The 70634-nt window shown below is 35.6% G+C and overlaps 10 protein-coding genes and 1 pseudogene across 12 annotated transcripts in view; 3 read left to right on the forward strand and 8 right to left on the reverse strand.

Annotated features, from left to right (window-relative positions):
* LOC109182230 (GTP-binding protein SAR1A) overlaps positions 1–1111 on the reverse strand; it is a 2160-nt gene extending 1049 nt beyond the window's left edge. The window contains exons 1-2 of the mRNA XM_019332341.1: positions 686–1111; positions 28–159 (exon numbers count right to left, since the gene is read on the reverse strand). Coding sequence (XP_019187886.1) covers positions 28–159; positions 686–814 — 261 coding nt within the window. The 5' untranslated portion in view covers positions 815–1111. The remainder of the gene's footprint in view (positions 1–27; positions 160–685) is intronic.
* Positions 1112–6426: 5315 nt separating this feature from the next.
* On the reverse strand, positions 6427–13978 carry LOC109182311 (dihydrolipoyl dehydrogenase 2, chloroplastic-like). Of its 2 annotated transcripts, XM_019332449.1 has the most exons (15): positions 13446–13977; positions 12745–12891; positions 12469–12603; positions 12271–12379; positions 11855–11979; positions 10973–11098; positions 10801–10881; positions 10030–10092; positions 9870–9944; positions 9701–9779; positions 9507–9607; positions 8089–8202; positions 7782–7895; positions 7318–7389; positions 6427–6752 (listed from the first exon to the last, which is right to left on the reverse strand). In XM_019332449.1, the coding sequence occupies exons 1-15, from the start codon at positions 13761–13763 to the stop codon at positions 6705–6707; spliced, it is 1707 nt and encodes a 568-aa protein (XP_019187994.1). In that variant the 5' UTR covers positions 13764–13977; the 3' UTR covers positions 6427–6704. The 2 variants fall into 2 exon arrangements, with proteins under 2 accessions (XP_019187994.1, XP_019187995.1); XM_019332450.1 differs by lacking the exons at positions 9870–9944; positions 10030–10092 and having other exon boundaries at positions 13446–13978.
* Positions 13979–24017: 10039 nt separating this feature from the next.
* On the reverse strand, positions 24018–26386 carry LOC109181283. The gene is made up of 3 exons (XM_019331034.1): positions 25468–26386; positions 25312–25361; positions 24018–25100 (listed from the first exon to the last, which is right to left on the reverse strand). The coding sequence occupies exons 1-3, from the start codon at positions 26384–26386 to the stop codon at positions 24018–24020; spliced, it is 2052 nt and encodes a 683-aa protein (XP_019186579.1).
* A 4493-nt stretch (positions 26387–30879) lies between these two features.
* LOC109181013 (protein LURP-one-related 15-like) lies at positions 30880–33590 on the reverse strand. Its single transcript, XM_019330762.1, has 2 exons — positions 33179–33590; positions 30880–31526 (listed from the first exon to the last, which is right to left on the reverse strand). Exons 1-2 carry the CDS (start codon positions 33416–33418, stop codon positions 31143–31145), a joined length of 624 nt encoding a protein of 207 aa, XP_019186307.1. The 5' UTR covers positions 33419–33590; the 3' UTR covers positions 30880–31142.
* A 2396-nt stretch (positions 33591–35986) lies between these two features.
* On the forward strand, positions 35987–38368 carry LOC109181284. The gene is made up of 2 exons (XM_019331035.1): positions 35987–37183; positions 37373–38368. The coding sequence occupies exons 1-2, from the start codon at positions 35987–35989 to the stop codon at positions 38366–38368; spliced, it is 2193 nt and encodes a 730-aa protein (XP_019186580.1).
* A 132-nt stretch (positions 38369–38500) lies between these two features.
* On the forward strand, positions 38501–39331 carry LOC109181285. Its single transcript, XM_019331037.1, has one exon. It carries the CDS (start codon positions 38501–38503, stop codon positions 39329–39331), a length of 831 nt encoding a protein of 276 aa, XP_019186582.1.
* A 51-nt stretch (positions 39332–39382) lies between these two features.
* LOC109181286 lies at positions 39383–39964 on the forward strand. The gene has a single exon (XM_019331038.1). The coding sequence runs from the start codon at positions 39383–39385 to the stop codon at positions 39962–39964; it is 582 nt and encodes a 193-aa protein (XP_019186583.1).
* Positions 39965–44027: 4063 nt separating this feature from the next.
* LOC109180899 (calreticulin-like) lies at positions 44028–47438 on the reverse strand. The gene is made up of 14 exons (XM_019330611.1): positions 47240–47438; positions 46547–46654; positions 46251–46443; positions 45882–46140; positions 45730–45786; positions 45590–45637; positions 45412–45498; positions 45270–45327; positions 45112–45179; positions 44892–44987; positions 44748–44795; positions 44528–44557; positions 44379–44444; positions 44028–44292 (listed from the first exon to the last, which is right to left on the reverse strand). Exons 1-14 carry the CDS (start codon positions 47346–47348, stop codon positions 44281–44283), a joined length of 1239 nt encoding a protein of 412 aa, XP_019186156.1. The 5' UTR covers positions 47349–47438; the 3' UTR covers positions 44028–44280.
* A 2404-nt stretch (positions 47439–49842) lies between these two features.
* On the reverse strand, positions 49843–53118 carry LOC109180919 (RNA pseudouridine synthase 1). 2 transcript variants are annotated; one of them, XM_019330638.1, is made up of 3 exons: positions 52707–53118; positions 50640–51368; positions 49843–50026 (listed from the first exon to the last, which is right to left on the reverse strand). In XM_019330638.1, exons 1-2 carry the CDS (start codon positions 53101–53103, stop codon positions 50701–50703), a joined length of 1065 nt encoding a protein of 354 aa, XP_019186183.1. In that variant the 5' UTR covers positions 53104–53118; the 3' UTR covers positions 49843–50026; positions 50640–50700. The 2 variants fall into 2 exon arrangements, with proteins under 2 accessions (XP_019186183.1, XP_019186184.1); XM_019330639.1 differs by having other exon boundaries at positions 49843–50029.
* Positions 53119–65125: 12007 nt separating this feature from the next.
* Positions 65126–65911, reverse strand: LOC109181287 (annotated as a pseudogene).
* Positions 65912–67612: 1701 nt separating this feature from the next.
* LOC109181288 (methyl-CpG-binding domain-containing protein 6-like) lies at positions 67613–68380 on the reverse strand. The gene is made up of 2 exons (XM_019331039.1): positions 68210–68380; positions 67613–68098 (listed from the first exon to the last, which is right to left on the reverse strand). Exons 1-2 carry the CDS (start codon positions 68360–68362, stop codon positions 67613–67615), a joined length of 639 nt encoding a protein of 212 aa, XP_019186584.1. The 5' UTR covers positions 68363–68380.
* Positions 68381–70634: the final 2254 nt, after the last annotated feature.

Here is a 70634-nt window from a genome sequence, read left to right on the forward strand (position 1 = left end):
AGCGAGAAGGAAACAAACAGAAAATACCTTAGCATAATAGTCTTTCCAAACACGGCGAGCGATCTGATGCCCTCCCAAGTCAAAAGCTTTGAACTTGATTTTGCCAATACTCAGCTCCTCTGATGTTGGGTATTGTGTTGGTTGATGTTGAACCAATCTCTGCCCAATTCCAACATTTCAAAATAAAAAGATCTAATCACTCAAAAACCCATTAACCAATAAGATATGATAACCAAAGAATCAGTAATATCTCATCCCCTAAACAAATTAAATAAAAAAAAAATTATAGCTGAAGAATTTATTTTTCCATAGGAAATATGAAATGGAAAAGGTCATTTCACTCTTCTCTACAAAATCAGACAATTTGAGAAATAGAAAAATAACTAAATCCTATTCCAACCAAATTAAAGGAAATATACAACCAAACATCCAAAATTTCCTGAAAAAGTCGCTGGTGTTTCAATCCAAATAGATAATCAAAACCCAAACGAATATTTATAACAAACCAATTAAACCTAAAACTGAATAAGATGTAACCTAATCACCATAAGGCTCTTCACACAGGAAATGGTGTAAATTCTACAGTAGCGAGTGACATAGGTTCAGATATAAAAATATCAAAGCGAACATGAATTTACAAAGAAGAGAAACAGAAAAGGGAAATTAGAAAGGGAAATGAAAAGACCTCATCTTTCAACATATGGAGCAAGGTGGTTTTCCCGGCATTGTCGAGGCCCAAGAACAAGATCTTGGCCTCCTTCTGCCAGAGCCCAAGGGATGCAAGAATTCCGTAGAACCAATCGACCAAGAACATCTTTCCTTACCTAAGCTACGATCCGATTGCGAACGAAGCTCCGATCCGAATAGCAGACCCAAGGAATCAAGGAAGGAGGAGAAAGAAGCAGAAGAATGAAAAAAAAGGAAAAAAAATCTACAAAGGCAGCGATTGGATCGATGCGTAGATCGACCGATAAACGATCTACCAGCGCCGCATTCGGATTGTCTTTCGATTGATTCAACGATAAAACTCGAAACGCTTATAGAATGTGGAAATATGAAACGTTTGTACGTATAGATGGCCAACCCCAAACACTGTGTGGGCCCCACAAAGGAGGTAGATTCCAGGGGCCTGGGGTGGCAAATTATGGCAAATTATATCGTGGACCAGGTGCACCGCAAATTATGCTGCGCAACCGTGTGCATCATGTATGGTGCACACTGTTGCAAAAATGATGTCGTTTTGATTAAAAATGCGCATCTCACTTAAAAAAAAATTCAGGTTCAATTTTTGATAAGAGTATTTTTTTTGTGCATAATTTGAATTATATATCCACAAATTCATAACTATATATCTACAGTGAATGAATAACACAAAATTCAGAATGAATAAACTAAATATCCACAACGAATGAATTAAATATCCACAATGAATGAACTAAAAATCCACAATGAATGAACAATATAATGCTTTTGAGGGGAATCGAAACTGATATTTTTTTTTTAAATGGGATGCGCGTTTTTAGTCAAAACGACGTCGTTTTGCAACCGTGTGCACCATGCATGGTGCACACGGTTGCACAACATAACTATTGAGGGTGCACAATTCATTGTGCTCCCTGGTCCAAAAAGATATCGTTTTGTTCTTATTCATTAACTATTTTTTTTTTTTTTTTGGAAATCACGTTTTCCGTTTCTGCCGTTAATTTCTTTTAAAAAAATTCATTGTTTCGTATGTACAAAATTGTATAGTAGAATATGTATGTGTTTTCCCTAATATAATATTGTATAAATTAAGTGGTTGTGGTGCAAGTAGAAGATTAAGTCAGTTAGTCATTTAATCTGTTAGGCAACTCAAGACATTCAGTTAAGCTTTAACTGAATATCTGCCTATGTTGATGGCATGTAGGCTTCTAAGCAAAACAGTCCTCCCACAGCTCCCGTGTTCAGTATACACGCACCATCAGGTATTCGGGAGAGAAGTAGTAGACAAAACTATTCTGCAGGTTTACCCCAACTATGGCAAGGGATATTCGGATGATCCTGAAGCTCTCGCTACTACGAGACAGGTTACTCGTTACTACAGTTTATGTTAGTCAATTTATTATCTAACAAAATACACATAAACTCCTAAACATAATACACATCATCATAAGTCTACGAAATATCATTTATGTATACTGAGGTACAGAATTTAAATTCAAAAATGTACAAAATTGTATGAGCAAATTACACTTTTGGTCCTATGACTATAGCGGGCGTGTTAATTTTGGCACGTGACTTTTAAAACTAACAATTTAGTCCTTTAACTATTTTTTTTAGCAGATTTGGTCCTCCGACCAAATCACCAGTGGAAATTGGCCGAAAAAACGTAAACTTTTTTTAAAAATTTATTCATAGGGGCAAAATGGTCATTTTACATTGTAAAAAGAAAAAGGAAAATTATTTGTTTCCTTCTTCTTCGCGTTCCAGTTGATGCAATGACGGGGGAAGCAGAACTATGATGAACTTGGCTTACGTAAAGCCTTTCCGACGACGACGAAGCATGTCTGACGGCGAACATCGCATACCAGTTGCTGTCCGGAGATTTACGTAAAGCCTGTCCGACGACGAACTTGGCTTCTCGGGATCGGTTTGACGGTGGCGACTCCGACACCAGTTGATGGCCTTCCGGCAAATGCCATTGATCGACAAACACCCTCCCTTTCACACAACTCTGCAAATCCGGCATGTGCGGCGGCGTAGATGAGTGGAAATTTTGCCGCCATACTCGAAGCTCAGGATGAAGAAATTCTCATCTTCAAGCTCCAAGTAAGTGGGAAATCCGCGAAAGCTGCAAGCTCGCAGATTCTTCTCCTTCATGGACTTCATCTCCCTCAGAGGATCCATGGAGTTCATCGACTGGCTTCTCGCAATGGCTTTATTAGGGTTTAACTCCGCTCTGGGCATGGATCCCCGACAAGAAATTATGCGACAGACTGAGTCGCCGGAGGCGAATCAGGTTCACGAGTGACGCCGGAATCCGGCCGTCGAAGTAATTCCCAGAGAGATCAAGCATTTGAAGGTATGGGAGGTTCCAATAAACAGGCGGGAGTGAACTGGAGTATCCCCAGCGATCAAGAACAACCTCGGTGACACGCGCGGCCGAGGAAACAAAAAAATCGCACTGGAACCCGCAGGTAAACTTCTCCGAAGTATCCCCAGCAATCATTAACGCCGTTCTTTAACAATTAAAATGACTAATTTACCCCTCCTAATATTTAATTTAAAATGACAAATGTTTTTTCGGCCAATTTCCACCTGTGATTTGTCCGGAAGGACCAAATCTGCCAAAAAAAACATAGTTAAAGGACTAAATTGTTAGTTTTAAAAGTCATGTACTAAAATTAACATGCCCCTATAGTCATAGGACCAAAAGTGTAATTTGCTCAAAATTGTATAGTTGAATACACATAAACACTTGACATAATACACATAAACACAAGTCTAAGAAATATCATTTCTATCTAGTGAGGTATGGAATTTAAATTCATATTGTACAGAACTATATAGCTGAATACACATAAACACAAGTTTTAGAAACATCATTTATGTTGACTGAGATATGGAGTTGAAATTCACAATGTACAGAGCTGTATAGTACAATACACATAAATTTATCAAGGACCTTGTGGTCCAATAATACCAAGTTGAACTCCCACATGGGAAGTTGTGGGTTCGAGCCTCGGTGGAGGTGTTATTGACTGTAGTTCTATACAGATACTGTGGACGGAATAAATACACATAATCATAAGTCTTAGTAATGTAACGGGATTGGACGGACGGAACGGTGCCCGTCGCGTCAACTCCCCACCAACAAGCTCAAACTGAAGGAAACTGACAACATGGATGCAAATGATCAAGTGTCTCAAACTGATGCACCTTAAGTTAGAAAATAATGCACCTTACCCTTTAAACATAAGGTAACACTTGTGTGAGACCATCTCACGGGTCTCAATTGATCTCACGGATTGAGACTCGTGAGACGGTCTCACACAAGTTTTTGCCTTAAACTAGAAAGTGACGCACATTAAGCTTTAAACATACGTATTTTAAGCTATAAACTTACACACATTAAGTTATAAACTTACGCACCTTAAGTTTTAGACTTAAGCAACTTAAACTTTAAACTTAGGCGCCTAACGCTATAAACTTACACACCTTAAGCTATAAACTTACGCACCTTAAGCTTTGAACTTATATACATTAAGCTTTAAACTTACGCACCTTAAGCTGTGAGCTTACATAAATAACTATAATGCCACCGCGTTTTTTTTTAATTGTTCTTCATTTTGGACTATTGATTTTGACAAGATCAAAGGTTGTGATTAATCTATACGTTTCACCCAGGAGAAGCTTCGCGCGCGTGCGCGCACACACACACATACACACACACGTGTGTGTGTGTGTGTTCTTCTACCCATGAGAATTAGTGTTTAGGTGTGATTATGTGGTTTAATCCACACCATCCAAATTTTTAATTGCGCGGGCATGATTAAACATGTGGACTCTTAAATTAAGGAATTTAATTGAAAAACTGTCCACCACTCAAAAAAGCTTCAAATAATAAATATATCAAAAAAATTATAACCATCAGATATAATAAAATCAACAATCACAATTAGACCACACATCGTTACATCCACACCTAAAGACTAGTCTTTATATATATATATATATATATATATATATATATATATATATATATATATATATATATATATATATATATATATATATATATATATATATATATATATATATATATATAAGCAAAATCTAATAAATAGAAAAAATCATATATAAAAATTAAGCACCAATACATTCACCATAGAATCAGATAAATATCTTGTGAATGTTGAAGAGTTTGAACCTGAAAGAGATGTAAGTGTTGTACTAGTGATAAAGAAGTGTTACAATAGGGAGAAAAAAAAGCTTAAATAAATTTTAGATGTGATTGGGGTCAAATAGGAAATAGCAAATTTAGCTTATTCATGAGAATTCAATAATAGCCTAATATCAGGGGGCCTTGGAATCGATATTCCCCTTGCAATGGGAGTAGCTCATTTCCCGGAACAAAAAGCATTACCAAACGGAATAGGCTTGTTCCCCGAGAATGTCATTCCATTGCAGGCCTATTTGAATCAAACATGTTGTTATTATATTAAAAAGTATAGGTTTATAACTACTTTATCAACCAATTGAAACACAAAGAGACAATATCGCATCCACTGAAGCTTGATTCCACAACCTCCCACTTAAGGGAGTAACTTGGTGTCATTGGACCACAAAGTCCTTGACAACTTCAAATTTTATTTAATTTTCAAAGAATTATTAACTTTTTTTTGTTAATTTTAACCAATCACCCCCTATTATCCTCTATCAAATTTTATTGGAAAAAAATTATCAAAGGGTTCGTCAACGTTACTCCCCGAGTCGGGAGCATGAACCTCGACCCCCGAGCCTACGAGAGATCTCGTGACCTCAAGGTCAGCCGTGGTGGCCTCAAGATGTGTGAGTCAAATTAAGTCATCATTAAAGGTCAGTGAAGTGAAGCTTTTGGCCAAGGGCCCCCATGGCTACGAGATTGAAATATTGGAGAGGTTAGATATGTAGGGAATCCCCACAAGGGATGGTAACTTCGGTGTCGGGTGGGGGAGTTTGTCGAGGTTGGACACATTATCAAAATATATTAGGGCATCCTCAATAGTGGGATTGTTGAGAAAATTTTGTATGTATGATTAGGAAAGAGAAAATGGGAAGAAATAAAAAATAAAAAAAAATAAAAAGAAAAAAATAAAACAAAACAAAATAAGAAAAAGGAAATTAAAAAAGCAAAAAACAGACTTTTCAAAAACAAAAAGAACCTGACGCATCAGCTAGCGCGTGCATTGCACACACCTGACTGGGCATCCTTGTGCGCGATACGCGCACTTTCAATTCCTTCTTTACTGTTTTGCAGGACCCACAAAAAACTCACAATTTGCAGGAGGAGCTCACACATTCTCCCTCTTCCCACTCTTTCCTCCATCTCATTCATTTCTCCTCAAAATCTGATCCAAAATCCGCCTAATGGGGATGCTCTCCGAAGTTCTCAAAGGTCAATTAAATCTAGGAATTGGTCAAGTGGGATTTTGTGCATAAAGGTGCATGGAGAATGACAAGGTTTAATAGTGAGACTTGGGGGAGAGGAAGTGACTTGTGGAGTTCCCAAGGCCATTATAGAGTAATTGAATGTGCACAACTTATATGTTAAATCTCATAACAAGATCAACAATAATTATGTGAATCAAATTCTGAATATGCCACCCAATCGAAATTTTAGGGCATTTGATCTTATCATAGCAATTTAGAAGAAAAATGATTTACACATTTCATAAAGATCAAAGATTTCAATGAGAAAAAAAAAATCACCACTCATTTTTATATATTCACTCATTTTCAAATCCAATAAGATTAACTACACAACATACTCAATGGCAGGCTACAATGAAACAAAACTGAACCTTTTTCACTTCCTACTGAGCAAGGAAACCCAGTATTCAAGAGATATATGACACAAAAAGTTAACATTCTTTGTACTATAAAGACAAGTAACCTTAATGAATCGATTATGAAAAGCCGATGTGATCTATCACGCTAAATTATGTGGCATTGGCTACGCTGCTTTAGACAGCAACTGGCTCACTAACTGGGCTCGAAGTCTCAACTTTAACCTGCCATTTCAAAGAATGTAGAAATGTTATATGGAGTACTGTATTTCGCATAGTTCAATGTTGTGCATTAGCGTTTCATTGACGTCAAAGATGTACCCAGTACCCTACTACACCCATTAAAAATTTGAGAGAATCTTTGTTAAGAACCTAAGGAAGATTCCTCCCTAGCTGCAATTTGATCACTCATATTTGGTAAACAATTTGGCCATATCTTCTTTACACTTTAAGATACCCAAACCAGATATATAGACAATGTATAGATTTGTAGACTTTACATCTCCTCTTAGCTATTCGAGAGCATAATGGATGAGTTAGTGTGCATTGTTAATAAAACGCCACAGAATGCCCACACTTGGACCAAGTTCTTGAAAGTAAGAAGACACGCCATATTTTCACAATCCATAGACATTAGTTGATAAGGGGGGAAAAGGAAGGGTGGGGCTGGGGGGTGATGGATTCAGGGTAGTAGTAGTAAGACACCTCTTTGCCAGGAAAAAAAATCAAAAAATCAAAAAAACAAAAAACAAAACAAAACAAAATTAAAAAGAAGGATCAAATAAATTACCTTAGCTGATTTAAAGAGTTCATCAATCACCTCTGACAAAGTTGGATGTGCATGAACAGCAAATTTAATATCCTGTAAAATGCAATCAAGGATAAGACACAAAGTTTTCAAAAAAAAAAAAAAAAAAGGATAAGACACAAAAGAAAACTTTCAACAAAGATTTTGCTCTGTTATGTTTACACAAATCACATTTAGTGAGTGTTTAGCTTTCTGCCTGTGGAAAATGTAAGCTTGCGGTGGTTGCAAGAAAAACTAAACTTCAGTTCTGTTATTTTTACAAGTAAAGTTTAGTCATGGTATATTGCTCTCCGCTTTCATTAGTGTGCTAAGGTCCAATAAATGCCAGAATGGTGCCCTCTATCACATCCTCCTATTTATTGAAACTTAACCCACCAATTTAATTCAAGGCATTTGTGAATCTGTATCTATACTTGGGTATCAGAATTTTAAAAAAGAACAAAAACCTGTATGCGTGTCCCCATAGCTATGGCATTGGATGCTTCATGGATGAGGTCTGCAGCATGCAATCCAATGATATGAACTCCAAGGATCTCCCCATTGTCAGGCCTATATATCAACTGTAGCAACCAACAGATAAACATTCTTTAGTAGTTCAGTGAACTCTGTGTGTGTGTGTGTGTGTGTAAGATTTGACAATTGTAAGTAGGACACAATCCCCAAAAACAAAGTGATGAATGGCATGATTGTACTAGTATCAAAGCAAAGAAACAGCAAATGGAAAATCTCTTAACAGAGAAACCATTATCTTACCTTCGCAAGTCCTTCCCCTTCATTCTCAGCTAGAGCTTTTGTGTTAGCCTTAAAGTTAGTCTTTGCAACACTGATTTCAAATCCTTCCTTCTCAGCCTTTTCCCTTGCCTGAGGCTGTAAATTTATTGGGAATACATGTTCACATGAAGAATATAACGTGCTCAAGTGATAAAGTTTGCTCAAACAAAAATATATTTGTTTAGTTACTTATAATATGCTAAACTTCAAATAATAGCTTATACTTTCACTAACTTGACACTAACAACAACCAATACTTTGAACTAACAGTTTGCAGCCTATAATTTAAATATATTAATGAATGTAAACACGTAAGGAGTAACAAATTATGTTAAATATAATTATAATTTACATTTAACATGTCTTCATAAAGGATATTAACAATTTTAATAAAAATGCTTTTAAATGGTGCAACCTTAAAATTTCAATCAAATCAGACTTAATAACCCAAAACAATGTTCTAACAAGTATTAATAATGAAAAACCAACCTTCTGTTATGATTACAAGTTACGGAGTTATCCATCAATCAATTGATTTATTGATATTTAATAAATTAGATTATGCAAGGCATTTTGTTCAATTCAACAAATGATTTTAAGAAAAAGAATAATGAATCTTTAAATACATCAACATAATTTATTTTCAATAATGCCAGTAAATACTTGTTTCATGAGCTACTACTACTACTACTACTATTGGTATTATAAATGATTGTTAATTGTGAATTAATTGATATTGTAAGTTGCATTATGTAAATGTATTTGTAATGAGTAAGACATCCTTAATTAACAAAAACAGTTGAATGCACATAATAGGTATATTTAATGGAAAAGTTAAATGACAATTATTATCTTCAAAATATAGGCTGCAAGCCATTACAATTTAAAGTATAGGTTATTAAATGGGAAAGTAGCAAACTATACATTGTTGGCCAATTTAGTCTTTAAAATTCCCACCACAAGAGGCTAACGTGAAATATAGCTATGGTGCTGTGATTTCTTTACAGGAAAAAAAAAAAAAATCATTACTGTGAAGTGATTGAAACTCCTAGGCTTTAAGTGTTAGAACTGGGAAACAAAGAATTTGTGACCAACAATAAGAAACAGTGCTTAGGGGTTGGGCAACTTTCCAATTTGGTTTTAAATTTTTCTGATTAGTCGGGGCAAGATTTTGATTTTCTGTAACCCAAGATTGACTTGTGCAGTATGCCTCCAATCTCTTCATCCCCATGACACTTAGAGAAGAGTTTAACATTTTTCTAGATGGGTGTCAGTTCACAATGAACTCCAAATTTACATGATATCATTTGAGAAATGAAATGTCATGTCATTACTGCAACAAAATAAAGGCAAAATCTACAAGCAATAGTACAATCTATGTTTGAAATATGAAATCATACCTCGGTCAGTCCAACCATACTGATTTCAGGATGAGTAAAGCATGCTGCTGGAATGCTTAAATGGTTCAGCACATGGTCCTTCCCACTAACTTGCTCAACAACTACATAACAAGCCAAACTCAGTTGCAAATTAAGTTCAATAGCTAAAAGAAATATATAATGTTTCTTTTTGCAACATATTAATATTTTATTACCAGATATCCCTTGTGCACTGGCTGCATGAGCAAGCATCATTTTTCCATTTGCATCACCAATGCAGTACAAGTGAGGAACCTAGCATCGGAATTGTTTGGGAACCAAAATCATATATAATGTTCAAAAGCATATAATTTAAAAAAAAAAAAAAATCTAATAATAGCCCACCAATTCCCCATTTGCATCAAGGACTCGCATGCGCTCATCAACTGGAACAAATCCACGCGCTGTTTGAACATTGATCTGTATGGAATTTCACAAGATTGTCATGATAATTCTCAATGCTGATTGTCAAAAAGAGATATTATAGAAGTATTGTGCAACTAACATTTTCCAAACCAAGTCCTTGTGTAAAAGGAGCCCTTCCAGTTGCAATAAGAGCTGCATCCACCTGCAAAGCATCATAGAGTTTAGTTCACAATTTCTACAAGACATGAACAAGAAGAATCACAAACAAATTTGAAATAATTCTTCCTGAACGAAATCTTATTCTCCTTTTTCTAAAGATAAATTACAACATTTCAAAGCAAAATAACCAGCATATTTGCAGCACAACTGATAATATTGTCAATCAACCTTTCATTTCTTTCACTTATTAATCATTTTATTTTGGATAACTTTGTAAATGCCCTTCGTGTGAACATATATTTCACTCTGACACATGTTAATATTCTGAAAATTGAAAGGATGCACAAAGCTTATATGATATTGCAAGATGCATATCTTCTCTATATACATTTTTCTTTAGACATTTCCAGTGTTAGCTGAATCAGGTGTCAGTAAAACAAATGAGTAAGGAACATATAATAGGAAATGATAAATAGTTAACAATGAATGAGAACCATGAAATTTCTCAGTGTAACTAAAACAAACCAACGAGGACTCGAGGAGCATATGACAGGATTACAGGAAACACTAAATGTTAGAAAATGAATTCGATCCACGAAATTGTTTTCCTCTGTTTTTATTTTTAAAAGCCTATATACCTTAGTTCTAGCTATGCATTTTTCAATCAAATGTCTGTTTAGTTAAAGCTTAATGTAGATCTAGATCATCTAGCACAAATAGACCCAAGCTTTAAGGCCTCCAGAAAAATCACCTCTAGAGTATCCTTTGGTTCCTTTGTCTTTGCATCAATAAGTTCAATGGTCACTGGTTTTCCATCCTTGGCTGGCGTAATCTGTCAGAGCAGATAGAGAGTACAAAGAACAGATAGTGCATTAGCAATTGATATGATTTGAACTTAAAAAGATGAGATATGAGACAAGTACCTTGCTGGCAAATACACCAGTATGATAATCAATGTTCCGAGGATTGATGAGAATTCTCTGTGCCAACTTCCCAATTTCAGGATCAAACCCAGGCATGAGCTGATCTAAAGCTTCAACAAATGTCACCTGTGCAAATTACAGTTGTCAGCAACTTGGCATATAGGCAAAGGCGTATCGAGCCAAAATCATTAGTACTCTTCTATTGAAAACCTCAGTTTCTTTCTCAACAAATGCACAGTTTAAAAAGGAAAATCATGTTATGTGAGAAAATAACACACAATAGAAAGCCCCTGAAAAAAAATTATTATATCAAATTTACTAAAATATTATTCTCCTATTACTTTCCCACTAAAATCATTAGTACTCTTCTAATGAAAACCTCAGTTTCTTCCTCAACAAATGCACAGTTTAAAAAGGAAAACCATGTTATGTGAGAAAATAACACACAATAGAAAGAGCCCTGTAAAAAAATTATTATATCAAATTTACTAAAATATTATTTTCCCACTTTGCACAGGGGCAGCTTAAAAATAGCAAGCCTGTAGGCAGGAAACAACTTTTCTTGCAGCATGCTGCTTAATCTATGACAGAGTTGCTGGACAGAAATCATTGGTTCTCAATGCATAAAAAAATTGTTTTAACATAAATTACCAGAAAGCCAGAAACTCAGTTGAATATGTCTAACAGAATCCTTGCTCTATGACAAAATTGCTGGAAATAAACCATTGTTTCTCACAGCATTAAAAGTTGTTAAACATAAACTACCAGAAACAATATAAATTTTTTACTTTGACAAGAATATATTCCCTCTTGGCTTGTTTTTCTAGTATAAAGAAACAAACTGCTTGAGTAAAATATTGTAAAAGAAAAAAGGAAGGTTACCTCACTTCCAAGTGCTGTGTACACGTCACTAAATTCAAGTCCAATATAGCCACTTCCAACAATAGCAATCCACTCCGGAACAAATTCCAATTTGAGTGCATGGTCACTGGTTATTACAGTCTTACCTGCAGTTATACATAGAATTAGTGATCTATTGATGTACATGTATAACAAAGGTCTTCCCAAACAATGCAGTGAACATAAATCTTTTCTCAATTTGTTTCTGAGAATAACAGACAGTCATGAAAAGGAAGAAAACAGATGGGTGATTAAGAGAAATACAAATGTCAGTTTAAATGTTTTAATCATGATGCCATTTCTTTGCAATTAACCTTCTTATAATACTACCTTCAATGCGGAAGATGGCATAAACATCAGTGTAAAAATACACTGGAAAATGAAATGCCAACACTTACCATCAACTTCAATTCCTTTTGGCACAAAGGGGACAGAGCCTGTAGCAATAATAATATCTTTTGCTGTTACTACAGTATCTCCAGACCCAATCTTCACTTTTTGTGGACCCTAAAATAACAATATGCATATTAGAAAGTGATCATATATGCAGATGCATATAGTTTATTCCTTTATCAAACGTGTTAGAAATAACCTACCAAGATTGTACCAACTCCTGTCAATATATCAACACCAAGAGATTTTAATGAGTTGGTCAAGTTACTTCTAATTTTTGATGCCAAGTTATTCGCATGATCAGCGACTGCTTGTCTGTCATATCCAGCAGCAGCAACCTATGATGAACAATGAGCATAATAGAGAGAGAATGCATCTTAACAGCAATGGAAATATTAAGCAAATAAAAACCCAGAGAATTAAAAGTAGTAAGATCAATAGGGGGCATGGGGTTTGAGAATATCAAGAATAAGAAATACCTGTAAACCAAAAGACTTCATGTGGTGTTCATTCTGAAGCTCCCGCATGCGACCACTTACTGCTAGAAGGGCTTTAGAAGGAACACAACCCCTATTCACACATGTTCCTCCAACTACATCCCCTTCAACAATGGCAGTTTTTAAGCCCTACAAAGATTTTAGTTAAAATTTTCATTCATCATTTGCAAAAATGATTGAAAGCTAAGTCCTTTTCTGTAGCCATCCATTAAGTTGACTAACAAAAAATCAAGTTACTAATATTTAACCCAATACAAGGGCCCACATTTCATGTCATTTGCTTAAAATAGTATCCACAAACATTTTGATGTACTTTAGAACTACTATGCTGTTTGTAGGGTGTGATTGGGGTATAACTGTATAAGTCCAATGCTCAAGCTCAATAAGTAATGCAGTGCACAACGATATGAATTTCCATTCCCAATTTTTTAAGCTACAAATCTTCCACGCTATTGGAAACAAATATAAGGTTTCTATATTAAGACTTTAAAATGCTCTTATGTGACTGAGAAGAGAACTACTCTAACTTTAACTCACATTTTGGCTAAAAATTTAAGAAAACCAAATCAAAACATTCACCATCTTGAATTGTTATTTAAACTTGGAAAGCTGCGACTGTCTAAGTAGATAATTATTCAAGGCAGCGTTAAACATTTATGATAAAAATAAATAAAGAGCTTCACCTTCTCGACGGCATGAAGAGCAGCACCGTGACCACCAACACCAGCACCAATAATCAACAAATCATAATCAAATCCACTATTAGACGGAGTGCCATTTCCCAACGAGGCCGACACCTTCCCGGAATGCGAGCGTCTCAAGCAAGAGGAGCTGAATCGAGTTGAACGCAGCGACGAGCTCAACGACTTGGCTCCAAATGCTTCCCTCCTGAGACCGCAGAAGCGCAGGGATCGCGGCGCCGCAGAGCTGGGGACTGCGGCGGCGCAGTCGGATCTTGGCACCGGCGCAGCCGAAGCGGAGAAAGAAATCGCGGATTGCATTTGTAGATAGGCAGGGAGGTTTATTGGGAGAAATTGAGGGGAAGGGGAGAGGTATAGTATAGTATAGAGAGAGAGAGAGAGAGAGAGAGAGAGAGCTAAGCGAAGTGTGTTATGGTGTTGAGCTTGGAGAGATCCGTTGGAGTGGCGGAGTTAACTAGAGTTGCTGTCTGTTGGACTTGGTATTTTATCTTCTTTGTTGGCTCAACTACTCTCTTTTTTCTTCTTATACTCTTCCCTTCCAATCATTATACCCCCTAGGGTGTAACACTACCTTGAGATACATTAATTAATCGAGTTAATTCCATTTTTTGTCCTAGATTTAAAGGTATTCTATTTTTAGTCATTTTTTTCTTCAAAACATCTTATATTGGTCTTAGTTTTATTGTGGCATGACCATTTTTGGTCATCCGTTAACAGAACCGTTAAACTGGCGTTAATTATGAGGGTATTTTAGTCCATTTAGTTTTATGTGTTAATTCTTTTTTTGATCCTATATTTATATGTGTCATTCCACTTTTAGTCATTTTTTCAAAACTTTTTAGGTCCTATATTTATATGTATCATTCCACTTTTTTTTTTTTTTTTTTTTTTTTTTTTTTTTAAGTTGGAAAGAATCTTATATATATATATTGATCATAGTTTTATTGTGGCATGATCATTTTTGATCCTCCGTCAATAAACCACTGAAAATCTCACTTTTTTCTTAGTAATAAAATAATACAGGATAAAAGTTTTTTTTTTCTACATATTCAAAAAATCGTATACATTGGTCATACACTCATTAATAGCATAATTCATAAATAATCCATAATTCAGTAATTGCATAATAGAGCAAAAATCGTTAGCAAAAATAATAAGTGCACTGCAAAACATAAAAAAGTGGAATTGCAAAAAACACAAGTCTACTTTATAACAAACTTAATGTAATGCATAAGTCTACTTCATAAGTTTATTCATTGGAATCAGATTTGTAGCCTTTAAGTTGGACTTCCCCATGATATCCTAACTCCCAAGGAGGTGAGACTATTGTCTTTCTGTTGCGAAGGTCTAGCAATAAACTCATTAGGCTGTGTTCTATCATCTACCGTTGATTGTGTGATTTGGATTTCATCAGCTTTAGGACCATCTCCAACTTCAACTCTAACTTGTTCTTGATGAGTTGTGGCCTTAGATGTACTTTTCTTGTTCCTAACCCTTTTCTTTGGATTAAGCTGCATATCAGAAATCAGAAAAAATGTCAAGAAACAGAAAATGATAAAAATTTCATAATTATCTACAAGTAAAATAGATCATTACCATTCTTTCTTTTGTTGCAGGATCCTGTGGACGTTTTCTTGAGTTATGGCCTGCTTCATTGCACTTTTTGTAATGCTTAACGAACAAGCTACGATTCACATGTGTTCCATCTTTTGTTATCTCACCTCTACTTCTCTTTCCATCTTTTGTTATCTCATCCCTACTTCTCTTTCTCAACTTTTTGGGCCTGCCAGCTTTTTTTTGTGTACAATAGGGGTAGTGGTGGTTTCTTTTCTGACCTAGGACATTCCATAGGTCCAACAAGTGGTTTGATACTCTTTCTATAGGTGGTTTGGTAAGACCAAATTGAGTAACAATGGTCTACATAGTCATTAACTGATCCATTTCCATGTTTCATCCATATAGCCCTAACAACATGTTGACATGGTATCCCATTAAATCCCACCTCCTACAACTACATGTAAACCTGGACAAGTCCACATTATGCTGCTCTCCACTCCTAATAGTACTGCAGATCTTATCTCAAACAAGTTTTAATTTCATCGCACTGAGTCCCTAGACACCCTGCTGCAGCCTTCTCAATTGTAGATATCTTCTTCATTATGTTAGGGCAGAATGGTCCCTTCCAACTCATTGATTTTTGTCTACTATCAAACAATTTTTTCATCAACAATTTCCTTATAGTTTCTAAACAAGAAATTAAAGGTTGTTGTCTAGCATCTAAAATCATAGCATTGGAACTCTCTGAAATGTTATTAACTAAAGCATCACATTTAGCAGTAGTTAAGAAATAAGACCTACTCCATTCTGAAAGGTGTTTCTCCCTTAACCAATCATATGCTTGGTCATCTAACCTCTTGATATCATTCATGGCTTCAGTAAAGGTATTGACTGTGGTTGCCTTTGCTGCTGCCCACAAGGCATCTTTCATAGGTTTTCCCACATAGCCAGCAAGCCTCATGTTGCCATTGAGATGTCTCACACAAAATCTATGACTAGCCTATTGTGACAATCCAAATTTTAATTTTATAAATTCGGTTTTAAGAAATTTCAAAATAGTCATTTTTCACTCCATAAAAATTTTTGCCATGGAATCGGTGTTGAATAAATTATTTTGAGCCACTTTTGAATAAATTCAACACCAAGACTTGATTTAAATCCAATCCTAAATTTTTGGGTACATTGCGTACCAATTTTTGAACTGAGGAAACCGATCTGAGTGAAACCGGGAGAAATCTGAGAAGCCTAAATCAAGTGTTTATCTAGAAAACATTTTTGGGAAAATTCCATTTCAACCCCAAACTATTTTAAAACTTGATTCTAGCCCTTGGTTCATGGAGCATGGTGGACCACACTACTCCAAAACTTGTCTGATAACACTTTCTAGCTAAGCGTTTACCTTCTTGTCCTCCACCAATCATGCTTTTACCTTCTTGCCCTCCACTAATCATGAGGGATCTTCCTAGGATTTTGTGCCTCTATAAATAAGAACATTATCAGACTTTGCCTCTTGATTCCACCTTTGTCACCCCCACTAAGTTGTCTGCAAAATACCAAGGAAGTTTACAATAAGTTTCCAAGCCAATCTCACCCATTCTTTTCCCTTCTAGCTTTCATCCTTTCTCTGAGGTTCTAGTTTTAAGATGGTTGTGTGGTTTGTTTGAGATGTTTAGGAGGTGTAGAAGGAGGTATCTAGCTTGGGAAGAAGGTGGAATCCCAGCTCAAGGAAGAAATCTACAAAGGTATAACCTATGGACTCTCAAAGCTATTTTCTAGACTCTATGAAGTCTATTTTTGCAGTAGAAATGCTAGTTTATTGAAATGTTTGAGCTATTAAGTGATCTTTTGTTGATCTATGATGTGTTGTTGAGATTTTGGAAGTGTTAGAATGTCTGAAATAATTCTTGCAGGTGAAAGAAACCATCTGGTGCACCAGACAATCTGCACCAGAAAGATACACGGGCCTAGCCAACGGCCCTCGAAGGAGGCCGTTGGCCAGCCCCGTGGATAACCGGCTCCAAGGAACGGCCCTTGGAGAGGGCCGTTGCCCTGAGCCGTGAGAATGCCGGGCCAAAGAGGCAGGACTCGTCAAGCCCCGCCGAGGGCTCCGTTAAGCAACATCTATGCAGTGGCCGGGCCCTTGTGGCTTAGCTACGTGTCGTTTCGGACCAGGAGTCGTGGGCCCTTGTGGCTCGAAACCTCGGGGCCGTTATGACGCACGTTTAGACTTTGATTTCATCAAGTTTGGACAAGAAATGAGTTTTTTATGATAGATTTTGTGGAGATAAATGTTATAGGAGTGGTTTGGGATTATTTACAGTGTTTGAGAAACATCAGACCTAGAATATCTATTTGAAGAGCATGTTATTACTTGGTTGTTAAATAGAGAATCATGAACACTATTTGATTAAGTTTTGCTAGAAAAACATGCCTAAATTGTCTAATATGACTTGTTGAGTTGTCTGCCATGTTTAGAGCTAATGAAGTATACAGAGCATGAATTCTTTGAATACTAGTATACAGTGAATGAGTATAAATTGAGTACTTTTGAGTCTCAAGTGCATGTTAAATACTTGCTAAGTGTTTGTTGAGAAGAATTGTCAAGTTATGGTTTACAAGCATGATTTAAGGATTTATTGAATATTCATAGTAAATAGAAATTGAAGCATGTCTTACAGTATTTTGCATTTCGAGCACATCATGTTTTAAAAGTGCATAAGTGGCCAACGTGAGCCAACGCATTATTTTCCAAAAACTCATATTTATTATGGAAAGTCACTATCTTGTTGTATTGAGAATTTGTTGAGAAGTTATGTGCATAAGTTGCATAAGTGAAGTACCGCATGAGTTGAATTGCATGAGTTATATCTATATGTATCTAGAGTGAGTAAACCATGGTTTTGGAGGACCCATTGTGACTATGTCCTTCCGAAAAAAAAGAGAAAGTAACGGACATTGCGATCCGATATCATGTAACGAGGTCGATATTCCCGCGTTACGAGGTTGGAAACTGTCCGCCAGGCTTGGAATCCTGGTCAGGGGGTGTGCACACTGATAGTTCGATACCTGATTCCACAGAGTTTGAGCAAAGAACCAAGAGAGTGGTTCTGTGGACGAGATCAGTATTAGGTCGGCTAGACGCCGAACCCGGATAGGTCCGTTTATGTTACGGTGAAGTTCCTACCTCGTCCACGAGTAAAGAAAGCGAGTCAGTGTTACTCTAAGAAAGCGAGTCATTGCGACTCTAAGAAAGCGAGTCACTGAGACTCTAAGAAATGAAGAGCTAAGCGAGTCACTGTGGCTCTAAGAAACCTCCACAGAAAAAGTTTTCTTTTTACAAAAGGGTGTGTATGTATATCTATCTAAACTTATACTATAATAACATATTGTATGATTATATGTCTTGCACGAGATTTCATGATTAGTATTTGATAACATGAGATTGCTTATGAGTTATGTCTTGCACGAGATTGCATGATTAGTATTTGATAGCATGAGATTGCTTATGAGTTATGTCTTGCACGAGATTGCATGATTAGTATTTGATAGCATGAGATTGCTTATGAGTTATGTCTTGCACGAGATTGCATGGTTAGTACTCCCTCCGTCCCATTTTCCCTGTCTTACTTTCTATTTTAGTCTGTCCCAAAATATTGTCATCTTTCCAAAATTAAACATCATTATTATTATCTTTTTCCCAATTTACCCCTATGAGTTTCTACAATATCCCCATTTTTTATTTTGCTTTTTGAATTTATCCCAAACTTTCGGGCGTTGTCTACCCTTCCCATCTCAACACCTACGGCGCCACGTACGTCAGCGTCCCACACTGGGTATGGACCAAACCGTCGTTCCGGCGGTAGCGTAGCGTTGAGGACAGTGACGGACTTTAGCGTTGCGACGAGAAGAGCTATCAGAGGCGAGCAGGATTCTCTGGCGAGGTCGCTGCCTCTCCATTTTTTCAAGCGATGCTGACTATAGCTGCTCCATCTCTACGCTGCCATTATGGCCGACAATGGGATGTTTGGCGATGCAGTAAGGCGAGATGGCGATGGCGGAGGCAGGCAAGGCTTCCTGACAAACCGCGACTTCTCTATTTGGCTTCAGGCAACGCAATCTCTACGAGATTATGCGATGCAGATCTGAGTGACTCACAGAGAAGAAGAGTATAGATTGCATTGAAGATATTGAAGATTTCATTTCTATCTACGAAATTAGAATTATTATTTGAAGAGAAAACAAGAACCAGAGAAATAGAAACGAAAGAGAGAGAAGAAGAGTACAGTGTGTTCTAGTGGGTTCCTGAGTGGAAGGTGAGAGAAATGAAAAGAGGGGTAAATTTGGAAGACAAACAACTTTTACTTTGCTCCATTAAAATCCGTGTAAAAAGGAATCAGGACAAGGAATACGGGACTGAGGGAGTATTTGATAGCATGAGATTGCTTATGAGTTATGTCTTGCACGAGATTGCATGATTAGTATTTGATAGCATGAGATTGCTTATGAGTTATGTCATGCACGAGATTGCATAATTAGTATTTGATAGCATGAGATTGCTTATGAGTTATGTCTTGCACGAGATTGCATGATTAGTATTTGATAGCATGAGATTGCTTATGAGTTATGTCTTGCACGAGATTGCATGATTAGTATTTGATAGCATGAGATTGCTTATGAGTTATGTCTTGCACGAGATTGCATGATTAGTATTTGATAGCATGAGATTGCTTATGAGTTCTGTCTTTCACAAGATTGCATGATTAGTATTTGATAGAATGAGATTGCTTATGAGTTATGTCGTGCACGAGATTGCATAATTAGTATTTGATAGCATGAGATTGCTTATGAGTTATGTCTTGCACGAGATTGCATGATTAGTATTTGATAGCATGAGATTGCTTATGAGTTGTCTTGCACGAGATTGCATGATTAATATTTTATAGCATGAGATTGCTTATGAGTTATGTCTTGCATGAGATTGCATGATTAGTATTTGATAGCATGAGATTGCTTATGAGTTATGTCTTGCACGAGATTGCATGATTAGTATTTGATAGCATGAGATTGCTTATGAGTTATGTCTTGCACGAGATTGCTTATGAGTTATGTTTTGCACGAGATTGCTTATGAGTTATGTCATGCACGAGATAGCATAATTAGTATTTGATAGCATGAGATTGCTTATGAGTTATGTCTTGCACGAGATTGCATGATTAGTATTTGATAGCATGAGATTGCTTATGAGTTATGTCTTGCACGAGATTGCATGATTAGTATTTGATAGCATGAGATTGCTTATGAGTTATGTCTTGTACGAGATTGCATGATTAGTATTTGAAAACATGAGATTGATTATGAGTTATGTCTTGCACGAGATTGCATGATTAGTATTTGATAACATGAGATTGCTTATGAGTTATATGTCTGCACGAGATTGCATGATTAGTATTTGATAGCATGAGGTTGCCTTATGAATTATATGATAGCATGAGATTATTTATGAGTTGTTTATAGAAGATATGATTGCGCTAAGACTGCCTATTGAGTACGTGTTGGCTTGAGTTTTGATTGCCGAGTTATGTCTTGATATGAGATTGTTGATGAGAGGAGTATAGGAAAGCATGAACTTGTTGTTAAGTTATTTACTTGTGCAAGTATGCATATTTGTTAATTAGGATGCAAGCATCTAGAAGTTAATGCCAAAGTAGAGTTTAAGTGTTTAAGTTTGCTTGATCTAAGAATGTGAAACTACTGTTTTCCAAAAGTATATACTGTATTACTTTACAGGGTTGAGTGGCGTTATACTTAGCTTCGTGTTAACGGGTTTGTTTTCTATGTGTTGTTTGTTAACCCCTTTCAGGTGGGCCCAATGTTTGAGCGCGCACGAGTTAGTTTAGTGCGTAGATTTGAAAATGTTAGATTCTAGTGTAGAATCTTGTGAACTTTGATGTTTAGATATTACTTAACCTACCAAGACTATGTGGTCTAATGGTACCCAGGTTGGATTTCCATTTGGAAGGTTACGAGTTTGAGCCTCAGTGGAGGCGTTATTGGTTCTTTGTGTTTCAGTAGGTTGAGAAAGTATATGAACAGATACTACAATGTAATAGGGCCAGTAACATTCAAAAAAGATATTACTTAACCTTTTGATGGTGCTGGACACCGGGGTCTTATCCCCTAGTTGTTTGAATGTTAGCGAGACTTTAATGTTTAGTTTGTTTTATCCTTAGCCTGTGCAGTCACCGTGAAGGGTGATTGTGGCGGTGACACCTTTACTTAGTTGTTTAGTAAGTTTAATCCACTGCTTTAGTTCATCTTTAAAGGTTTAGTTTGTTAATTAAGTTTAAGAAAAGTGGGATGTTACACGTATGGTAGCATATCTTCAAAAGCAGGTAACAAACTTTTCTGCTTTGCAAAAAAATGCTTTAAGTCATATTTCATATTGAACAAAAAATATATATATTAAGTCAAATGTAACAAACTTGAGATGAATGTCAATTTGTGTTTTGCTTCCTCAGTTATCACCAAGTTATTTTTAAGCAACTCCAAGAACATGGTCCCCTTCAACAATGACATACGCTAATGGGAAGATGCTATCATTTCCATCAACCCCCACTGTTGTTAACAGAATCCCTCCAAACTTGTGCTTTAAGTGGCAACCATCAACCCCAATGATGGGTCTACAAAACTTATAACCCTCCTTGCAAGCATCCCAACACAAATACATTCGAAGAAATCTCTTTTTTTCCTTCATATTCTAAATCACTGAGCTTGACTTTGAATGTGGTCATTGGATTCGTTTTCTGAATCTCTAAGCAATAGTCCCAAATCTTTTTGAAAAAATCTAGAGCCTCCCCTTCAATTGCTTCTTTGGCTTTTGTAATTGCCCTATATGCTTGCTTCGTGCTTAACTCAAACCCCCCATCAGCCTTAACCTTATCTCTAAACTCAGTTGATGTCCAACTCATATGATGCATTACTTCTTTCTTCCATCTATTTGCAACTCTAGTAGACTTAACCATGCTATTTGGTAAACCCAACCACACCCCTCATGCTCTTCATGAAAAGTTGTAATTCTCCAAGTCATATTGTGACAACCCAAAAATAATTTTTCTAAATTCTATTTTATAAATTCCAAAATAGCCATTTTCACTCTTTCAAAAATTTTATTTCGAAAACGGTGTTGGAATCAAATATTTTAAATTGAGTTTTTAAATAAATTCAACATCGAGAATATTCTATTTCGAAAATCCTAAGTTTCGGGTACATTTATGTAACAAGTTTTGACCCAAAAAGTCAATTTGAGTAAAACCGAAAAGGAACCTGTGAAACCTGAACCAAGTGTTTTAACTAGAAACTATTTTTAGAAAATCTATTTTTGACCCCAAGTTATCCAAAATCACTTTTTAGACCTTGGTCCATGATGCAAGGTGAACCATCAACTTTCTACAAATCTTTGTCTGATCTTTTAGCAAGCAAATTTCCTTTTTTACCTTACACCAATCATTGGCTTCTCACCTAGGGTTTTACACCCTTTATAAACCTCACTATTTCATTGTTGCCTCCTGATCCCATTCTTGGCCTCTCCACTCTTGAGTTCTGTAGAAGAAGAAGACATCTTACAGTAAGGTTTCTAAGTTTCACTCTCATCCATTCATTCATCTTTCCTCCTAGTTTTCCCTTCTTTGCTTCCAATCTCTGAGAATCTTCCTTAGGCTTGGTTTGTATTGTTTGTTTGAGATGTCTAGGTGGTGAAGGAGGTAGTGGTTGAGTAGAGAGGAGGAAGGGATCCACACAAGAAGAAGAACAAGCTAAGGTATAAACCATGGACTCCCAAACTACATTTTCAGACTTTGTTATCTGCTAGATTGTGGTTTAGATGTGTAGAAATGCTAGATAAATGTTGTGGTTGAGCTATTTGTGTGTTGTTGATGATCTATGATTGATTTATTGTGGTTTAGAAGTGTTGGTTTGCACTGATTTTTGGGGTACAGGTGAAGAAGGAGGTGTCTGGTGCAAACAGAAGGTGCACTAGATCACCCAACGGAGCTAGCCAACAAACCCTAGCAAGGTCCGTTGAGCAGCGGACCAGGGCAACGGACCTTGACACAGTCCGTTGCCTGGCATCGTGGTTTGACGAAGCCTAGAGGCGGGGCTTCTCAAGCCCCGTCACCAAGCTCCGTTAGGCCAAAAGGCTTTCTGGTCGGGCCCTTTGTGGCTTAGCTACGCGTTGTTCGGATTGGGACTCATGGGCCCTTGAGGCTCGGACACTCGGACTCGTTACGACGCACTAGTAGAAGTTAGTTTTGTTTGATTTGGAGTTAGAGAGCATGATTTATAGATGGAAATGTGATGAATGCTCAGTTTATGTTTGTGTTATGTAAATATGTTACAGTAAGTGGAATTGAAGTATCTGAGCCTTATTATTTGATTGAGAAGTATGTTTAAATACTTGTTTGTATATATTGAGAAGATTTGTTAAGCTTTTGAGAATTTGGCATGAAGTGTATGAGTTCATGTTTACAGTGAGTGAAATTGTTAGTTTTTGAGTAAGTTTTGAGTTGAGAAGCATGAGCAATACTTGTTAAGTATTTGTTAAGAAGATTTTCTAAGTATTGAGATTTGAGCATGAAGTAGTACATTGTTTCCTTGTTTCACAGTGATTGAAATGCACAGTATGTTTCAAAGTAAAGAGCATGTTAGTAGATTTCATTGTTTAAAGTGCATCATTTGGCTCTAAGTAAGCCTAAGATCTATTTCAAAAACCTATATCTATTTTGGAGAATCATTATCTAGTTGCATTGAGAAGATTGCATGATATTTGATTTCCAAAATATGAGAAAGAGAAGTTGTTGAGATCAGGGACAAAGCCAGGATTTTTTCTCAGGGGGGCGAAGAAGTAAAGGCAACATAAATTTAAAAACGTTCAAATACAAAATATCTAATACGAATATAATTGTCAACATATAAAATACATTATAAATTACAATACAAAGTTTATGATGAAGTACGGGATAATACTCCTCTACGCTCTCTCATCTTTTGAAATCGTTGTAGAATTGCTTCATTTGAAACTTGATCAAAAACATCATTTTCAACATATGGCACTAAGCAATCATGTAAGAAATCATCACTCATCCGGTTGCGTAAAGATGTCTTAATTAACTTCATAGCAGAAAATGCTCTTTCCACACTAGCAGTTGCAACCGGTAGGATCAAAGACAACTTTAGAAGCAAATACACTAACGTATAGTCCAAACGTCTTCTCGTTTCCACCCGTTTTTGAGCTAATTCATCAATACCATCCAATTTAGAGAAAGCAGGATCAGAACTTACATCAATAAAATAACTCTGCAGTTGGTTATCTAGTAATTCAAGTTCAATATCAGAAAAATTATTTGGATAGAACTGTGCCAATCGAATTAACTTATCTTTATCAAACATAGCAAAGGAATTCCTTGGATCAAAACATGCCACGCATAAGAGCAACTCTGTATTCTTCTCATTGAAACGGTTGTTTAGCTCTTGAAGTTGTAGATCTAAGACCACACAAAACCTTTCAACACGGTACCTATGAAGATGAGTCCTTTCTTCAACATTACGACGAGGTCTTCCAGGAACTACATAAACTTCATCCATATTAGGTATGTAAATTGCATTCTTGTTGCAAAATAGTGAAACTTCTCTTTTAAGAGCTTCCCACCCATCATCCCTCATCATTTGTAACCTTTGTTTTGAGACATCAACTAGTCTCATGGCATTCACAATGTTTTGATCTTTCCTCTGTAATGCTTGTGACAAGTCATTGGTAATTTCTAAAACATCCTTCATTAAGTGCAAAAAGAATACAAAATCAAAACATAGGATATTCTTCAATACTCTAAATGCTTCTAGCCTTTGTTTTGGATCTTGCCTTAATTCGTCAAGAACATCAATCACCGGAGAAAATAATTTCAGAATGCTCACAAGTGCACCATAATGAGATCCCCAACGTGTATCACCAGGACGTTGTAAAACTACTTCTTGATTCAAACCAATTCCCGTTTCAATTGTATCAGCAGAAATTGAATCAATCAACATCTGTAATTGTTTGTCTCGTAAGCTATCCCTTCGGTTACATGAAGCACATATAATATTGCACAATTGCAAGACAGTGGCAAAAAAACTCCAACATCCACATTTTCCTTTGCAACACCCACAAGTGCTAGTTGTAGTTGATGAGCAAAACAATGAACATAAAAAGCACTTGGATTCTCATTCATAATCAAAGTCCTAAGACCATTGAACTCACCTCGCATATTACTTGCTCCATCATAGCCTTGGCCTCGTATTCTTGAAATTCTTAATCCATGCCTTGTTAGAAGATGTTCAATTGCTACTTTAAGAGACATAGATGTGGTATCACGAACATGAGTAATTCCAAGAAGACGCTCAATAATATGCCCACTTGAATTCACATACCGAATAAACACAATCATCTGCTCTTTCACTGATATATCTCTTGACTCATCAACTATTATTCCAAATAATTCTCCACCAAGATCATTGATTATCATTTCAGTTGTCTCACTTGCAATTGCATTAACTATATCTTTTTGAATGTAAGGAGAAGTCATTTGGTGATTTTCTGGTGCATTTCGCATCACTACTCTGCCAACATCTTCATTATTATCTGCAAGAAACTTTAAGAGTTTAAGGAAGTTTCCCCGATTAAGAGAGTCGTAACTTTCATCATTTCCACGAAAAGCAAGTCCTTGCCTCAAAAGTAACCGGATGCATTTAACTGATGAAGTCAATCGAACACGGTAGTCTTGTTTCGATTGCTCCGAGTGTTTTGATACACAAACTTGTAAGTGTTGCTCTTGAGTCATTAAATCTCGACAAGTTTGTACGTTCCTTGCGTGAACACTATTATGATTACCAACATGTCCACGCAACTTTTCCGATCCTTTTTTCCAATTGTTGAATCCTTCTGTGACCAATGATTCTCCCCCAGCTTGTTGTCCACTACTTTCATCTTTGAATAGATAACAACATAAGCAATATGCTGCATCTTCAGATACACTATACTCCAACCAATTGCTATGATCTTCAAACCATTTAGGATTAAATCTCCTATTAACACCCGTAATCACTCTAGAAGGAAAGACATGATTTTTTGGTTGACAAGGACCCATTTGTAGATACCGTCTCTGCACAATATCTCTATCATTGATATGATATTCATATATATTTTTCCTTTTACCCGGATCAACTTCAAGTTCATCTATGTCTACTTCAATACGAGGCCTTGCACTTGACACTTCGGGACTACTTTGATTAGATGAATCCCCAAAAGTTGATTTTCTTTTGAAAAATTTTTCCATAGCTGAATCAATAAAATACAATATAACTAAGATTTATGGAAATTATGACAAAAACAAATGCACCAAATCGGCCATCACTGCCTCTAGAAAATTAACATTATGAAAATTAGGCCCACCGCCTCATTCGGCCATCACTCCTCTAGAAACATTAACAAATTGCAACACCAAATCAGATCATTGAAAATTAAGTCATTCACTACCTCTAGTAAAATTAGCAACAGCAAATCACCATTCACTAATTGAATTATATATTCAAAAGCCCAACTCAGTGAATTCACATTCATAAATCATAAATTCATAATTGATAATTCATAAACATAAACTGATAAACAAATTTATGTATTCAAGTACTCAATAAAACATAAATTGATTAAAATAAAATTTGAGTAATTAGGGAAATTAGAGAAATTAGGGTAAAATTAAAGACCTGAGTTTTGAGAAGACGAAACTCTTGAGAAGTAGAGAGGCTTAGGCGCTGAGAGCTTGAGGGTCGAGTCCTGAGCGGTGTTGCCGACTTGCCGTGTTGTTGCCTTGCCGCCGTTGCCGGACGCCGATAGACGAGGAGTCGAGGATGGAGGGCACTGGGCAGAGTCGTAGAGAGAGACCGGAGATGAGGTTAATTTTCTAAACGATCGTTCTATCTGTTAGTAAAATAAGAATTTATATATATATATATATATATATATATATATATATATATATATATATATATATATATATATATATATATATATATATATATATATAATACAGCCCCAAAACGACGTCGTTTTGGGGCTGTATAATTTTTTGTAGGGGGGACAGCTGCCCCCCTCTCCCTCCGTCCCTGGTTGAGATTAAGCGCATGAGCTTGCATAAGTAGAGTTTGTGGCATGAGAAAGAAGTTGCATGAGTTATATCTATATGCTATTTATTGTGAGGAAAACTTGTTTTGGAGGACCGTTAGGACTATGTCCTTTCGGAAGAAAAGAGAAAGAAAGAAGTTTGAGAAAGAAAGAAACGGTCATAAAGGACTGACAGATATTTTGAAAGTGACTTGGTCGATATTCCCGAGTAAGAAACGGTCATTGAGAAACGACAGATATTTAGAAGTAACGAGGTCGATATTCCTGAGTTACTAGGTAGGAGACTACCTGCTGGGCTTGGAATCCCGGTTAGGGGGTGTGCACACTGAAAGTACGATACCTGATTCTATAGAGAAAGAAAGAAAGATTAAAGAACCACCGGTACCTGTTCTGTGGGCGAGTTGAATATGTGGCCGGCTAGATTGCCGAGTTGGTTAGGTTCATTCACGAGTTGTGAAGGTCCTACCTCCCCCATGAGTTAGAGGTTTCGTTGTTACAGATGTGGCGGCTTCACGAGATTGCACCGTTCGCTACGACGGAGTACCTGCCTCGCACAAGAAGAGAAAAGAGATTCATGAGAAAGTTTGAGAAAGAGGAAAGAAAGCAAGTAAGAAAGAAGGAAGAGAAAAACGAGTCAATGTGACTCAACAGAAACCTCCACAGAAAAAGAATTTCCTTTTTATTTAAGAGCGAGAGTATATATATATATATATATATATATATATGTATATATATATATATGTATATATATATATATATGTATATATATATATATATATGTATATATATATATATATGTATATATATATATGTATATATATATACATATATATATATATGTATATATATATATATATATATATATATATATATATATATATATATATATATATATATGTATGTATTTATACATATAGCATCATGATATGTATTGTTACATGAATTGCATGATTTACATTTAAAGCATGATGAGATGTATAACCTTTATTGTTGCTTGTTGAGTTGGCATGATAGCACTAGATTGCTTGTTGAGTTGGCATGATAGCATGAGATTGCTTGTTGAGTTTAAGTATCTTTTATCTATTAGTTGAGCATGAGATTGTATGCTAAGCTATGTTTAGAGTTATTTGTTGAAGCATGAGATTTGTGTTTAAGTTGAGTACTTGAGAAAACATGTTTATGTATTGAATAGCTTGCAAGCATATTGAGATGTTTATAAGCATGATTTGAGTTTATTGTTAAGTGTTGAAAGTACCTGAGATTACGTGTGCTTGCCAAATGATTTTCAAAATCTATATCTATAGTACTTTACATGGTTGAGTGGCTTTATACTTAGCATTAATTTACTAACGGGTTTATTTTCTACTTGTTTTTATAACCCCTTTCAGGTAGGCCCAGTGTTTGAGCGCACACGAGTTAGTTGTAGTGCGTAGTTGTTTTATGGTAGATTCTAGATTAGTTTCTAGTTTAGATTCTATCATGAACTTGATAATTAGTTGATAGTTTGATCTTTTGTTGGTGCTGGATACTGGGGTTGTTCCCTAAGTTTTTAAAAGGTTGTTAACAAGCTGTGACTCTAGTTAGTTTCCTTTTTGTAACTTGTGCAGTCACCGTGGGTGGTGACTGTGGCGGTAACACCCGTTGGATGGTTTTTGATGAATTTAAGTTATTTAATCTTGTGTTTAATCTTGTTTAGTTTATCTTTTGAAGTTAAGTATTTGGGATTTAATTTATAGAAAAGTGGGGTGTTACACATATGGTTAAAATTCATTTTCAAAACATGAATTTGGTAAATGACTGATCAACCATATGGATCTTGTTAAGATAGACCAAACAATAAAAATCATGGTCCAACTTTACACATAACCCAAAAGAATAATTAAGCCAATCTATTACGACCATATCGTACTAATATGAGCACAATATTGGAGATATTTGGTAAATGACTGATCAATCATTTTAGCATTTTGAACACACACACACACACATCATATTAGAACCAACCTACCCATGAATCCATGAAAATCAATCTCATCCATTATAAAAAAATAAATCTATGGATGAGATTAACTGAGGAGATTAAAAACACGCATGTTCATATTAGGCATTATGATTTGTGCATATTAAGCATGTCCCTATGCCACATAGGGACATGCTTAATATGCACACATCATAATGCCTAATATGCAAACACGCATTTTTAAACCTCCAATTAATCTCATACATAGACTCATGGGGAGGTTGGTTCTCATAGAAACTGATGTAGTATATACTGGTGGTATTACAAGATACGATGCTAGCGTCGGTTCCGAGTATGGTCCCTTTACCTAGTCTACTTGTTGGTTCAAGTTATGGAGCTTGAAATACGTGACAGTGGGTCAGAGGTTCCCGAGCATATAGTTAGAATATAGAAGTAGCCAAAAGTCAACTCTCCTCGTAATTAATGCGGTATTTATAGAAGAGACGGGGAACAAGTACCAGACTCTGGCATGCGCAGCATGTGGAGTCCATGCACAAGTGTAGATCGGGGCCAAAGGGGGCTCGATTGGCACAAGATTCCATTAGGCGCGCTACCCCGCACTCAACCACGAGAACCATGCTGGTAAGCCGGTCCTGAGTGTCTAGGTCGGGGCAGGAATGACAGTTATTGCTCTTAAGTCCAATCGATTGACCCTGAGCTTGGCGTGAGATTAGGTAAGGAAAATACTTGCCTTAGGACAGCGATGGTCGGGTTGGACTCCCCTCAAGGATTGGGTCCGGATCTGACCAAAATACAATGTGCATATGTGTCAGGAATTCACAAAAGTTATAGAATAGACCTTGACGATTGTCGGAGTTGTGGCCACGGGAAATGTACCACCACGACCTCTACGGGCGCTGGAGGTGGTAACCTGATCACGAGAAGATCCCAGCCTAAATTTAGTTGTTGCCGAGTCTTTAAGTGATTGACGTTGGGTAACATTCGTCGTGGGCAGATACGAAGTATGTCGACTGCTTCATGTCAACATAAGTAATCGCAGTTTCACGGACACTGATCGTGCCATGATCAGATAAAACTCATCACCTAATTGGGTGAGCGCATGAACAACCAAGTCCTCACCGAAGATATGATGTTGTGCTAATGCGAGGTCATCAACAATGGATTTCATATCTTGAAGAAATTCTGAAACTGATCAGGAGCCTCTTGGATTTTTGACCATCTTTGCTTTGAGGGATATTACTCGTGCTTTAGACGAGCTAGCATAGCTGGACGTAAGGCGAAACCATGCATCCGTAGCCGTGGTCGCAGAGGATATGACCGGTTGTATTGTATCTGTGCAACTACCAAGAATAATATGGTCTTGATGTACCCACTCTGTATCAGCTGGGTTCATAGTTGTTGATGTAGGATTAAGAAATTTAGTTGGCTCCTCAATAGTGCCATCAATGTATCCTAATAGACCAAGACCAATGAGAGTCGAATGAACCTGTCGTCCCCAAACTGGCTAATTTGCATCAGTGAGACAGATTAAAAAGTTGGTCGGGACAGATAATTGGATGATAGTAGTTGTAAATGTAATTGCCATAGGATCGAATGGAGAGAGAAAAAAAAAAAAAAAAAAAAAAAAAAAAAAAAGAGATCTCGTGAGAGATAGGCTCTTGATACCATATAAGAATGAGAAGAAAAAAGTTCCTACATATTTAAACAAGTGTACAATACAAAGTATAAATAGAAGAGATGCTAACAACAGTTCTAAACCAATTCTACACGAGATAAAATATAACAACCCAGATTAAATAAACAGAATAAATAGGTGTACAAATATTAATGCTTAATAATGAGAATTGTGATTTCTTCTCCCAAAAAGGTTAAATCCTCAACCTCAAGACTCCTATACCCCAGGGTCATAAAGCATTTTGGAAGATGTAAATCACCCAGAACTTTGATTTCTTCTTCTTGAGTCGACGATCTCTTGGAGAATTACTATAAGAGCAACGATGAAGGCTTGATCCACGTTTGGCTGCAGCGTCACCATGAAATTATCCTTTCCCAGGAATATACTCCCTGCCGTCACTTTCTTCTGCATCTGAGCAATTAAGGTAGAAGATGGTTTAACGTAGATATCGCACGTCGACTGCGCGAAGCTTGTCTTCATCTTATAATCGCAGACTTGTTCCGAAGTGTTGCCGGCTAAGAACACGTCTAGGTTCGTGGTGAACTGGAACGCTGAGGATGTTCTTGCGCTGAAGATGAAGTCTTTCTCCTCTTTGCTTTCTCCCCTGTAAACTTTCCATCTGGTTCGCCATGTAAATGCCTGCATACATAAATTAGATTTGGTAATAATTCTCATAATTTCTTTTTCTCTACCTTATTCTAAGAATTTTTTGTCAGGCCATGAGGTGCCCGGCAAATTATTCTGTGGCCCTAGGTCCAACTTGTAAGGTGAACTCGAGTCTAAAAATACACAATTTATATATTGAATGTTCACAATTTTTATATACTAGATATTCACAATTTATCTACTGAATGTTCATAATTTTATATACTAAATGTTCACAATTAACATATTGAATTTTCACAATTCATTCGGTATAGAAATTATGTATTTTGACCCGGGTCCATGGCATAACTACTCGAGGTGTTTTGAGCCGCTGTAAGAGGCACATTTAAGTGACAAATTTTATTGTGGACCGCTGTCTACAATGAATTGTGGTCCAAGCTTCAAAACGGTGCTGTTTCTTTTAATGAAAAGAAACGGCATCCCTTCCGCATAAAGTAGCTCTGTTTGTATAGCATATTCAGTTTCATTTTATATACACTGCAGTTTCATTTCAACACAACTACAACTTCAATTTGATATAACTACAATTTCACTCGACATTATACACTCAAATATGTGAAACTGTTATTCAGTTCATCTTATGTACACTAGTTTCATTGCAACACATATTACAGTATCATTTCGATATAACTACAGTTTCATTGGACAATATACACTCAAATATGTGAAACTATTATTCAGTTTCATTTTATATACACTGCAGTTTCATTTCAACACAACTACAATTTCATTTCAATTCAATTATAGTTTCATTTGATAATATAAAAATAATATGTAAGACAATTTCATTTTAGATACACTGTAGTTTCATTTTGTAATTAACACACAACAAATACGGGCTCCGTTAAGATGTAACGGCAGCTGTTTCTTTACTTAAAGAAACGATGCCGTTTTTGGACCATGGTCCACGCATCGCTGGAAATCTTTTATTTTCTGATCACCTAAAAAAATGGTCGAAAAGATGACATTTTTTCAATTTTGTGCCGAAGGGAAATAGGTCATAATTTCCGACCACCTTTACTTAGTGGTCGGAAATACCGAGCACAAAGTAAAGGTGGTTGAAAATAAAATTCGGCAATTGAGAATTTTCGCCAATCTTTCTAGTAGCCAATTTTTTTGACCACTTTACAAAATTAGATGCTATTTCCGAACAAGGTGGTTGAAAATAGCGACAAAAGGTTTTTCCGGATACCAAAAGTGGTCGGAGCAAGGGCTTTCGACTTGATTTACGATCACTTTTAGGTGGTCGGAAATTCCTTGATTTTTCCAGTAGTGACGATATAACGATTGCCTTTAAGTCCGTTTTATACCCAGACTAATGGTCATTTGCACCGGGTCGGTCCAATTAAGGAACAAAGTACTAACCAAATTGATTTTTCATTAATCTCAAAATTTATTGCTTTGCAAGTGGCAACATCAACTAAGTTGATTTGAGTTGATTTGTAACTATGCACTTAAAAGTTTGACTTTCAATAAGAGCAATTATTTATAAGTAAATCGTGATCCATTGTCTATTAGAATCATAAGGTGATATTTACTAAGTACACGTTCATATAATAGACTCAAGTTTTCCAAGTCACCCAAAAAAATCAATGTAACATTTTGAATTTCATATATATATATACCTTTCGTCGGAGAGTGATGATGGAGTTTCCGGCGGGATCAAAGACGACGACCTTGCTGTTGAAGAAAGTGGGGATGTTTTCGACTTTGAAGAGGATTCTGCTACTGGCGGCATCTTTAACTTCATATCCGTTGCCAGCCAAAAAGTGTAGCTTTTTCTTGATTGAGATTTGAAGATGATGAGGGGCACAGTATTCCGGGCTGATCACAACCAGAGGATTACCAAACACCATTTCCGCCATGCTCGCAAACTGATCTGATCTGATCACCAAAATCAAACACTACTATATATATCTATTTCAATTCCAATAATCTGAGATTAATAGATGATGCTTTTATGCATGTTGATGATCGTGTATATATAAGCCGAAGAACTTTCGTGAAATTAAAGCAACAATATAATGGCTGTGTAAAGAAATTTCAAGGCACTAACCAAGTCAAATAATCATCAAGGAAGAGAAATTGAAAGGAAACATCATGTAAATATCATTATAGATGTTGTTGTGGTCCATCATCTTCGTGTTACGTACTTAAAAAGTACTCCGTGTTTGACTTTTTATTATAAAAACAAACTTGATGTCCAAGCAGATTGATTCAACTTTAATGTGTTATATCTCAGTAATAAATCACATAAAGTACCTCATCTTATTATATTACCATTGAATCAAAATAATGTTCTACACAAACCCTATTTACAGCTCTCTAGTTTTTCACGTGCATTGCGCGAAAGGAATAATGACCAATGATTATTTTTAAATAAGTACTGTAAAGTATATCAATGCAAGATTATATAGGAGATGTATATGCATAGATAATTGAATGCGAATGTTGAATTCGTTTATTCAAATCAGTAATTCAAAGTATATAAATGCAAGATAATATAGGAGAGCAGATTGATAATAATTGTCACTAAAATAAATGTTTGCAACTTTGTAATAACATTAGTCTAAATAAATACTATTTTTTGTTTGAATTTCTCTAAGTCTTCTTAATTCTCTTTTGGATATCATTGTCATTGTCTTCAGTACTTGTCCTCTTCTTTTTTATTGGTAGTTAGTTTGTCATATGCATTTGAGCTACTGGTGGTAGCATAGATAACAACGTCATGCAATGAGATTATAGTGTAGGAAGTTTTAGATTTGTCTTGTTGTTTATATGACTGAAATCTTAATTAGTTGTACTATGAACTCTTTATCTTGCAAGCGTCTATTGATATTTGACAGTTGTAGTTTTTTTCCCTACATGTTTCATGTGTTGTGAGATGTGTGTCGTAGATTCTCATGTGGAAGTATTGAACAAAATATTAATATTTATTATATTTGTAGAAGGTTCATGAGTAGTACCTCTTGTTCTAGTTCCATAACTTGTTGACTTGATAATAACAACAATGATTCTTCAAATAGTCCGAATACTAAGTGTTTTTGTTGTTAAGGTTGATGCTGATTTTGTCTTTAATCTAAACAGGTTGAGTTTAGAAAATGAAATGAATTGTAAATTTATATTAGTTCTAATATATTTAAAGAATGCAGAATGCACATAATCATATTCACTATATGCTAGTATTCCTACCTAGGGTTTCTAGGGTTCTTCGGTCGCTTCTTCGACGTTTCTTGCGGACTATTTTTCCGATCGCGATAGCAAGCTTCGACGCACGTCGCTGCATTCTAGATGGCGTCGACGACTGGACAAGATGTGGAGGGCCTAACGGCCAGGTGGGCCGACATCGTTCTTGAGGAGGAAGCCACGGCTTTCTTGCCGGATGTTGGGGACGACGCCGAGGGGGTGGCCAGCGAGGTGGCGGAGAGCTGGGGGGTGGTGGGAAGATTCTTGACACGAAAGCTAGTCAGGTTGGAATTTATGAGTCAGGTTCTGGCATCGGTATGGCAGCCGGTGAGCGGGGTTGAGGCAACGGAGGTTGAGCCGGGTCGTTTTTTGTTTGTTTTTCATCATATAACAGACATGGAACGCGTCCTGAATGAGGGTCCCTGGTCTTTCGATAATACTACGCTGGTGTGTAAGCAGGTCCCTAACGGAGTAATGCCGATTGATGTAGTGTTGGATACGGTGGACTTATGGGTACAGCTGCATGGTGTGCCGAATGGATACTCGTCTAGCCGGATTCTGGAACAGATAGGAAATTTCTTGGGTACGTTTGTGAAGTATGATGATCGTTTTGACAATGCCCCATGGAAGATGTATCATCGTATTAGGGTTTCGCTGCCTGTGGACAAGCCCTTGAAAAGACGGATGAACTTTATAAAACGTGATAAGACAAGTTGTTGGGTCACGTTTAAGTATGAACGTCTCCATACGTATTGTTATTTTTGCGGGATGCTAGGCCACTCATACCAGTTTTGTCGTGGGGCAAGGGACTCGAGGATGCCGGTGGAGGAGTATTTGTATGGCCCGGAGCTACGGGCGGGTGGGAATCGTGGCCCTAGGCCGGTGGGGGGTAGTTGGTTGTTGCCGACGGGTCGCCAGGCCATGGGACGGAAGCCGCAGGCCGTCCGGCCGGAGGAGGGGCGGGTTTCGGGGAGCACATATCGGGCTGAGGGGGTGGTTGAGGGAGAGGTGGTGGCGGTGGCTAAGCGGCGCCGGGGGGAGATGGGTAGTGAGGGACGGAGGGGTGAGGGGGAGGATATTGTCAGGACCGAGTTCTCAAAAAACTTGCAGCAGGCGGGTACTGGTTCCCAGACCCGCCCGGATCAATGAGTGCTTTAAGTTGGAACTGCCGTGGCTTGGGTAATCCACGGACAGTTCGGGAGATTGTGGACATGGTGTCCAAAAAGCAACCCGACTTTGTATTTCTTATGGAGACTAAAGTGGCACGAGATCATGCGGAACGGTTACGTGTTAAGATTGGCTATGAAGGACTGTTTTGTGTTGACAGTGATGGTTTAAGTGGTGGTATAGCATTGCTGTGGAAGAAGAATTGTACGGCACGACTAATCAGTTACTCAACGAACTATGTTGATGTTGGGGTAACTATTGCAGGCTTTCCTGAATGGCGAATGACGGGATATTATGGGTTTTCTGAACGAACGAGACGCACTGAGTCTTGGGATCTTCTGAGAACGCTTTCGGGTAGGTCAAATCTCCCGTGGGTTGTTATTGGAGATTTCAATGATCTATTATATCAGAATGAGAAGAGAGGGGGAAATCCGCATCCGAACAGCCTCCTACGCGGTTTTGGGGAAGCTATTGAGGATTGTTGGGTTGCTCAGTTGCCTATGGTTGGCTATCCGTACACATGGGAGAAGGGGAAGGGGATAGTAAACTGGATGGAGGAGAGGCTTGATAAAGTATTAGTGACGGAGGAGTGGCGGAGTATGGTGATGGGGGCAAAGGTGATGAATCTGAGAACCCGGAAGTCCGATCATTCGGCTCTCTTTTTGGGGATCCAAGATTATACTAGTCTTGGGCCTCGTAGGAGAGGATTTCGGTTTGAGATGGCCTGGTTGCACGATGAAGGGTGTAGGAATGTGGTAGAGCAGTCTTGGCAGGAGGGGAGGGGCCAGGGATTGCAGAACTGCATTCAGTACTGTGGGACCCGGTTAACACGATGGGGTGGAGACCGGCATCATAAGTACGGAAAACGAATTAAGGAACTCACAAGAGAGCAGCACCGACTGAGGGGGCATACTGACCCGGCTTCCCTAGCTGAGTTCCGGCGTCTAGAGCAGCTGTTAAGCTGTACTGAAGCTCAGGAGGATGCCTACTGGAGGCAGAGAGCCAAACAACATTGGCTGAAGGAGGCGGACGCTAATACGAAGTTTTTTCACAGGTATGCCTCTCACCGAAAAAAGAAGAATACTATTTCTAGATTGATGAATGATAATGGGGTTTGGGTTGAGGGGGATCCTATGAAAAATATTATTCTGCAGTACTATAATGGTATCTTTTGTGCGGGAACCCCGGGAACAGGGGAGGAGTTTTTTGAGGGAATTATCCCGCGTATTACGCAGGCACAGAATGAGTCATTATTGCGCCCGTTTGAACTTGATGAGGTTAAATGTGCTTTATTTGCGATGTTCCCGGACAAGGCACCGGGCCCGGATGGAATGAATCCGGGCTTTTATCAACATTTTTGGGATGTGGTTGGGGGTGATGTGGCTACCTTTATAATAAACTGTGTTGAAACCTGTGACTTCCCGCCTGGTTTGACTGAGACTGATATTGTTCTAATCCCGAAAAAGAAAACCCCGGAATATGTCACTGACTTACGGCCTATAGCCCTCAGTAATGTGGTCTATAGAGTTATGGCAAAAATGTTGGCTAACAGAATGAAGCCATTAATGGACGGAGTAATATCTGAGTCACAGAGCGCATTTATCCCAGATAGACTAATAATGGATAATATATTATTAGCTGCAGAAGTGGGACATTTTCTGAATAGGAAGCAATGTGGAGTGGGGGGATGGAGTGCTCTAAAGCTAGATATGGCGAAAGCATATGATCGGGTTGAATGGTCTTTCTTGCGAAAGATGATGTTAGCGCTGGGTTTTCATGCTGGTTGGGTGGAGGTGATTATGAAGTGTGTAACCTCTGTCTCATATAATATTCAGGTGAATGGTACGAAGTGTGATCCAATTATACCCACTCGTGGAATAAGGCAGGGGGATCCTTTGTCCCCATATTTATTTATTATCTGTGCAGAGGGCCTATCTATGATGTTACAGCGGGCACATAATGTTGGATTAATACATGGCTGCAGGGTAACACGAGGAGCCCCACCGATTTCTCACTTGTTTTTTGCTGATGATAGTTTGTTGTTTTTTAAAGCAAAGGCAGAGGAAGCAACTGAGGTTAAGAAATGTCTGTCTGATTATGAGGGGTTATCTGGCCAGGCAATAAATTACCATAAGTCCAGTATATGCTACAGCAGGAATACTAGTAGCGAGGATAGGCAAAGTGTGGCTCAGATTCTGGGAGTGACACAGACACCAAATTTTGGAAAGTATTTGGGACTTCCCTCTTTTGTTGGAAGACACAAGAAAGCAGTTTTTGCGTATGTGGAGGATAAAATTCGTCAAAGAATTGGGTCATGGAATAAAAAACTGCTATCACAGGCGGGGAAAGAAATCCTCTTGAAAACTGTAGCACAATCTATGCCTACGTTTTCAATGAGTGTTTTTTTGTTACCTGTATCGGTTTGTACGGCAGTGGAGAGGACAATGAATCGGTATTGGTAGGACTCTGGAACTGATAGGCGAATACACTGGAAGGCGTGGGATAAATTATGTATCCCAAAGAAATATGGTGGACTGGGGTTTAAAGATTTGCGGGCATTTAATCTGGCAATGCTAGGAAAGCAGGCGTGACGAATGTTGATTAAGCCTGACTCTCTGGTCACACGCGTGTATAAGGCCAGGTACTTTCCCAAAGGAACTTTTTTTGATGCACAGGTGGGAAGTAATCCCAGTTTCTGCTGGCGGAGCATCATGGCAGCAAAGAGTATTATTTGTGGTGGGGTCAGGCGCAGAATAGGTAATGGGGAGGCTACATTTATATGGACCCACCCATGGCTACGGAATGACCATGACCCAATGATACAAACAGAAATGCCTATACAGTTACAACATGCCAAGGTGGCAGGTTTGATAGATCAGCAAACTGGTGCCTGGGATCCCTCGATTTTAACTGATTTATTTCAACCTGATGATGTGACAGAAATTATGAAAATACCCATATATCCGGAATATGAGGATACCTGGTACTGGTATGGGGACCCAAGAGGGGAGTATTCTGTTAAGAGTGGATATAGGCAAATAATTGGAAATTATCAACAGACTAATGGGGCTTTTACAAAATGGTTGTCCCTATGGAAGCTAGGAATCCCAAAATGGAGAATATTTCTATGGAGAGCCATTAGTGATATATTGCCTACTACTACAAATTTGCTTATAAGGAGGGTGGATGTGGATTTAAGATGTGCCATGTGTGGATTATCTCAAGATGACACAATGCATGCTTTGGTGTTGTGTGATTTTGCACGGAACGTTTGGGAAAAATCTAACCTTACAATCCCAAATATAATCACAAATATTTTTCATATTTGGTTTGATGAACTTCTAAATGTTCTAGACTCTGATGGGATATTCTATGCAGTAGCAATATTATACAATATTTGGAGAGCAAGGAACAGGGCCGTTTGAGAAGCAACTTTGCCGCGACCGGAGGTAGTACTCAAATCCGCTGCGGCTGCCATGCATGCATGGGTACGGGCGCTCCCGCAGCCCACAATCCGAGCCACCACACAGCCTTTGCCGAGCGCGCTGCAAGGAAGTGCCGGCCACCACGCGACGTACCTGCCTGTAGCCGAGCCGGACGGACCTCCAAGGCGTATATGCCGTGTGGACGGGGGGTTTATGCAAGAGACAGGACAGGCTGCTATGGGCGTAATCTTGCTGGACACGAATGGAGGGTACGTCTCGGCGTACAATGGACCATTACATGGGTGTTCGTCGCCACTTATGGCTGAGGCACTCGCATGTAAAGAAGCATTGTCATGGTTGAAGGATCGGGGAGAGCAGAATGTTGACATCTACACGGACTGTCAGACACTACACCGTTATCTTACTACACCAGCTGTTATGATGCGCACATATCTAGGCTATGCCATTGATACTTGCAGGCTTATTGCATCTTCGTTTCAGTCTTGTTCGTTTCATTTTATTCCTAGATTAGAGAATCACCTAGCTCATACTTTAGCTATTTCGGCTTATCAGCAGACCACAACTATGTATTGGGATCAGCTCCCACCGGATACTATTTCTGCCTATTTTTAATGAAGCATCATGAAAATTTTCAAAAAAAAAAAAAATATTTAAAGAATGCACAATAAGTATTTTACATACAAGATCACTGAATGTTGCAACGGTGACTATTTTTGAAATTTCTTTCTTTTCTAGACTTGCAAGATTGATTGCAACATTGCAGATGTTCTATTGCCCTACATTGACAATTTTAATAATAAATTTTAATTGTAACTACGTAAAATAATGATCTAATTACCATTTACATGTTATTATCAGCATAAATTGTTTGGTTGAAGAATGTTGTACATGGAATCTTCTTTTAAGATCATCATCAATTATGACTAGCTTCAATTCTCTATGTGATTCACATGCAGGTGATGCATATCGCAGCTGCAAAGGAGATTAATAAGAGATTATTGCTAAACCTGAAACAACTGCATACTTCACTACATACATTCAAAAGGTAGAGGAATACTTGCTTTTATGATTGATGACTTCCTCGTGCTATCCAGAAATCTGCATTTGAATGTTATGCACATGGTCCACAGCCATCTATTATGTTTAATAATCTCCATTTTTGTAATAGAAATATCCATTGTACATTTGTACTATAAACCTGTTGAGATAGGTCATATAAACATAAATGTGTAGTCAAGCTATTAGTTTATTAAGCTTTTAATTGAGATGGAGGACATGTTCCTATTTGGTATCAGAGTCGTCACGTGTTACTTGAAACCCGTAAAAACTAAAAAGTAATCGGCTTGCACACGTGAGGGCATTTTGAGCATATATATGTATATACAAGCGACAGACCTGCTTCTGCTTTTCACTCGATGAACTCTTATGAAGATTTGTGTTTCCAGAGAGGACTCGACTCTATTATTGTAGTATGAAGATTTGTGTTTCCAGAGAGGACTCTATTATTGTAGTATGATGACCTCCACTGAGACTCGATCTCATGACTTCCCACATGAGAGAGATTATTACATGCCATCTGGGCACAAGGTGCTTGACTTCCTTGATCATCTTTAATTTGACCATATATGTGCAAGCAACTAATATATCTTTGTTTCACTTGTATTGAATTGCCATTTGATAGGGAGAAGAAGGGGTGCGAATGTGTTGGTGGGTATCCAAGTTGCAGACAGCGAGATTGGTGAGTTTAAGGATTGTGCACACAACCCTCTCAATCTATTTGCATTCGTATACTTTGAGTTAGTGGAGGCGTCAGAGAGGAAGGACGGCGAGGCCCGGTATTCCGAGATTTCGGCCTCGACGCGTTGTTTGGCGTCCCGGCGGGTTACGACCTTCTTGAGTGAGTCGAACTTCTTCTAATAGATGTTCTCACAGGCCTTAACCCGGAATAATAGGTCGGCCACCGAGTGAGCCATCTGCAAAATTAGAGTTAGGCAAGACAACAAATTGGGCTATATGGAAAAACTAGAAAACTGATACTAACCTGCATAAGGTCTCGGGGCCGCTCGCTTGCCGACCTGGTTGGCCAACCAATCCAGCGTACTTTCACAAGGTAGGACCGACCCGCAGATCTTGTCCAGCAAGGCGTCCAGGTAACCCTCCCCACTCAACAGAGCGTCGATAACCGAGGTCTCGCCCGAGGAGCCGGTGTTGCATTGCCTCTTGAGTGGAGCCACCTCCTCAACCTCTAGCTCCGGGGCTTTGTCCAGGCTTACGGAAGTGGGAAGCCCAAACCACGGGGATCGGTAGGCGCCACTTGTACTCAATCGAGACGATCCTATTTTTCCACCCTTTATTGTTGTCCGGAAGGTGGGTTATGCTACAATGGTGCCCGCGAGACTGAATGGATAAGGAACTTCCCCCCCCCCCCCCCCCCCCCACCCCCCACCTAAAGCTTAGGTGAAAGTGCCCGGACTAGAAAGAGGAAGCAGAAAAGATCCATTGAGCAAGGAAGCCAGAATGCGATGCGCATTTGGGCTGAATTTGCCCGAGAAGACCCTGTAGTAAGAGATGAAAGAAAAAATGAAAGGGGAGAACGGTTGAGGGAGTCAATGTGAATCCCTATCCAGTCCTCTTTGTGATGTTCGATAACGTTCCCGAGAAACCGACAAGTATCAAAGCAGACCAGGCCGGTCAAGAGGGAAGAGACCTCTTCGACTTCGGCTCGGGTAAGAAGAGGGAAGAGACCTCTTCGACAACGAAGATATACTTGCTTCCCACCTGAGGTGGTGGGAGCAGGTTGAAGGAGAGTGTTTGCCACTAGAAGGAACGACCCAAAAGGGTCGGCGACACGAGAACGGGAAGAAGAAGAAGAAGAAGAAGAAGGAAATAGAGAGGCAAGGACAACCTAGGGGGACTTCCCTCGACCAGAGGGCCCGACTTTTGGGTCAGGAGATGACAATGTAAGACGTCGGACCTGGTTTTCAGCTACTCGAGCTTAATCTTCCTGTTCGCCAATATAGCCCTCGATCTCCCAAATGGTCGGAGGAGACCGTGAAGGACTTTGACCGTGTTGTCATAGTCTTGAGGCGACACGTTCTGGCTATCGGACGAGGGGGAACCCGGGTTAAAACCGCGTATTATTCTATCAAAAGGCGAATTAAATAATGGCTTACCGAAAATTGCGATGAACTCCGGGAATCTCCATTTGGGGCAAATTGATAATGAAATTGAATTCTAATGAAAAAATAAGAAAATAAGATATAAAATACGAAAATAAGATATTCGGGATAGAGAATAAACTAAACAAACTATGGATAAATCCAAGCGACCTTTTCTTAAATCCAAGCGATCTTTTCGTAGGCGTTTGCCCCCGATTCAATCGGGGGATCGAATTGATTATAGAAACATGAGCTTAATTAGCCGATTTATTAGTGAACAAGGAAAAATATTATCTAGACGAGTGAATAGATTGACCTTGAAACAACAACGATTAATTACCGATAAAACAAGCTCGTATTTTATCTTTGTTACCCTTTAAAAGGAAAGGATTTCAAATAAGCGAGTCGACCGCTAGAACTAATGCTTTGAAAGCTAGAACTCAAAATAAAGATCAAAAGAAAGAAAAATTCCAAATAAAAAAAAAAAAAAAAAAAGAAAAAAAGAAATAGGCTTACTTCACTTGAATCATAATTCCAATCCGAACTCAAATGCGGATTGGTGTTTTGCTCGAAAAATCCGTGAATCTATATTTGATTATCGTGTCATAAGAAAAAAAGTGAATCATAAATCTTTTTGGATTGAACGTGTTTTACTATTTTATCATATTTGATCATCGTAATTTCTACTCTACCTTCCCGGAGTTCATTCTCCGGGAACTCCATTGAAAATATTCCCCCTCCGTCAGTTCAATTTGATCATCAATATCCGTAAATTTTCGATTAACCGACCGAACGTCAGTTCAATTTGGTTAAAGATTTTTCAAAATTTCTATATATATATATTATGAATTTATTATTATATGTATTATTTTGATTATATTTATTATATAGGTATTATTTTATGATTTTAGTTTTTAAAAGTTCAATTAATCAATTAATCGACCAATTAACCGAAAAAAACTTCAATTCAGTTACTTCAATAACACAAAGTTTGGTTCGGTTAACGCTTAAAATTTTAAAAGCTTTTAAAACGATTCAGTTCAGTTAACGATTAAAGTTTTAAAAACTTTGATTAAAACAATTCAGTTAATCGAACACCCTACTATTTATAGAGGATGGTAGTTTCCATGTTGTATAACTCCAAAATATATATATATATATATATATATATATATATATATATATATATATATATATATATTAAAAAAATAAATCGGGCATCTAACAATTTGTTCAACATTGCATAATTCAAAGTTCATCGTTAAAAATTATTATTATTATTATAGTTATTATTATTATTATTATTACTTATTAATATAAATGTAATGATACATTTATTATTATTATTATTATAGTTATTATTATTATTACAATTTATTTATTAATATAAATGTAATGATAAGATGGTAAGATTCAATTTTAAATGTAAGTATTGTATGGATAAATATAGCTTAAGTGTCAAACAAGCACTAGTTACGAGAAATGAACCGCCATGGCCTCATAAACTGGAATCTAAATTTTTTTAGAGCATAAAGACTACGTTTCATTCATAAACCATGAGCATAAAAAAAAATTCCCAGGCAGCTTCACGAAATATTTAACAGAGAATTCTGTAACTCTAGCCCACATTATAAACCACAGCCTTCATGCAGCCTCAAAATGTCTAAAACTGAAGCTACCGTAAAAAAATCTAAAGTAGAAATTTATAAGTGCAACTGCCGAAGAGTGTGAAGGAAGCTCATTGTTTTGTGATTACATCAACCTTGGCGATCAGAGCTCATCCTGCAAAATGGGAAGGGGGTCAGAATGACAGAAAGTTGTGAGGCTTAAGAATACTCTGACAATGATGTCTTAGCCAGAGTTCTTACATGTACATCTTTGGAATCTGATTTTGCATCGGCATCATCATCTTCATCATCATCTTCATCCTCAGCCTGAAAATACATGCTTCTTCAACAAAGACACAAATGGAGGAAGAAAAAAAAAAAAGGAAAATAATTCTGCAGCTATGACTTACATCAGAATCAACTTGATCATCCTTGGATTCCTGAAAAGAGAACAAAATTATGTCACAGAGATGTTAAGAGAGAAATTCTTATTTATATATAACATGTCTTTTCAGCAATTTCAGAATGGTCAGCAAACCACTAGTCATACAATTTAGATAATGAATGTCAGACAACCAAATGAAGCTCATAACATGATATCAGAACAAACAAGCATGATATATGGTTTACCTCATTGATACTCTTCTTTTCTGCCTCATCAAATGCAGCCTTCTCAGCCTGCAAAATCAGGCATAATACCAAACATTGAGAAACAGATTTTTCATTTTTGTTTTATTTTCCTTTGTAAATGTAACTTGGGATGAGAATTCATACATCCTTATTCTTGCTCCATGTCTCTTCAACCAGCTTCTTTGCATACTCAGGATCATCACATACCAAAACATTGTCAAACAAAGTTCCAGATTTCACCTGCAGAAAGCAGAATCTCAGTTAAAATACAATTTCTGGTACGCTATAATATTCAGAAGATAACACAACAGAGTGTGAATCAAAACAAGGAATAAGTAAAAAGAAAAAAAAAAAAAAAACAAACCTGCCACAATTCAATGCCCACATACTTCAAATTTGGGAAAACATAGAGATCTGGGTCATCTTTGAAGTCTGTTGTTATGAGGAGAAATATTAAAATGGATGACTATAACAGAATTGAGGTAAAAATCCACACAAAATATTAGAGAGAAGCATATATACCTGGGTTATTAATCATAGGTGCCTTCCACTTTCCCTTGTAGTTGGGGTTCTTAATTTGCTGATAAAAGGAAAAACTAGTTATAAAGAGTATAATCAAGATACAGTAAGTTACACTTACATATTACTTAGAAACCATACAGACCTTTGGCGTCCACGGGCCCTTGTACTCAGGGTTAGCAATGGTTGGGGCAGTCCACTCACCATCCTCCTCATCATCCCAGTCCTCAGGCTGCAAACAGAGACTGAATTCAGTAAGTACATAGTATTATTTTAGCATTAATTACCAAGGATGAAACTAAACATTTTAATCAAATTATCACCTTCTTAGCATCAGAATCTGGAATTTCCTTGGGGATGTCATCATACCCCTGCAGATATTCACAATTATGTAATCAGACTCATTACCAATTGTCTAAAATACAAGTAAAGACAAAGAAGAACGGAAGTTAGGAAGGCATACCTCTGGCTTCTTATCTTCAGGGTCATCTAAATATTCATTCTCATCCCAATCTGCAGGCTGTCAAAGGCATGTAGCTTGTTAAGTAAATAAGTAACATAATTGGAAGACAACAGACTGATTAGTCAAAAGTAGCTAATACAGAAGCAATTTACTTTCTTGGCTTCTGGATCCTTAATTTTCTTTGGTGGGAGCAGACTCCAATCCTTGTACAAGCTACCTGTCTGCTTCTCCACATTGTCAATGAGAATACTATATGTAGCATCGGGGCGGAGGATGAAGGTATAGACATGAGTCAGTTGGTCAGTCTCACATGGGACATCCTTCTTAATCAAGTGGTTTGTCTCATTATAAGTAATAATGGCATGGACCTTTTTTACTCTGTTGCCACAGATGTCTGGTCCAAACATAATACTGTATTCAAACAAAATTTTATTGCAAATCAGTAACAAAACAAGGAAACTGAAAAAAAATAATAATAATAAAAATAAAAAATTATTTAACCACAATGTACTATGGTTAACCTGTATGGGGTTTCACCCCCAAATTTCTTTTGATCTATATCACCACTGAGCAATTTCATGTATCCACCACCACAGTCAATCTTTTGCTCATGCTTAACTGAAAATTGGAAAACTAGGGTTTTGCCCTTGTTGTTGAACTCAGGAAACTGAGCTGAAATGGCATAAAACCTGGCGTCTTCACTTGTCTGAATACCTGCATAATAAATAAGCATAGCACATGCTTGGTCAATATAGTAATCATTTAATTACTCAAAATCTTAAAATTAATCTGGCTAGACTAAATGAGGAATTTGCACCTTTGTCATTTGGATCTCCATTCCATTTACCAGAGGTATAATTCCACTCTCCAGCCAAATTCTCATCTTTCTTCCAGTCAGACTTGACCCACCGATTTTCCCACCCATCTAAAGAACTCAACAAGAAATATGCATCAGCATAAAACACAAGCCACATCAACACAGTTAAAACCTTTATACATAGAATATCAAGACAACACCCCATGCATTTCACTATTGGAAAATCACAGCAGCAGAATTCAAGGAGATATCCTATAGTCAATGACATGCGAAAAGAGTAACAAAACTAAAATTCATTTATACAGTTTGACACGTTAAGATGAATAATCATCATTTAGATGTGTTCTCAAATCAAACAAAAATATGATTCAATTACCTTTTAAGATAGTGATTACTTCAAATGCATCAAACATTTCCATTAAGCAAAGACATTAATAATTACATTAATAACTACCATAAAATCTCGTTAACATGCAGCACATTGCGATCTATGATCTATAATTCTATACATTACAGATCTACACCAAAACTCGAAATCACAATGGAATCGACACAGATAATAGGAATTCAAACATCAATCATGATCGTCCGCAAGCTTCGAGAAAACAAATTCATAACAGTATCGGCATTGACACAAATCACATTTGAAAACGATCATACACATTAATGTATAGAAGACTATAAACACATTACCACCAAAACGCTCTTCGAAGATAACTTTGGCAGAGACGAGAGCAACGAGGAGACATAGCTGAATGGCTAGAGCGATAAATCTAGGGTTTAACATTCTCAGCGCAGCCATTGTTGTAGCGTTACTCTGATAGAGACACACTGAAACCGATGACTGATTGAAAAAGCCTACTCCGTATTTATACACGCAAAATGCCGAAATGTTTCTTCGGCTAGTTCGTTACGTTCAGTGATGATGAAATCTGATGTGTACTGCAACAATGATGTGTACAAATAGAGATCTGACACGTATGATTTAAGGGTCAATGCATTCACGTGGCGGATTTCCATTGGATTTAACACGGAGTCAGCAGACTGGAATCAGTTACCACCGTACGGTACGCTTGGTTGAAATTTTCTTTTTCTTTTTTTTTTTTTTTTTTGGAAAGACGCTTGGTTGAAAATTAAAGCTGGATATATATAATAATTGGAGTTCTTTTTTTTTTTTTTTGAAAGCAATAACATAATAATACATTTATTGTACTCCAAAAAAGACTTAGCACATTTATTATCCATGCGATTAATTTTTTTTTGAAAGGTTATCCATGCGATTATTAATTCAATCAATTTAATTTTAAAAATTTTTAAATTGATCAAAATAAACAAAAAATGTCATCACTTCAAAAAGTGAGGGTATTTTAATATTTTAAGTCAAATTTAATAGATTAAAAAGGAAAAGAATTTAATAAACATATAGTAATTAATTTTTTTTAGGTGTTCTGGGTTATTCTCCGTCCGTGCGCTCCGAGATGCTGTAGGCCCGAGAAGAAACGTTGATTGTGGGAATCGAGAGCTCATTTATCATCTGAGCTACCACCCTGGGTTATATATATATAGGGGCGGTTGACGTGGCATTAAAATGGTGCACATTAAATACACAAACCACGCACTTTAAGAATACAAACCACGTACTTTAAACATACAACAAAACACCTTATTAAGAGGTATATATTGGTTGCATGGTTTCACCTGCAACATTGGCTCATGTTCAGCAGCGAGAACCGAAGCTTGGGCGTTATTAAGAGGTATCCAACTGGCTCATTCTCTCCATTTTGAACGTGTAGCGTTCGAGAGCGAGTCCAAAACTATAATGGAAGGGATAGTTGAAGGCAAAAAGGTTGAAAACTTAATTGACAACCTCATTTCAGCATGCAAAAAAAGAGCTCAATCACCTTGTCGAATGGAAAGTGGTGCACATTGCCCGTGAGCAGAATGCGACTGTGCTGATATGCTACCAGCTATGGCAACAAGAGAGCCAAGAGGTACTCAAACCCATAGTCGTCTGCCCGAGGAAATAATCGAAATGCTTAGAAATAATGTAATTGGCATCCAGACTTGGAGTCAGATGGTTAGCTAATCTTTATATACTGGGATATCGCCTTCCCTTAAAAAAAAAAATTATTATTTACAAATATATAATATGCTAATTAAATATAGATAATTTGAATGTCTTAAATTAAAATATAAAACATAAGGTAAATTTGGTCGATGGTATAACACTCGATTACTTGTCGATGAAACCCAAGTGGGTGGGCATTATCCGGTTTATGGATTAATTATAAATTTTAGATGCTTGATAAAGGCTTTCAGATGGTGAATGTTATCATTATCTCCTCCCTCCGCCTTTCTTTTTAATAACTTCCTTCTCCCAATTTTACTCTTTCCTATTTTGCGGCATTGACCCTATCAATGTGTTTGGACCACGAAACAATTTTTGAGGAATGAAATTTTAATTCATTCAATAGAATAAAAATGACAAGAAATATAGTTTTATTGTTTGATTTGGAATTACCAATGAGGGCCATGAGTATAAAAACTTACATATCTCTACACAACAACAATACAATAAAATGAGAGCTAAGTAATTAACACGGATGTATGATGGCATTTTTGTTTCTAATTGCTACGGGACTCAAAATGCCAAAGGAGTAAGGGGTGAGGAATTCATTTTCCTTAAATTTAGAAAATTCAAACTCATCTGAAATATGCACTCAAAAAAAAAAAAACTCCATGAATACATTTTTTCATGAACCAAACAACATTAAAGAAAAGAAAAAATTTCCTCACATCTTAAAACTGAACACCCAAAAGAATTCCAATTTCAAGGAATTCATTTTCCTACAAATCAAACACCCAAACCAAAAGTCGTGTTGTATACTAATTTACTACGTCTCAAAATTATATTGGAACGCTAATGTTCTTTCAAGATCATCATTCTTGTATGTTAGGGGTGTGGAGTTATTGACAGAACTTTTATCTCTATAAGATAAGAGGTTGTTAGTTTTCAGGTTTGAGAAGCAGATTTGTTTCCCATTTTGGTGTCCTCTTCTTTTTGAGAAACAAAATACAATGAATGGTGTCCCATTTTAACTTGTTTAATCACTATTAGCTGTTTAACTTGGTTAAACAACCAACATGAACATTAGCTTTTTATAACAGCTTATTGTTCGAAAACACTAAAATTAAAAAAAACTACTCAAAACAACTTTTTCAATTAGCTTTTTAAGAAAGTCATTTTGTATCATTGTATGTAATCAGCTATCAAGTAACACTTAATTTACCAAACAACTTTCTACAATCAACTAATGCTATCAACTAGTCAAACCAACTAACAGCTATTTACCAAACACTCTCGTAATCAGACCTCTTGGTGCACCCATGTACGCTTTCATCACAAGATACCAGATAAATATATGGGCTATGAATGATAAACAATCTTTTCATGGTCCACCGCGTTTCATTGCAACTTACCTGCTTCATTTAAAAACAATACAAATGTTAGTGGCAACCTTGATTGCCAAGGGCCTACCAAAGACTCCCATAACTTTTGGGGAGCAATTCAAAACAATAAACTCCATTCGAAAACTTGAAAGTCATTTTCCGAATTATAAACTGGAAAATATTTATTCTGATCAACAGAAAAAAATGTCTACTTTGACAGAGAATGTCTTGCTAAATTTTAAATCGGTAAGACATTTTTTCAAATTTTTTATTTTCCTTTCTCTCTCTTCTTTCTCATCTCTCTTCAAGAGAGTTTTTGAATTATTATTACCACCACACCATCACCACTTATTACTCCGTATTATTATTATGTAGTATGTAGTATTATTTATAAAAAATAAGTACTATGTTCATTACCAAACAGGAAAATGCAATTTTTTAACTTTCAGCCAAACAAAAATAGATAGTTTTCTAACCTTTAGCCAAACACTAGAAAATTACAATATTTTCCGAAAAAATGAGTCATTTTCTAAAAATTATTTTTCGAAAAACATTTTTCAGGATTCTAAACGGACCTAAATGGAACTAGCACAAGGATTACCAACATACAGAAGTTAATAGAATTTTAAAGATCATGTCTTACCATTCTGTAGATGGACCTTCCGATGATGCACTGCTTTCTGATTGACAGCAAAAACCAGTAACTATCGTTGTAGTACCAATGCTTGGTTTGCCCATAATGGCAGAGGTGCCTGAAGCGAAATAGATTGGCCAGAAACAGGATGTGTGAACGATAATGTTTCCGCATGGAGTTCATGGCCATCATATGTTTTACCCTCCCACTCATACACCCCCTCATATTTTACGTCTCCTCTAATAGGAATTCCAAGGTACTGGCAGTGCAGGCGAATTTGATGGGTTCTTCCACTCTGAGGGCATGCCCTAATCAAAATCTCGTCTTTCTTCATATCAAAGTCAACCAGAGATTTCTCTTCAACGATTAGTAAATCTCCCCCCTCTTTCCCAGATTCAGATATTGCCTCCAAGCATCCAAATCCGTTAATAGATAGCGCTTGGAAAGAAGTCTTCATGTCTTTAACAACTGATCCACCTGGCAGTGTCCGACCCACATCTGATGTAGCATAAACACGCCAGGCTCCATGTTTTGACCGGCCATGTCCTGATCTCACAATGATTTGTCCCCATTTTGGTGCCGGTCCAACACACAAAGCAAGATATGTTTTCCTAACCTTATGCTCGGTAAAAGCTTTAACGAGCTTAGCAGCTACTTTGTGTGATTTGGTGATTACCATTACACCACTTGTGTCGCGATCAAGTCTATTAGCTAGATGCAGTTCTGGAACTTTGGTCCCTAAAAATAAAAGCAGAAGAGTGAGTACATCAGGGAAATCTTACAGGATTCTGTATGAGAAGCATCTAAAGGTTCAAATCATCAGCCAAGGACCTTGTGGTCTAGTGGCACCAAGTTGCTCTCCCATATGGGAGGTTGTCGGGTCGAGCCTCAGTAGAGGCGGTATTGACTCTTTGTGCTTTAGTAGGTAGAGAAAGTAGTTATGAACAGATACTGCATTGTAACAAAATCAGTAGTACTCAAAAAAAAAAAAAAAAAGTTCAAATCATCAATTTACATGTCCTCTTAGATAAAAAGCTCACCACCAATCACCACATAGCTACTCAATACCAGCAATAGTGACACATCACTGCCCATTATATGAAAAGAATTAAGCTATCCATTACACCTTGACGCATTTGATACAAGCAAGTACTTCTTGCCAGCTACACACAAACCTTGGTCTAAGGTCCTTACCACACAAAAGAAAAAGTGCTGGGTCTTTTCACCATAGGACAAATAGGAGGATCTCAGATTCAAGCACTCATATATCAGGTGCTACCTATTTTCAGCACCTACACAAAGAATGAATGACCTTCCTACCGATTCTGATAGCATAACAATAAGCTATTGATGCATTATGGTTCTTCTTTCCTCTCATTCACAAATGAATTCAATCTAACAAGAACTATACCACAAATAATGAAAAGAAATCCAATCTAACAAGACCTATACCATTAATTCACAAATAATAAGATAACAGGCTGTATCATGAAAGCATGAATATCCCAAAGTGTAATAAAACAAGACTAGAAGGCAAGTCCACAATATATGAGAAAGATTCCTCCTAGCACTAAATCATGTTTTCTAAATAACAATTTTGAACTCCTTCCTCCAAAAAATTGGGTCACATTTCAATGAATTGGAACTCCACAAGAATTTAAGCCAAACAAGAGTTATAGGGCAAATTACACCATAGACCAGGATCCACCTTGCATTGTGGACCACGGTCCAAAATAACATTCAGATTATATTATGTGACTGTAATTAGCCTATTATGTGCCTTCAATGTAATTACAAGCACAAGACACAATTTTTGGAGCATGGCAAGATGAACCCTGGTCCATGGAATAACAATTGGAGTTATAGCAACTAAAACTAAACAACTCTAATATCACCCATTACTAACCTCTCATTCCCTTGATTTCCAAAGAATGGAATAATTCCATCCGAAAATGAAATGGGGAAAAAAGTCGCATTCTTGTACAATCAACTGGTTTTCCATATTACCCAGTAAAGATTCAATAAACCTTAACATAAATATAAAAGAAAAATGACGAGAATAACTGAGCAACTCACCGTGCTCGTCGCTATTCGAGTCGGCGAGAAGATTAGGGACAGCAGACAATACACTCTCGCAATAGACTCCTTGAGGCTTGTTGACGGCGATGAGCCAGTCATCTTGGAAGATGACATCGCTCTGAGAGAGAGAAAACAACGCCGATCTCGACGACGCCGTCAAGGCCCTGTTCAGCTCTATGTCCTTGGACACTAACGGAAGCGGCGGAGACAGCGGCACTGGGTAGTTATCGAGACTGTTAAGGTCGTTGGTAGGTTGAGGTTGAAAGTGAGTTTGGGTTGCCATTGAGGTGTAGCGAAAATGGCGATGGGAATTGGGTTTCCAGACCCAGCGTCCGAAAGGAGAAGGGCGGAATGGGAAAGATGGAAGACGGATGAGAAGGGGCACTGGGGTCATTTTACGATTCTTTGCGAACGGTGATCGAAAAGTAGTTTAAGAGAATAAAACCGGACAAAAAAATATTAAAAAGATAAAATTTTACTTTTTAAAAAAAAAAATAATAATAATAATTTCCTTTTATTAAACTATCTTGAAATATTTTTTTCACTTTTGATACTTCGGGTATTTGATAAATAATTGTTAGTTGATAGCTGTTAGCTGATTGGTTAGTGAGTTTGACTAATTGATAGCATTAGCTAATTGTAGAAAATTGTTTGGTAAATTAGTTGTCAGCGCATAACTGATTACATAGAGAAAATTTCAATTTTGGTCATATGACTATAGGGGCTTTGTTAATTTTAGCACATGACTTTCAAAAGTGTTAAAATTTAGTACCTTGACTATCTAATTTTTATCAATTTTGGGGTAACTCCGGTCAAATTATCGGTCAAATTTCGCCGAAAAATTTTAACAGTTAAAATAATGAGGGTATTTTAGTAATTTCACATCTCTTCAATCAGTTTCCCCGACTAAGTTTCTTCCCAGCGACAACCACGTACTCCACCGCCGCCGCCCAAAATCCCATCTTTGAGCACAGTTTCCAGATCCAAAACCTGCGCCTGATTCATACGAATTTTCTGCCCAAAACTCAGCCCCCAACAACCTTAAATACAGAAAAAAAAAAAATCAATCTTGCTCAAAACACAGTATACACGAAGCGTGTGGATAATGAAGAGAGCTTACACCCTCTTTCGTTCATTGTTTCGCTTTCTCGCCCATTGACAAATGCTAGTACCACAATCAAGATTCGACGTCAAGGGGACATATTTTCCTCCTTTATCGAGCTTTACCATAACTCTTTTTCCCTGGTCAAAAGTCCAACAGTGTTCATTTTCGCCATCATTATCATGATAATAAAAAGGAAGGGGCCGAAGATGACACAGATTGCCAATAAAAAAGATGCATGAGTCAAACCGGAAGGTGTGCTGCTGCAACGGATTCGCCGGAGAAGAAGGAAGAGATGTGAAATGACTAAAATACCCTCATTATTTTAATTCTTAAAATTTTCTGGCAAAATTTGGCCGGCAATTTGACCGGAGTGACCAAAATTGATAAAAATTGCATAGTCAAGGTACTAAATTGACACTTTTGAAAGTCAGGTATTGAAATTAACAAAGCCCTTATAGTCATATGACCAAAATTAAAATTTTCTCTGATTACATATAAAATTCATTTCTCAAAAAGTTTATCTTAAAAAAGCTACGTTTTTTAATTTTAGCATTGTGGAACAATAACAAATTAATTAATCAAACACTCATATTGATTGTTTTATCAAATCAAACAACTAATAGTTGTCAAATAAATTAAAATTGGCTTATAAGCTAACTATGTTACCAAACAAGGTCGAATTCATAATACCTTGTGGTCTAATGACACCAAGATTGCACTCCCATATGAGACGACATTGATTCCTTGTGTTTCAGTAGGGAAAAAATAAAACAAGGCTGAATCCATAATACGATAATGATAAATATATTACTAATATAATAAAAATAAAATATGTTTTGCTTTTTGCATTTTACTGTTTTAACTTTTAACACACTTCAAAAATAATTCTAAAAAAAAAACACTTTAAAAATATAATAATAATGTAATAACAACATTTAACTTTATTAAAAAAAGTCGACAATGGTAAAAAAAAAAAAATGCCATCTTCTAATTGGTAAGACTTACGAATTTTGTAAATCCTGCAATAGGTGAAATCTATATATCTATATCTATATATCTATATATCTATATATATATATATATATATATATATATATATATATATATAAAAGTAAAATCCTCCTATGTAATTTTCCCGCTCAAACTTTTATAGTCAAATTAATGAAATATTTTATTGGTCAAATTAATAAAACTTATTTGGTAAGCAAATGTAAAATGGAAATGTTATAAAAGCTATTAATTGGTAATATTATGCAATACCAATATACCATTGTGAAATCCAGTCAATATAAACTGAAAAAAGGAAACTGATATTATTATTTTTTTTTTTTGAAAGCTACTGGTTCTATTACATTGTAGTATTTGTTCATATACTTTCTCAACCTACTGAAACACAAAGAACCAATAACGCCTCCACTGAGGCTCGAACTCATAATCTTCCAAATGGAAGTCCAACCCGGATACCATTAGACCACATAGTCCTGGTGGAAACTGATATTATTAATTGATTGAAAATATAAAAGGATTCTAATGAAAAAAGGAAACAGAAATTAGGCAAATTGATTGAAAATATAAAAAGAAATTAATTCTCACATTCTCTATCTCTACCTATAAATACAATGGATTAGTGACTAGAAAAATTATAACTCTTCCTTTTTGTACTGGGGTGAGTTATGTATTGCGTCTTTCATTTTCCAATGGCATAATTCTTAATTTATGTTCTTATTTCTTTTCTGCATCTTTTGCAAATATTGCAGGATATAAATATAGAGACAATTGAAATGGTTCTGAACAACTATTTACATGCATTAAGGAGAGTTGATGACTTCCAACACCACGTGTGCCCACGTTGTAGAAGGTACGCACAATAACTGGATAAACTACAATGATGTTAAGCATTGGCAATTACAACGAATTTATAAATTTACATGTAATATATTATTATTATATAATAGTTGACACTACATTTATTTTTTAAAATTATTTCTCTTTTATTTTTTTATATATTTATTTTAAAAATAATATAATTGTCTAATTGTTGTAGCAGGAAGTCACAACGAAATTGTTGGTAGTCAACTTCATCCTACACTCATTTGGAATAGAATCAATGTTGGAGTGCTCCGTGTTGTTCATCTTCCAGAGGCAAGAGGTTTTGAAACAATAAACTCTATAGAGTGTGTAGTCCATGATAAAGAGGTGTTTTTTTTTTTTTTTTTTTTTTTTTTTTTTTTTTTTTTTTTTGTGGTACTATGATCGTAATTTTAATAGTTTGTATTTCAAAACTTTTAGTTTATGCATATGGTTGTTTTAAAACATTTTTTTTACACTACAAATTCATGGTACTTTTCTACATATGCATATTCTTTGAAAGAATGTGATTCAAATAATGATGGATATGTTAATAGCTCTAAAGATTGTATAGTTATTCCAACATTCAACTTCACTTATAATTTTATATTTTGTTATTGTTGTGTAATAGGCATTTCTCACTTCTCAATAAGATCAAATATGTTTTTGGTTTTGAGAATTTTGGGTAATATTTACCTTAATTTACTACTACTCTGCACTATTCTTTGAAATTTTCGAAATAAAATCACACAGATTTTTATAAATCATTTACGAAATAGAATCAAATTTACGGATGTGGTTACATTTTTGCTAATTTTTTTGTTAAGAGTTTTCCAATTTGTATAATTTAACAATTTAATCATTTTTAATTTATATATAACTTAATAAAGCTTATTCTATAACCAAGTATTTTGTAATATTTACAGTGTGTATATATATGTGTGTGTGTGTGACCTCAAGATCAAAATAAATTATTAAACAATTTATGTATAAAATTTTTCGCTCCTTATAATAAAATAATTCAATAAAGGTTTATATATAAGAAAATTACCCATAATATTTACCTTTTAAGTATAATTTATCAATTTAATTACTTTTTATTTGATAAAGATTATTTTCTAACCAAACAATTGGTAATATTTACGATTTATTGAACCAACCTTCATATTTCCAGTCAAATGAGTACACAAGACGAAATATGTTCATTGCGCTAAATCTTAATATTAATTGAGTTGCCAAATTGTATATTGCATAAGAATTATTCATACCATAATATGAATTGTAACCAATTTAATAAATCAAAATATTAACAAGTATGTATGGTAATATTATTTCATATGAACGTGTATATATATATATATATATATATATATATATATATATATATATATATATATATAAAGTAAAATCATCTTACATCATTTTCACGTCCAAACTCGTGTACTAAATTAATTAAATATTTTATATTTTTAGTCAAATAATTAATAAATCTTATTTGGTAAGCATATGTTTAATGTAAATTAATTAAAATGTATTAATTGGTAATATTGCATAATTATGGTATTGTAAATGTATTAATTGCTAATCAATTTATAGTAACGTGAATATTATGTATGGGAATAACAGATGAAACACGGATTTGGAAAACGAAAGTGAAATTATGCAAATTGAAAAAGGAAACGTATATTATTAATGGACTGAAAATTATAAAAATCCTAATTGACTGAATAGAAAAGGAAATGGAAAATGAAACTTATATTATTAATTTATAATTCTCACATTCTCTACCTATAAATTGGTGACAAAAAAATGGAGAGATTTTTTTTTAACTAGAAATTTCAGTTGCTATGTTTTTTCGGATACAAATTTATAATTATAAATTTATATTAATAAATAATTATTTAAGACAAGTATAATTTATTTTATATTGTGGACACATTATTTTTAATAATTTTGGTTTAATAATATTATACCTTAATTATAAAAATTATACCTGATAATCTTAGTATTAAATGTCATGCAATAATTACCATAAACAATGTTTAACAATTGACAAATTCTATTAGGCAATAAAAATTACTATTATAAAATCTTTTGTAATATGGACACATTATTTTTAATTATTTCGATTTAATAATATTATATCTTATTTATAAAAATTTGAAGTAATACATTTAGTACTATTGAATATTGGTTGACTAAAAATTATCTTAATTATTAAGGTAATTAATAGGTATTTAGATTTAAAAAAATTCAAATATATTAATTATACATAGTAGTATGAAATCAATTAGTAGGACAGTTATATTATGTAATCTAATTAATAATTTACTTTTTAAAATTATATCCTCTTTTCAATAATTATATATATATACTTAATGTATAATATTATTGGCATAAAATAAATTATACTTACATTAATATATAATTAATTTTTAATATTAATGGTAATTATTCTAATAATTTTCTTTCCTTCTTTCGTGTAATTATTATGATAATTTTATGGTAATGTGTTTAAATATTGGAAGAGAACAAATATTAGAATTAATATAATTAATGAAATTATTTTGGTAATTGCCACAATATTTATTAATTATAATTAATATAATTATTGAAACAAAAAATATAATATTTCTTCCCTAAAAATATTTGTGACAATTTCATTAAGTTATAATTAATAAAATATGAAATATAATTAAAGAAATGAAAGTATAAAATTAACAAAACATGAATATTTATAATTTTACATACAATTATACACTATAATAATCATATAATATTTAAATGCTACATTTTAAATTTCTAAATGTAATTTTTTAATTATAAATCTATCAATATAAATTATAATTATTGAAATTATATTATAGAATTTTTCTATATACATATTAATAAATATTATGTGTATATACAATGTATTATACAATCATATAAGGAAATGCGTCCGATTAGAGTTTAAATTTATTCATACAAAATTTAGAATTTACATTTTTTTTATTCATTTCGAAGTACAATTCTCTTAGTTAGTATTCATATTTTTAGAATTATAATATATATGAAATACAATTAGGAATAAATAAACTTAATTATGTGAATTTTTCAATAAATTTATCTAAATATGTACATGACTAGAGATTATATTAACCATACAAAATTTAAATTTAAATTTTGTATGTTATGAAAATAGATACTTGACCAAATATATAAAAATCCAACTATATTATTATATTGTACATTATAATATATTTTCATTGTTTTCTATTTTTAATTTTAAATTCATAAAAAAAAAAATTCGTGCAACGCACGGGTAAAACACAATCGTTATACCCTGCACCACGACGCGCGCAGCACTGTGCGTCCCGCGCCTCCCAAAACGACGTTGTTTTGGGAGGCGCGGAAGGGGGTTGACGTTATTATGTGTATTTGTTTATATCATTATGTGTATTTAATTATACAATTATGTGTATTTTTCTATACAGTTATGTATTGCATCAGGACGCACGATGCAATGCACACCCTGGTGCATGATATAAATTGCCGGTAAAACACTATATTTTTAAAAATACAATTTGATAAATATCATAAATTAATTAGTACAATATCATTTCTGTTTATAATAATTAAAGAAAAAATAAATAATTCAAATATGTGAACCAATGATTTCAAAATAAAATTAATATATATATATATATATATATATTTTTTTTTTTTGAATGCTACTAGCTCTATTACATTGTAGTATCTGTTCATATACTTTCTCCTACTGAAACACAAAGAGCTAATAATACCTCCACTGAGGCTCGAACTCACAACCTTCCAAATGGAAGTCCAACCCGGGTACCATTGGACCACATAGTCCTGGTAAATAAAATTAATATATAGTTACAAATAAATATAGCATTATTAGATGTACTTTAATTAGTTTTAATTTTCTTAATGAAATGACTTTTCTTTATCAATTTTTTATGGTAGACTAAGGGAGTGTGTGGGCTGCTGGAAAATATTTTAAAAATAAAAATACTTACTAATAAAAAATAATTTTAAAATATGTTTTAACCCCTCATAACATGTGTAAATCTTATATTTTTTAAAAAATACAATTTGATAAATATCATAAATTAATTAGTATAGTATCATTTTTGTTTATAATAATTAACGAAAAAATAAATAATTCAAATATGTGAACCAATGATTTCAAAATGAAATTAATATATAGTTACAAATAAATATAGCATGATTAGATTTAATTTAATTAGTTTTAATTTTCTTAATGAAATGACTTTTCTTTATCCATAGTGTTTGGATTGCTGGAAAATCTATAATCTATAATATAATTAAAAACAAAATTCTATTTACTTGATTTCCCGCTCAAACAATAGTAAATAGTAAAGGTAAATTAAAAAATGAACAGAAATATTTCACAATAATTCTCTACATCATCATCAATTAAAAATGGAACAAAAATGAGGTAAATTGGAAAATAAATGAATATTAATAATTGACTGAAAATTAAAAATGAAAAAAAAAAGAAACAAAAATTAGGTTAAGTGGAAAAGAAATGAATATTAATAATTAACTGAAAATTAAAAATGATCCATAATTGACTAAAATTGAAAAGAAAATTGTCAGATTATTGCATTTTAATTTTCACAATAATATTACATAGTAGAATAAATCAAAACACAATTATATCATAAATCTTTCACAATTTTAAGCAATGGAACAGAAATTAAAAATGGAACGAAAATATTTCAATAATAATATTCTACATCATCAAGTAAAAGTAAATAAAAAATGAAAAGGAAATATTTCAATAATAATATTCTACACCATCAATAGTAAAGACATATTTTAAACAACAGTAAAGGTAAACTAAAAATGGAACGGAAATATTTCAATAAAAATATTCTACATCATCAATTAAAAATGGTTCGGATAGGTAAAAATATCACTGCATCTGATATTCTAATTGACCAATTGACTGAGAATAAAAAGAATAATTGCCTGAAAATGAATCTGATATTACTAATTGACTGAAATTATAAAAGAAAATGAATATTAATAATTGACTACAAATAAAAAATGATCCATAATTGAAATGAAAAAATAAATTGACAGATCATTGCATTTTAATTAAAAAATGAAACATAAATTAAAAATTGGACGGAAATATTTCAATAATAATATTCTACGTCATCAATAGTAAATACATATTTTAAACAATAGTAAAAGTAAATTAAAAATACAAAGAAAATATTTCAATAAAAATATTCTACATCATCAATTAAAACTGGAACAGAAATTAGGTAAAAATATCAATACATCTAATATTCTAATTGACTAATTGACTAAAAATAAAAAAGAATAATTGGCTGAAAATGAATTTGATATTACTAATTGACTGAAAATATAAAAGGATTACTAATTGACTGAAATTCTACCATTATATATTTTTACCCGAGTCACTCATCCTTTGGGACTAAAGGTGTTAGCTCTAGACGAAGATAGACAAGATTGTGTTGTTACTATCAATGTTGTTTACAAAGAGGTTCAATAGTATGTAAATACAATCTGTGATATTATGTTTTTTTAAATGGCAAAATTGCTATATATCTAGACAAAAAATATATTTTCCATAAAAATAAATTAGGATATCAATTCATTTTTATAACTGAGTTGCTAGAGAACGAGCACATTTGATTAATTTATAAAAGTACTGAACAATGATAAATAAAATCTCCAAAGTTACAGCACCGCATGTGTACATTTACATATTAGCTATTAATTTGAGCAATTAATAACATAAAAACACATAAATGATCCAAACCATACTTTCAATTGCACTATATAATCTTTGATGTTCTAATTTAAATAATTATATATCGATCCAAATATTCTTAGTATATTACAACAAATTCATTCCGTGCATCGCACGGGCGCAAATACTAGTTATAAAAAATAAAATAAAATATTGTGTGGCATTAACTACTCAAAATTGAAACCGCATCCTTGATAGTCTACAATAAAAATAAATTTTAAAACTATTCGACGGCATCTTCTCAAAAAAAAAAAAAAAAAAAAAAAAAAAAAAAAACTATTCAACGGCAAATCTCTAACTTGTATGGATCAGAAATATGTATAATTAATAGATAGTAAAAGAGTAAATTTCAATTTTGATCTATCGACTATTGGAGTTGTGTTAATTGCAACATTTGACTTTAAAAAATGTTAATTTAGTACATTGACTATGCAATTTTTATCAATTTTGGTCGCGCCGGCCAAATTACCGACGAATTGTGACTAGAAAATCTTAAGTCAAGATTTGAACTGAATTGGAAGGGCAAAATCGTCTTTTGTTGTATTCCTCACCGGCTATCAGATATGGTCTTCGAATTTCTCGACAACGAAGGTCAAGGATCGTCCCGGAGTCCATCAGCGACAATATTTGCGACGAAAATGACGCTGAAGATGACGAGAACAAGAAAAAAGACACCGCCGACGACAGTGATCTCTGGCTAGGAAACTCAGCATCAACTGTTACAAGTAAGTTTAGATTCATACATGTCGCCGCGTGTGGATTTGAAGTGTTTTTGAAGCATTGCCGTAAATAATTTCGTTAATCTTACATCGTAGGCCACATTGTGCAAAACAACCTCGTTAGAGACGAAAATCCGGAACATTACTAAAGAAACATTAAAAGAAGCAAAACAATGCGGAAACATCTACGGTTGCCAAAAACCGCCGTTCAATGGCAGCGACTGCCGGAGCTGCCTCGTGAAGGCGGTTTGCAGCCGCCTCCATAACGCCGATTTCAACTTTGCAATTTGTGTGGTGATTCGCCATTATCGTTTATTCTTTTCTTTATTTCTAAGATTTTAAGATTTATGCCGGTGTACTATAGGTGAACATACATTCTTGGACGTGGTGGATTACTCGAACTCAAAAAAAGGAGAGGTGAGAATCGTGATTGAGTAGAATTTTCGGGCGGAGTTCGAGATAGCAAAAGCCGGCGAGGAATAATTTTGGTCAACAATTTGCTTTCCCAAATTAGAAGGAACAAGAAAAGACGATTTTGCCCCTTCCAATTCAGTTTAAATCTTGACTTAATATTTTTCGATCACAATTCGCTGGTAATTTGGCCGGTGTGACCAAAATTGATAAAAATTGCATAGTCAAGCTACTAAATTAACATTTTTGAAAGTCAATTATTGTAATTAACACAACTTCAATAGTCAGTGGGCCAAAATTGAAATTTTCTCATGGGAAAATAACACTTTTTTCTCCTGAGTTATATACTTATAGCACTTTTCTCCTCTGAATTATTCAAGTGGTTGTTTTTCTCTCTGAAATGTTAAATGAACATATTTACCTTTAAAATAAATATTTCATTTATTTTTCTTCTCAAACAAATTATGACCACAATTTGGTTCAAATCAAACAGACACTATAGCAACCAAATCGAAATATTTCAATTACAATTTAGAATCGAAACCCGATATTTAGAGCTTATTAAAATCGCGAGCCGAAACGGTCGGTTCATGTTTCGAACTGAAAAAAAATACATTTATTGTTGAATTTAGACTATTTTAAAATAAAAAATAAAATTTTAAAATAAAGACGGTTCAAAATCGCGAATCGGATCCGGAACCTCCAGTTCACGGTTCAGGATCCATTTTTTTCAGTCACGATTTTAATAAACGGAAATCTAAATATTGGGTCCGAAAAAATTTCGATTTGATTGCTATAGTGTCCGATTCAGTTCAAACCGAATCGTGATCATCCCTACGTATAAGTAATAATTTGTTGAAGAAGATAAATAAATAAAATATTCATTTTAAGGGTAAAAATGTCCATTTAATATATCAGGTAGAAAAATAGTCATATTTATAATAATTGAAAGTGCAAATATGAATACATGAATAACTCATGGGAAAAAAGTGCTATAAGCATATAACTCGGGGTCATTTTTTCTCAATTTTATTCTACCTACCCAAAATCGGATATATTTGGTAAACAATGAATTATTTTTATGCATTTAATTCATTTTAATGCTTTTATTTGATAAATTCTTTAAATAGATGTTTGGTAAATAGATATTATTTCCTTTGAAAGACAAATTGTTCGCCTTCCCATATTTCCAAATTAAAATAGCTAGTATTAGTAATGTATTAATGGTGTTCAAAGAATTAGAAAGTCCAAATTCAGACAATTAATGCTGTCTATTTTGTATTGGACAATTATTATCATGCCATATTGATAATGCATCTATCCAAAATTGTATTAATAAATTACTATTATAATGTCGTATTCATGATAAATTTATCAAAAATTACATTCAAAGATTTTTGTGTTAAAAACGACGCTAAAACATGTATGCATCACCATGTCAGACTAGTGTTTTTCATGCCAAAAAAAAAAAAAAAAAAAAAAAGAAACTAAAATTAAACAATCACTCAATTCATGAGCCAAAATGAAACAAAAATTAAAAACAATGATAGATGCACACAAAATTTTACTCAAAAAATGTAATATCATTTTTCATTAAAGTAGGCTAATCCACTAATAATGAAATCACTTGAATATGTAAATATTATTAACTCTATTACATTGTAATATTATCTGTTCAGACATACGACATACTTTCTCAACCTATTGAAGCACAAAAAGTCAAAAACATCTCCACTGAGCCTCGATTGTATGACCTCCCATATAAGAGAGTCACTACATGTCATCTGAGCACAATTGTGTTTTGCTTCACCTATATATTAGTTACATATACATTGGATTATCACATAAGAGTTAATTCCAGCAATGGTCCCCCGAGTATGTTGATTTTCCACATTTAGTCTCCGTCTTTTAATTTGGACAATTTAACCATCTGACTATTAAATTTTTTCCAATTGAGGTCCTTCCGTCAAGTGCCGGTTAAGTGGGTGTTAATTAGAGGGATAAAATTGTCTTTTCCTTGCCCAGCGTATAAATCTTCTTCTCTTAGCGTCCCGCAGACCACGAACTTCGAAACTCGTCGCCACCACCGTCGCCTGCGTCGTCGCTGCCATGATGCTCGCTCCATTGAAGTTGCCTTGCATATTCGGAGGGTGAGGAGTCGTTCTTCTTCCATTGAAGCCAAGACCGAGAGATCCGATGTCAGTACTCGATTCAATTACGGCAATAATGCTGGCGGCAGTAGCTGTATTCCAGCTATCCCGAAGCTTCGAAGACCATCTCAACCCAGCTCCGAGATTTTGTACTTGGGAACTATGGTGAATTCCCGTGGAGGCATTGAACCGCACAATCTGTAAAACTCTCCCAGCACCACCGCCACCACCACTAGTGCCGCAAATTCGAGAAAAATGGAGTCGCCGGAGCTGCAACCCCTGTCGCCGCTTCGTGGGCGGAACTTGAGACAAAATTATGAGAATGCCGAGCCCGGGTCTGGTAGGGACGAAGACGATGAAGAGGAATTTTATTCTCCCAGAGAATCGTTGGGCGGTAGAGAGAGCCCAATCGGAACTGGATCTGTTTCCGTGTAAGCGTATTGACAGAATGCATGCTTAAAATTATAGAGAATTTCAGTCCTATCAACACTGTAATCCTCTCCACAACACTCCTTGATCCTCTAATTTTCAACAGCAGCAACAAGGCTATCCTTTGGCACTCCAGTTACAAGTTTCAATACATGAGTGTTAGGTTCATTCCCATCATCAAGTGCAAAAAGATTAGAATTCTTTGCGATTACAGAGCTCTCGAAATCATCCGGTAGCCCTAGCTCTTTCCAAACCTTGAAAATAGCTCGGAGCGGCACTGTTTTAGTGAGCGACATTGATAAAACCCGGACCAGTCGCTCCACCGCAAGGGGAAGTGAGGCATTGATGGCTTGTGCCTCTAATCGGGCGATTTCTAGTGCGGTTTCAGTGAGCGCACAGTATGGCTGAGACTTGGCGGTGTGGTAGAATATGCGGAAGATGTGAGGATACCTGCGGAGGAAGGCGGTGGTGCCGCGGTTGAGGAAATCCACGGAGACGGGAGGCGGATTGGAGCGGCTAGCAAGGATGAGGTCTTGGATAGCGATGACTTTGAAGAAGTTTTTGTACTTCTCCATGAGCTTCTTGAATGTTATGTCTCTGGCTCTCGATGCTACATACTCGGCTGAGGTGGTTTTGCAACGGAGATGGACAGTTGCGTCGGCGGCGGAGGAGGAGCAAGAGGTAGGAGTTATAGATCTTTGCTCTCTCAGGATGCGAATTGCCATCGTCTAAGGGCTTAGTAAGTAAAAGTACCAAATTGCCCCGAAAATTAACGCTGACTTAACCAACAATTGACGGAAGGACCTCAATTGGAAAAAATTTAATAAACGGGTGGTTAAATTGTCCAAATTAAAAGTTTAAGACCAAATCTGGAAAATCATCATACTCGAGGGACCATTGCTGGAATTAACTCTATCACATAATGAATGTTAATTAAGAGGTGCCTGCATTTACATCCATTTTTAATTATAGCATCTTTTCACCTTTTTAATAAACAGTGAGATATAGATAGAAATATGAAAAGAAGAGTAATGGGAGAACAATAAGATTCGGATCCAATTAAGGAAGAGGTAATTACATTAGAATCTACATTAAGGTTACGTTCTATCTACAAACTTGGGATTGCATTTCAACCCATGCACCCTAATTCACTCATTTGTTTCAGGTTCAATTCCGTTCCAGTTCAGTCTATTCAAAACTAAAAACCACTCATTCGAAACTGGAATCGAACCGTGAGCATACTTGCTATAGAGTTCCCTCAACTCATAATGAATTATGCCCTTTCTTCTCTAATTCAAGTGCCTCTAGGAAATCTCCCTACCCCATCTGCAAACCCTAACCAATCCTCTCCCCCCACACACTAGTTTCATTATAGGAAATATCAAAGTATTATTTTAATTATACTATAGTTACGTACGTTATTGCATGAACTATGTTTTTAATTTCATTTTTATATACACAAGTTTCCTTATAACAACACTAAAGTATCATTTTAATTCTATTACAGTTTTATTTGACGATTATGATCTACACAACACTATGTATTATCCATTATATAACAACTGTAGTAATGTAGTATTGAGCATCCCATTGATATGTTTTTTTTTTTTTAATTTGTAGGCCCATGTTATACGAAAAGAAAAAGATTTTTTTTTTTAAATAATAAATATATGGGAAACTTCGGGGCATGCAAGTTGGGCATTTTTTGTTGTTTTGAAAAACTTTATTAGGGCAATCCCTATATAGAAGAAAGAGAAAGAAGAGAGAGGGGATAAATTCTGTTCTTGCAAATATGGGGTTCTTTGCAGAAAGTGGGACCCGCCAACAATTAATGCTAATTGCGTTTATTGCGTGAGTCACTGGTGCGCCCAGCTGGCTGGGTGCGTTTCAGGCGCAATTTACGACACTTTTTTTTTATTTTTGAAATTCGAATTTTATATTTTAATTTTTTTTTTCTTTCCTCTCTTCTTCTCTTTCCTAATAATAATTACAAAAACTCCTAAAAAATCACACCAAAATCCCCACTATTGAGGATGCCCGATTACAATTTTTATCTTTTGCCACGTCAAATTCTCTTTCTTTCAATTCATACCAAGAAGTTAGTTATCCACTTGCCCGCACGGGTTTAGCTTAATGATTTAGTGGGTAGTATTTGGGAGAAGAGACCAATGTTTGAACCTCGGCTTAGCAGTGTGAATTATGTTTAAAGTGGACAGATTCCTTGTGCGCACCCTCATTTGATCCTATCTGCTGAATCATTGAGTTACCATGATTTACATCCTACGGGCTGGGGATTCAACCAAGAAGCTAGTAATCCACTCAAAAACCTTTATTATATTGAAATAAACCATTAAACAATATATCAAATTAAAGAAATAATACATAAAATAAAATATTAGATAGTCTTGGATCTAGACATCTAGTCATCATATATAGATAAAATCCAGGTGATGATATGCTAGTTTCTTGGTGCGAGAAGAACGCCGCCTTAGTCCTCCCTCCTCCTCCTCCTCCTCCTCTTGCCTTTGCTGAATATTGTTTTCCTCCGCCGCTGCTGCTTGCGGCGGCTGTTGCGGCTGGATTGCCCTAACGGCGGAGCTCTCTTCTGCATTGTTAATGGCGGACACAAATCTCTTTCTCCATTCTCGCTTTACGGCATCGGAGATCAAGGTATCACCAATGGAAGGATTCCAGGCATCCCCTTGAGGATTAGCAAGTGCCCAATTCACTTTCGATGGAGGAGGGCTCTCCAAACACTCTTCTCTAGATGTCAAAATCTCCCCGCCGGGACGATTATTGGGTGAAATGAGTTCACTGGATTTGCGTCTGCGAGAAACCGTTTCTCCGTTCAGGTGCCTCTCCACGTCTCTCAGTGATCTGAACCTTCTTCCAGTCCCTGGTTCTAAGTAATACTGCATCAAGATTGATTTGAAAGTGTAAAATTGTACTCTCAAAAGTTTTAAGCTTAGGTAAGGATCGGAGGAGTTGAATAAGGATGGAGAAGAAAAACAAATTGATTTAACCTTGTCGGATTTGGAGCCATCGGACCGGGCGACTTCATCAACACCCCAATCGGCGGGTAGATTGAACGGTGGCGTTTGGAGAGGCGGCCGCGGTGGAAGCCGTGAGCTTGATGGTTTGAGGGAGGAGGAGCCGCTTGATTTTCCCATGCTCATAATTCAGCAAGGGGCGAGGGGGGGAGGGGGGAGTGGGGAAGGAGGTGTGTGTAGCGTGATAACAAGTTGGATGGAATAGATTATATATAAAAACAAAAAGTAACGTATTTCTTTTGAATCGTTGACCACGGGCACTAATGACAAAACTAAGAATGAGATACTTATACCTAAAAAAGGAATAAAAATAAATATTAAAATACAATCTAGCTAGCGGGTGTGTATAGCGTGACAGACAATTACAGACAAAAACAAAATGTAACGTACTTCTTTTGAATTGTTTACTATGGGCGATGAAAAAACTAAAGACAAGAGTGACATTTAAACAAGGAATAAAATTGGATGTTGAAACACAATTCAATTGTCTTCCAAGTGTGATCCATTATTTAGTACCTAAAAGGAATAAAATATAAGTACCATTTAATTGAGAATTTTGTAAATTTTAATTTATAATGGTAGGCCGGGTCCGAGGTGAGTAGGGAGTAGGGATAGTGGGGGATAGGTAGGGGTCTAATAGGTGAAAGTGAATAGGATGATAATCATGAGTAAATATTCATATATGTTTTTTTTTTTTTTTTTTTTTTTTTTTTCATTTGGATGGTTAATTAAAAATAATAATTTTTAGAAGTATTCAATTGTTTTAATAACCCTCTATTATAAATAAATAAATAAATAACCAGACTCAACATGAAAAAAATTTCCTTCCCGAGTATAAATGCATTTTGATAGATTTGTGAGTTAATACCTAAAATTGTCCTCGACTATAGTGATTTTTCTCAATTTCGTCCTAAATGACTTTGATGACCTAATATAGTCCCAGACTTTTGTGTTTCGCTCAATTTAGTCCTCATTTTGTTATTCTATCAAATTGGTGTTAAATAAAGGGACAATTCAATAATATCGATATTGACCTCTCTTTACTTTCAACCTACGAAGTGAGAAATCTCTCTTTCTTACACGAATTACACCCAGAGTTACTCTCAGACCTACGAATCAAATTTTTAGAAGTGATTCTGGGAGTAATTCGTAAAAAAAGAGGAATTTCGCACTCCACATGTCTATGAATAAAGAGATGTCAATATTAAAATTACTGAATTGTCTATTTATTTAACAACAAATGGACGGAATAACAAATGGGGACTAAATTGAGCAAAAACACAAAAGTCTGGGACGAAATTGAGTAAAAACACAAAACTCTAGGACTACATTAAGTCACCAAAGTCGTTTAGGACAAAATTGAGAAAAATCACTATAGTCGAAAACGATTTTGGGTATTAACTCATTTGTAAAACTACTACGGCAAATGAGATAAGTAAAGTATGAATGCACTTATTGTGTTCACATTTAAGCAGCAAACAAAGCATACTTGTAAATTTCAATACACATATTTTGAATTGCAAATGACTTTTACAATCTCCAAAATTTACATTAATTAATTTGAGATGAATTTAAAATTCAATGTCAGTATTTACACCAACTTTTACACTGGCTTCAACAGTATAAATAAGTCATCATCCACAGCCAATACTACAAAATTTGTTCCTACTACAAAATGGTTTGGATTGGGTTTCTTCAAATTGGCTCTTTTGGGCAAAGCTCCCTTCTTTCAATTACCCAGGGCTTGATTTCTCCATGCCAGCAATTCAGCAAGTCTGGATGTGTATAGCGTGATAAATAGTTTGTTCGAAGTAAATTATAAATGCAAAACGTAATGTATTGCTTTTGAACTGTTGACCACGGGCAATGATGACAAAACTAAGGATGAGATAGGTACCTAAAAAAGGAATAAAATTGGATGTTAAAATATAATCCAGAGCAAGTGGGGGTGTGTAGAGCGTGACAGACAGTTGCAGTAAGAGCATTCATAGTAGTATTAGTTTTTTGGTGGTTTTTATTAGTCCATGAAAGAAAGAGAATGAGGAGGAGAGATGAACCAAAGAAAAAAAAAACTGACAAGTGTTCAAAAAAAATATAAATTTAAACACAGTACATTTACGTGCCTAGCAGCGTGTGCATTGCATGTGCCAGCTTGGCGCGCACTAGGTGCGCGTTTTATCTTTTTTTTTTTTTTTTTTTTTTTTTTTTTTTTTTTTTTTTTTTTTTTTTTTTTTTTCTATATCTTCTAGCATCAACAATGGGCCCATAAAAATACAATATTTAAAGGAGTTAAACTAATTAACTACAAAAAAAAAAAAACAAAAAAAAAAAACAACTCCTCGGACACCAGTTAAAACCTTACTCTTGTTTTTTTTTTTGTTTTTTTTTTTTTGTTTTT

Source organism: Ipomoea nil, unplaced genomic scaffold (assembly GCF_001879475.1).
Source record: "Ipomoea nil cultivar Tokyo-kokei standard unplaced genomic scaffold, Asagao_1.1 scaffold1043, whole genome shotgun sequence".
Taxonomy (NCBI): domain Eukaryota; kingdom Viridiplantae; phylum Streptophyta; class Magnoliopsida; order Solanales; family Convolvulaceae; genus Ipomoea; species Ipomoea nil.

Bases quoted from the DNA above. Each gene is read 5' to 3' on its own strand.
- LOC109181283 (XM_019331034.1), bottom strand. From the start codon at position 26,386: ATGGAAAAATTTTTCAAAAGAAAATCAACTTTTGGGGATTCATCTAAT. The intron at 25,362-25,467 runs GTGGGCATATTA...GCATGGATTAAG, and splicing joins TATTCGGTATGTGAATTCAA to AATTTCAAGAATACGAGGCC. The intron at 25,101-25,311 runs GTGAGTTCAATG...AAACAATTACAG, and splicing joins TGGAGCAAGTAATATGCGAG to ATGTTGATTGATTCAATTTC.
- LOC109181288 (XM_019331039.1), bottom strand. From the start codon at position 68,362: ATGAGCATGGGAAAATCAAGCGGCTCCTCCTCCCTCAAACCATCAAGC. The intron at 68,099-68,209 runs GTTAAATCAATT...ATCTTGATGCAG, and splicing joins ATGGCTCCAAATCCGACAAG to TATTACTTAGAACCAGGGAC.
- LOC109181285 (XM_019331037.1), top strand. From the start codon at position 38,501: ATGTTGATTAAGCCTGACTCTCTGGTCACACGCGTGTATAAGGCCAGG.
- LOC109180899 (XM_019330611.1), bottom strand. From the start codon at position 47,348: ATGGCTGCGCTGAGAATGTTAAACCCTAGATTTATCGCTCTAGCCATT. The intron at 44,988-45,111 runs GTTTGTTTTTTT...TGCTTTCTGCAG, and splicing joins TGGGCATTGAATTGTGGCAG to GTGAAATCTGGAACTTTGTT. The intron at 44,445-44,527 runs GTAAGTCATAGC...ATGTATTTTCAG, and splicing joins ATGATCAAGTTGATTCTGAT to GCTGAGGATGAAGATGATGA.
- LOC109181286 (XM_019331038.1), top strand. From the start codon at position 39,383: ATGCATGCATGGGTACGGGCGCTCCCGCAGCCCACAATCCGAGCCACC.
- LOC109182311 (XM_019332449.1), bottom strand. From the start codon at position 13,763: ATGCAATCCGCGATTTCTTTCTCCGCTTCGGCTGCGCCGGTGCCAAGA. The intron at 11,980-12,270 runs GTAAGTGTTGGC...GTATAACTGCAG, and splicing joins AAAAGGAATTGAAGTTGATG to GTAAGACTGTAATAACCAGT. The intron at 8,203-9,506 runs GTATGATTTCAT...ATAAATTTACAG, and splicing joins GTATGGTTGGACTGACCGAG to CCTCAGGCAAGGGAAAAGGC.
- LOC109180919 (XM_019330638.1), bottom strand. From the start codon at position 53,103: ATGACCCCAGTGCCCCTTCTCATCCGTCTTCCATCTTTCCCATTCCGC. The intron at 51,369-52,706 runs GTGAGTTGCTCA...TTTTATTTTTAG, and splicing joins CTCGAATAGCGACGAGCACG to GGACCAAAGTTCCAGAACTG.
- LOC109181284 (XM_019331035.1), top strand. From the start codon at position 35,987: ATGGAGACTAAAGTGGCACGAGATCATGCGGAACGGTTACGTGTTAAG. The intron at 37,184-37,372 runs GTTAAATGTGCT...ATCCCGAAAAAG, and splicing joins GCCCGTTTGAACTTGATGAG to AAAACCCCGGAATATGTCAC.
- LOC109181013 (XM_019330762.1), bottom strand. From the start codon at position 33,418: ATGGCGGAAATGGTGTTTGGTAATCCTCTGGTTGTGATCAGCCCGGAA. The intron at 31,527-33,178 runs GTATATATATAT...TTATGTATGCAG, and splicing joins TCATCACTCTCCGACGAAAG to GCATTTACATGGCGAACCAG.